Raw genomic sequence first — 72,089 nt, forward strand, 5'->3', positions numbered from 1 at the left:
TGTATCACTTAGATTACAGGGTGCAGCCGTTTTGGCACAATCGGAGCTTTTAGATTTAGAATGAAGCAGAGCTGAGAAAGCTAACCATGCCCACACCACAGCTAACCTCGCCCACATCAGACTCTCCATGTACAAAGTCCATAGACAGTCAGGTGCTTAGTTGCAAGACTAGTCCGGCAAGGTTAATCTCTTAGTGATAAATCCTTCACAGTTAGTAAACAGCACGCACTTTGACAAGTGACACATCCCTGAATTCTGTGTTTCAGCCTTTATCTCCTGCTGTCTTCAGATTACATAGCAAAAACCTGCTGACATATTCCCTTTAAGGGTGTATTTATATTGGTCAATCATTCTGGTAATACTAGGAACACTCATTTTCTGATTATTAGCCTGTCTAAACATACTGTCAATCACCCGACAAATGAACACAATGCTTATTCTGCAATTCTTATTCTGTATAAACAGAAAATGTGCTGCCGAGAACATGATATTGTATGCACACAGATCGTATTCCTGATCATTCTATGCTTATGGAAGTGTTGTTGGCCTGTATAAAAAGGCTATTAAATGAACATCCATTGGCTGACAGTAGCCAGTGTAATGCACCTTAAAGAGTCACATAACTGAGATACAAAATGACAGTTAGTGCTCGTAAAGTTATATGGAGAGAAGAGAGTGGAGGAGGAGCAAGAAGCAAGTTCTTCTGACACGCAGTTATAGTTCTCGATAGAACTTTATGAGCACCAATTGTCATCTCCTATTTCATTAATGGGAAAATCAGTATTCACTGAATTGAGAATTTTGAGAATGAAAGATCAGTCCAGGTGGTGAAAGAAGCAAATTTCTCTGATAAGATATTTTACAAAGTTTCTTCTTTTCATGTGTACTTTCGATTTATGGGGAAAAAATTACTTTTTAGAGAGGACCTGTCGACAGTTTTTGTTCTTCTTTTACTCCCTCTGTTCTGCTGGGTAGTCTGGTATTTGTTTTCTTTAAATCCACCATAAGGTTCAGGAGATATGGGATTTTTTTATTTAGTGCTAAATTTTATGGTCTTTACCAAGGTGTGTGGTTCACAGGATCCTCTGGTGCGTGTCTGTAGGCTGCGGTGCATTATTACTGTCAGGGCTCGGTTTGGGGATTCGATCTGCTGACCTGTTTCTTCGTGGTCGGTTCCTCCGTCTGATGAGCTATTGCCTTTTCTTCCCTATCCAAATGCTGATGGTTCCAATTGTCTTTGTTCCCCCTTCTTGGTTTGCTCCTTTCCAGGTGTTTTTCATTTTCCAGTTTTGGTCTGTCCTTTCACATTCTGGGTTGGGTTTTATATGTTCACCCTTCACTGCACTTCCTTACTGGCTATACTTTGTGGTGGATGTGTGTTCAAGAGTTCCAGCCCTTCAGCTAAGGGGTTTACTTTGCTTGGTAACACCAGTTGAATTCCTGCAGTGAGTCTATTTGTTTTCCTCTTCCTTTCACCTCTTTGGGTTTCTGGGAGGCTGTACTTGTTTCGTTTACTTTTGGCTCTCCTTAGCTTTCCCTCTCTACCCTACATAAACGTGTTTAAATTTTCTCACCTTGGATTTTGTATCTTCCTGCACAATTTCCTCTCCTATTGTTGGCAGTGTGTTGCGGCCTTCCCTCTGGTTCCTCAGGAGGTACAGGAAACCCTTCAATGGCCTTTTAGGAAGCCAGGTCCGAGGTGGTGTTTTTGACTTGTGCGGCAAGGGTCATTTGAGTCTGTTCAGGGACCAGTTGGGTGTGAGTTCGGCATCTCCCTGTAGTAGGTCTTCTCTTTTTCCGTTACCCGTGAGTGAGCGTGTGAACATTCAAAGCAATTACCCTGTGAGCCACACCCCCTTGATAAAAACCATGACAATTAGCATTAAATAAAAAGGGCCTTATCCCTGGAACTGTATGATGGATTTTTAAAATGAAAAAAGCAAAAGCAGAATAGAGTCGCAAGCCATACAGGCGTAGTACACGGCAAGCTCAGGGACGTGGGGTATCATACCACTAAAGGGGGAGATAGTCAGCAAGGGCAGAAAGAGAACGGTAGGCCTACCCACTCACCCTGACCAGCGGAGCTCGCCTGAATGCCCTCAGACACCCAGGTCCATTCCTACCCTGTACTCCTGTTGGGTCTTTGATAAGATCAGTAAAAGACCCTGGACTGCATTATTGGACTCTGTGTGGTTATTGCTGCACCTGCACCATCACCCCCAGCATCCTATCACACTGCCCTGAGGCTACACTCCTCCCGTGGGGAGTTGTACTATTCCCTGCTGCATCCCCAACACCAGCCTCAGCGGTCTGCCTTGCAGCGGCGGTCCTCCCTCACCGCAATCCACGGGTGGCGTAGTCGGACATTACCTAAAAACACATCATAGATTACCACTGGTCTGACCACCCTGAGCCACGGGACTGGGTCGCCACTACTACTCCCAGCATTGCCCTGAAGTCCGGTCTCGAGTGCCCCACGGCCCAGGGGGTGAGTCACATGTCCACCAGCAGGTGGAATTGTTAATTATGATGAGTTTTTGGACTGCAAAGGGCCACTTCTGTCTGTGTCCACCACTGGTATATTCTATTGATAAGTCCTGTTATATCTGGGTCATGAGTTGTTACTTGTCGTCCAGGATTACTTGACTTTTATTAGCAATAGACAGAGATAATGAAAAACAAATGCTCAAATTTTGATACAAAGTACCAGGGGCACATGTACCTCCAGCTAACACCTCTCTCACTGGACAACTCCCCGCTCAAAAAATGAGCAGAATTTACTAGTTCGGCACTAAAGTGAATTTATCTTGGTCAAAATGTCTTTTGGGGTAAAGTGGATTGTGCCATCTTTTTTTCCGTTTATTCTATTCCGAAATGTACGTTATTTCAGCCAAAACACATTAAACGGCAGCCCTGAGCTGTGAGCCGCGTCTTAGCGCCATGTGTAGTCATAACATCAGACATCGTGGGAACATCTCACTACAAAGAATTCATTTCTAGTTACGTTCATGCCAGTGAATATGAAAGACATTCCTGCCACTTAAGTCTCGTCATCCTGACTGGTGCTTTTGTGGAGGACGGCAGAGCTATAGCACAACCAAATCACAACTGTATATAGATAAAGTGACAGCAGTAACAACTGAGGTTTGCAAATGTCACAGTTGCAGAACGGGCTCCATCATCCACTGGCTTCTCAAGCACCCTGAGATATCAGCCCCTTCAAGGTCCTACACACTTATCCCATCATTTGTATTTCAGCCATACCTATCAATGTTTTGAAACACAAACCCCTTTTGGGCAGAGTTTCCATAAAATATAAAAAATTAAGTTTTATTCTCAAATCTTGCAGGATTATATGCTAATAATGGGGGAGATGACCTACCACCTCACATATGGATTGTTGAGGCCATCCGCCAGAAGATCTTTGTATACAAAGAATATGCAAAAGTAAATTAAAATATATAAAAATATCTTGGTATAAAACCAAACACAAATAAAAAAAATATTCAAAGTCCATCCAAATAATCTACAGTGATAAAACTAAACTGGGAAACCAATTCTTAACTCACATTCTGTTTTAGTAAGACTGTGTAATTTATATATTTGCAAAAAAAATTATATTTAAAAAAAGTGTTCATTTTTTGCAGTTAAATCCTAAAATTATATAAAAATCAGCACTGTCACAAAAAAGAACAGTGAAAAAATGCAGTTCATTGATGAGAATAAGACTTCAGTCATGTAGTGTGGTCACCCCTATAAAAAGCTGCTTTAAAAGAACCTGTCACTTACAATAAATACGTCATTTTGCTGCAATTGCTGCTGTTCTCCTGAATTCAGTGCTGTTTTTCTTTTGTTCCTCCGCCTCTCCGTTCCTGAGATGACCCTCTCTTAGCTGAGTATCAGTGTCGTCTTTTTATCCAAGAGGGCATGTCCCTCATAAAGACGAGATGAGTTGAGGGCCACACCCAATTGGCTAAAAAGACAACATTTATATACAGGAAAGAAGAGGTCAAATCTAAGCAACAGAGAGGCGCAGGAACAAAAGAAAAAGTTCGGCAAATTCAGGACAACTCTGGCATTTACACCGGGTAAAAAAAAAATTATATAATTATGGCAAGTGACAGGTCCTCTTTTAGACACTCTTAATAAGGCATATTAGTGGGGGAAACACTACATAAATTGCAAATTTGGGTCTCTTACATAACTCTGGTTGACTTCGGGGAAGAGATCAATGCGCTGCCACCTTTCCATTAAAGCTAATGCAGTTTAATGCAAATGGTGGTCAAGAACCAGTTTTCTTCCCTGATGGTTGAGGATCAAGACCTGCCATTTAAGTTGAGCATATCCCTTGTACACGCCACAATTGCTTCTGATGAGAAAATTGTTTTGCCGAAAATTGGCTTACTAGACTAGGACACAATTTTCTCGTCTTGCTGTGTTATATCCCTTACACTCAGCTCTAAATTAAAAGCAGAAATCTACACGAAATGACAGATTTCACAGGTGGAATGCAGATTTTAAGTGGCATACAATAAACCCACTCATTACATAACAAAGCAGAGTCTTACACTACATATTACCGAGAATATATTTGTCCACAGCTCCCTGTAATCATTCTGCATAAATATGATAATTCAGATACAGTAAATGTCAGCAGATAAGAGAAACTTTTAGATAAGGTAAGCACAGCTTCCTAAGACGCACAATGAAATGAAAAATTGCCTGCAATGTCTCATCGCTTAACATTTCAGAAAAGAAGTATTCAAGCTTGACATTTTCCTCTCCATGACAAGTCCAATTCTATCATTGCATTCAGTGCTCCGCATTGTAAATTGGGCAAAATGATCTACATTTACTGGAAGGATCAATGTCAGTTTGGGTAATTTGAACCCATCGGCATTAATTAGGACCCAACCATGAACTTTACAATAGAATTGACAGAACTCAACAATAAGCGATTTGACCTGGGGGTTGTCTATGTTGAATTGACAGGTCTTCATTAAAAGGAACCCGTCAGGCAAGTCTTGCTGTCCAAACCACAGGCAGCGTGAATCAGAGCCAGATATTGCGTCCAGGTATATTACGACAGCCAGGTATATTGCCAGATGAAATGCTCAGACAGTTCAGAAAATATACATACAGAGAGAACTGTCAATCACCTGCAGTGGTGCTGGGGAAAGCCATCCAGGGGCAGCGACGAACGAGTCTCCTCTCCAGCTATTGTCCTCTGCTGGGAATTTTTCTAGCGCCACTGCAGGTGAATTGGCAGGTCTTTTCCTATGTACACACAAAGGAGAGCTCTGTCAATCATCTGCAGCAGTGCTGAGAAGAGCCGGCCGGGGTACTGTCACATGCAGTGTAGGAAAGACAAAGTGCAACACAAAGGGATGAGAGGAAGGGAGTCCAGACTCTAGGGAAAGGGGTGAGTGGAGACCTCCTAGGCTGATCTGATATCACCCTGTTCTTCCCTACCGTCCCTATATTGGTTGCACACCAATCGCCGAGCAGGAATCTAAAACCCTGTCTCTCCCTAGAGCTAGGGTCTGGGTAGGGAACGGGGGGGGGGTATGAGCACTAGTCAGTACACACTAACACTAAAGACAGGAAGGGGAGACAGCTTAGCTTGATTCAACTTCAGAAAGGTAGCACACACGTCCTGTTAGCACCAGAGAGGAAGTAAGAACTGCACTTGCTCCAAGCCTTCACAAAGGGTCATGTGAATATCACCGGCGCCTCTCTATTGCAAAGTGAAGGTAGTTATACACTCAGGCCAGGGTGTTAATTAGCTAGAGGAAGGTAGCCACTGGTTCTAGAGTGAGACAGATCTAAGAAGCTGTCTGTAATGCCAAACGAAGAGATCTCCTGCAACCAACTGCAGGGCGACTGTCTGTCACATCTGACACACCCGTGACAGGTAGTATAGCTGGAGATGAGACTAGTTTGATTCCGCCCCCTGCCACCTCTTCCCAGCGCCATTGCATGTGAATGTCAGGTCTCTCCCTCACGTGTACATAGAAACAGACCTCTTAATCACCTGCAGTGGTGCTAGAAAAATCCAGCCAGGTACTACAGCTGGAGATAAGACTTGTCCGATTCTGACTCAGCCGGCTCTTCCCAGCGCCATTGCAGATGATTGACTGTTCTCTCCCCAGCACATACAGAGCGTTTCAGAGAATGTTATACCTGGCTGGGATACATTATGCCCAAGGTTTGAGCATTATGAATCACCTGAAGGGTTCCCTTTAATGAAAGAACCTCAATCACCAATGGATCTTTGGATCATTAATTAGCACGGTTACTATGAAGCACTAGGGTCCTGGCTTTTAATCTGACAAGGGCACCATCTGAACATACAGGGGCCAAAGTGCTGGTTTTAGTCTCAGCCTTTTTGCAGATCATGTTCAGGTCATCTCTTTCTAAGAAACAACAACTCAAGCTGATTGTAGTGAAGAAGCCAGGGTTGTGACCTCCTTCACTATTAAGTTTGGTGGGGGGCTCAGCGTTTGGAGTCCCATTGATCATAAGGTGGGATATACCATCATGTTTTGTTATGAGAAACTCTTTTTGATCCTACAAATGCCAGTGTATTTTTAAATATAGCAATGATTTGCTTCAAGGCTTTGCTGCTAAAATGAGAAAGGAGTATGATTTTCTGTCTGGATTAGAATGTTGGCAAATATATGTTACTGTTAAATGGAGTGGTTGTAAAAAGTCAGAAGAGATGGAAACGATCAAAGTCTGGCAGTCAAGTGATAACAAATACAGTATATTATCATGAAAGGAGTTGAAAGGGATGGAGTATCATCACACTGCACTTATTAATATCTAATGGCGGCCATGATAGGTTAGGAATAAATACCTAATTTTACCTGATGCATTCTACTTTGTAGTGCAGCTTCAGCCTCTTTCCCCCACTTCCTGCTTGTGATAGGTCTCTCCATGTCAACTCTTACAAACCTGAAGCACGGGAACAGTGTGAAGCTGCATTTCATTGAAGGAACTGGAGATTGTGCACACAGCGCTCACAGAAAGAAAAGAAGGGTAGTGTGATTTGAGGGAGTTTTATAACTCTGAAGCTATTCATTCTATGGACTCATCTACTTTATATAACTGCTCTCTTAGGCCTCTTTCACATGTCTGTGTTTCTCATACGTGTTCTATCCGTTTTTTTATTTCCACACGTACCGATTATAATCTATGGTGCTATTCGCATTTCCATGTTTTTTCACGGACCATGTGTCTTTGTAAAACTCACAAAGACATATCCGGTTTTCTCCAGTGTCAGAAATGAAAAGTGTCACTACATGGGTCCGTGTGCTGTCAGTATTTCACATTGCAGAGTACAGGAGAAACATTGTTATTTATTTATTTATCCGTGTGTGAAAACACTGATGACACACTGATGGTAAAAATGGAAACACAGACCAAACACTGATGGCACATCTGTGCCAATTCCTCTCCTTTTTGCTTCTTCTTCGGCTGCTAGGCAACTCTGCACCTATGTCGCGGGTGAGGCGTGACAGTGTCAGTACTGTTTTATTCCTGGGACTTTTGATGCCACTTGATCAGGGAGCTATGGGGTTAATAGCTTGGTTTTGATCACTCCTTTCTGAGAGCCCTGACAGGACTGCCTGTTATTTAAATCCCTAGATCTCTGACTTCTACTGCCAGTCAATGAGTCTGCTTACCTGGTTTGTAGCTTTTATGTTGTCTTCATGTTTTCTCCCATTTTCTGACTTCGGCTTGAATTCTGAACTTCTGCTTGTTTTCCGATTTTGTCCCTGACTTGACGCTTTGGCATTGATTCTGCATGGTGACCCTTCTTGCCTCTGGTTCGCTCCTCTGGATGGCAGCTCTTCCATGGAAGCAATCAAGTGGATCTCTTTGTAAGACCAAATCCCTGCACATGGGATTAAAGGGTAAATGTTGGGGTTCCTTTCGATCTGCCAGACGGAGTGGCTTGTAACAAGTTTGTCCGAGGTAGCCTTTTTGAGCCTGTGGCCTCTGATAAACATGACAATACTGACGTTACTGGAACCATTTTTTCTTGGGGCGACATACAGAAGAACAAGGAGGGTAGAGTTGGTTGGGGAGCCGTTTAAGAGCGGTCAGGAAGGATTTGATAGGTGATAGTGTCAACCCATAGTTCACAGTATGTCAGAGACTCACATCCTCTCTACGCAAGTGAGCATCTACTGGTCTGGTCATCAGACCAGGGATTGCAAGACAATTGTCAATTGTACATTTCAAGATGCCAGTAGAGGGATTGGCATAGTATCACAGTTGGAGGCCTAATCAGATGGTCAAATCGTCAAGTGATAGTCTACTGAAATGGGCAAAGCAGAGAGCAGACAAGGAACTGAACTCTCATTTTACATATAATACTATAGCTTTCACACCAACGTTTTGACTGGAGTTTGCATTGGTAAAAGAGTGTTTACTTTTTATAGAATATTATAATTTGTCTTCAAGGTCGATCCAAGTGAAATGAGACCAGATTTACTTAAAGATTGAAAGTCAAAACACTAAAATTAAACAAAAAAAGAGAAAAGTACTGAAAAATGTTTCAACGACTAAAATATTATATATATTTAGAAACAAAATCCGATTATAGTTCCTTTTGATATGTCCTTTAAGGACTAAGACGGTCTATAATTATATTACCCGCTATCTTCTACTCAGCAGTCAGGGTGGAATCGGATGACTTGCAGACTTGCATGGATATAGTTTTTGCTTAGTGTAGACCTTTTGTCCTTGTTCACTATCTCTTAAGTTTTTTCTTGTAAACTTTTCTCATGTTTTATTTACAAGTTTTACCCTATGAACCCCGGAATAAAAGTGAGTTGCATGAGTTCATTAGGCTATACAATGGGAATTTGTAAAGCATCCTGGCTCGCGCTGGATGATAATGTGCTCTAATTACATGCAGCTACTAATGTACAGAAAAAGCTGAGATTGCTGTTAACACAATCAATGCATTAAAGCTACTGAAAATGCTGACACCACATCAAAGAATGACAGCTGAAAACAGGCTGAAACAGCGCACCAGCGACATTAGCGGGGTCACCTTTCCGCGATGTCTCCTGACAACCACAGATTGATTCCGCCACAGTCTTTAGCGTTTCCTTTGTTCTCTCAGTTCAAACACCAAATGCTTAGTGTCTGCCGATATTAGTAGCTGCCGCCATGCTTTGTGGGTATTGACAGTATTAAAGAATTATAAAAATGTTATATAAACATGTTATGGAAAATGAAACCTGATTGAAATGTACAATTTGTGTTTATTTGTGCTTCATACTTTGTTTTTTATTTTATTGGCGCAGCTCCAGTTTGAGCTTGAAGATTTTCAAACTTTTACAATCTAAAATAACACAAAAGAAGAAAAACACACAGAAGCAAAATAAAAGTCAGATCATATTACGCAGTAAAGCCTTTGCACGTGGCGGACTTCTGAGCATGGTGTTTAGAGTCGTTGTGGCATCATAGATTCTTTCCATGTACTGCTGTAAGGCTGTGGACTGTATTACCCTGTTCCTGCCACTGGAGTCACCAATTGGGTTATGTGAATAAGTGTTATGCGTCTTATACATATATTGTGATTTTATATATATATCTATATATATATAATCGTCTTATCCCGTCTGTCTGTCTTTCTGTCTGTCTGTCTGTCTGTCCTGGAAATCCCGCGTCGCTCATTGGTCCGGCAGCGGCCAATCAGTGCCGCGGGATTTCTCAAAAAAGATGGCAGCCGTTAGCGGCTCATCTGCGGGACGGAGATGCAGCCGGGACATGACCGGCGCAAGGCGCTCATCTCCCGGCCGGTAGCAGCAGAAGGACCTCGACCGCCGGAGCCATCTGCGGGACGGAGATGCAGCCGGGACATGACCGGCGCGAGGCGCTCATCTCCCGGCCAGTAGCAGCAGAAGGACCTCGACCGCCGGCGCCATCTGCGGGACGGAGATGCAGCCGGGACATGACCGGCGCAAGGCGCTCATCTCCTGGCCGGTAGCAGCAGAAGGACCTCGACCGCCGGAGCCATCTGCAGGACGGAGATGCAGCCGGGACATGACCGGCGCGAGGCGCTCATCTCCCGGCCAGTAGCATCAGAAGGACCTCGACCGCCGGAGCCATCTGCGGGACGGAGATGCAGTCGGGAGATGACCGGCGCGAGGCGCTCTTCTCCCGGCTTCTCGCAGTGGAAGTAGCCGCACAGGCAGCGGCGCTGACCTCCATGCGGCTAGAGTGTTAAGGGAGGACCGGGGAGCGGCGCTGCGGGTCGGGATACTTCTGCTGCGAGAAGCCGCTCATCTCCCGGCTTCTCGCAGCGGAAGTAGCCGCACAGGCAGCGGCGCTCCCTGGTTCTCACCAATACGGTTCGCTGATTGGTCGCGGTCTCCGGCCGCGACCAATCAGTGATCTTGGCGCAAAAGTTAAACACCGCTGTGCTGATTGGTCGCGGCCATTGCCCGCGACCAATCACCGATTTGGGTGCCACATTTAAATAGCGGTTGCAACCAATCACCGATCTTGGCGCCACATTTAAACACTGCTGTGCTGATTGGTCGCGGACGCTGCCCGCGACCAATCAGCGATCTTGCCGACACATTTAAACACTGCTGTGCTGATTGGTCGCGGACGCCAGCCGCGACCAATCAGCGAGATTGGCGCCAAATTTAAACACCGCTGTGCTGATTGGTCGCGGACGCTCTGATCTCCCGACGGCAAGTGTGAACGGAGGACCGAGGAGCGGTGCCGCCGGTCGGGATGCTTCTGCTGCGAGCAGCCGCTCATCTCCCAGCTGCTCGCAGCGGAAGTACCCGCACAGGCAGCGCCACTCCCCGATCCACACTAATACGACGCTGATTGGTTGCGGCCGTCGGCCTTGACCAATCAGCATTATTGGCGCCAAATTTAAACCCCGCTCTGCTGATTGGTCGCGGTGGCCGGCCAAGACCAATCAGCGATTTTGCCGCCAAATCAAGAGAATGCCAAGAGCGTGCAAAGCAGTCATCAAAGCAAAAGGTGGCTACTTTGAAGAACCTAGAATATAAGACATATTTTTTGTTTCACACTTTTTTGTTAAGTATATAATTCCACATGTGTTAATTCATAGTTTTGTTGCCTTCAGTGTGAATGTACAATTTTCATAGTTAAGAAAATACAGAAAAATCTTTAAATGAGAAGGTGTGTCCAAACTTTTGGTCTGTACTATATATATATATATATATATATATATATATATATATATATATATATATATATATATATATATATATATATATATATATATATATATATATATATATATATATATATATATATATATATATATATATATATATATATACACACACACACACACACACACACACACACACACACACACACACACACACACACACACACACACACACACACACACACACAGTGTGATAGGTATTGATAGTATAATGTCATCCATAGTGTATAGCAGTGTTATAGGTAATTGTATAATGTAGGATGTGATAATGTAAGGTATTATAACGTATAGTGTTGTAATGCATCATAGAGAGAGGTGTTGTAATGTTTGCATAGACTGTAGGTGAAAGGTTACGTCTACCCAGCAACAGACTGCAGGGTCAGAGAGGGTTAATCTTGGGACTAGCCCACTGGGGGAGGGCTCAATGTTAGGGAAAGTGACTTCTTCCTGATAGTTACTTATAGAGTGACAAGTTCAAGTAGCAGTAGGGTGTGTCTGTGAGCTGCGCTGCTGTTTGGGTGAACTACTGCAAAGGAGATAAAGGGACAAGGAAGTAGCGCGACCTGGAACTGACTGAAGAGACAGAGTGGCCTTCCACTTTAAAGAGGTCCTTGAATAGGACAACATGTCACGAGAAACCCTAACTTTGGTGAACGCCGAAGGTAACGGACCTCAAAAGGACTGAGTTCGTGGGAACTAGTTGGTGGTCCCAAGCGGTAGATGCAAGGCATCCATAGTGATAGGACACGGAACCGCTGAGTAGGTAGAGCAACTTTCTGATCAGAAATGCGGCAACAAGCTAGGCTGCAACGAAGTTGGGTGAAACAGTGTGCTTTACCAGCCTGAAGTAGACTACAGTGGAAGGATAGTGTATGTGTGAAGATGCATTGCACTGTGAAAGAAACGTCCATAACACTTTGTACCTTCTGCCCCTTGTACATAACCCTTATCAAGGTCCGTAAAGGCCCCATGTTTGAAAAGAAGTCTCCTTTATTAATCTGTAGAACTTGTGGTCCTGGCCAGCCAATACCATCGGCTACCGGCGGCCTGCACAAGCACAAGCCCCTCACATCATTTACACCAAGCCAAGACCCACAATTTTCTGTAACGTGCCGGGGCGTGATGGAGCAGCAGCTCGGTCATGGCTACCGCTCGTGGCCACATTACATATAGAGCCTCTCACTATAGCACTGATTCATGGATGATATTCTCCCCTATAAGCAATTCCAAGTCAGAGGAAGTCAAGTCACAGTCCAGGAGGTCAATCAGGAACAAGTGGCAAATAGATGGGTTTATTAGGGGAACGGTCCTGAATATACCTTGGACAGAACAAAGAACTTTAATCCAAATGGTGTAAATAATATTCAAAGTTATACAATTACTGGTAAAGGACAAAGAGGATTTAAAAGGATTTTCAGTGTATTAATGCTTTAATTCTATGGGATTGCTGCCGAAAAAATAATAAAATCATCTATACTTGCCTTCCCCTGCTATAGTGCTGGTTCACCTCTGCTACTCCTGGTACTTAAGAGGCTGCAGTCATTACATTATGATTACAAAGTAAGTTGCCCCAGCGAGGTAGTCATGGGCGAGCTGTGACCCCTGCTTGCTCTGGCACCCTACAGACAAGGTGTATCCTCCCTCTGATGTGCTTCAGTGTATGTGGAGCTTCCAATTTACTTCAGACCAGCCGATCACATCTGACTCCAGGCATTTCTCTTCTGGAACCAGGGCTGCAATAAATTCAGAGGACACGAGATTCATAACTAGTGATGAGCGAGCATGCTCGATGCTCACCGAGTATTTCCGGGGTTGCTCGGCAGGTACTCGGGTCCCCTCCCTGCATGTTTGGAGCTCTTAAGAGCGCCAATCAACATGCAGGGATTGTTTGCCATGCACTGTAATGCCGCAGCCATGTTGGTTGTGGCATTACAGTGATTGGCTGGCCGCACAGCGTCATCAGGTCTATATCAGACCTGGTGCCGCTGTGCTCGTCACAGTCACTCTGGAATCAGACAGTGTAGGGAGAGCTGCTGCTGAGCTATGGAGAGATTTGCTTGTTTCTAGTTATTGTAGGTGTACCAAACTATATTAGAGACACGTATCCATCTCAACAAACAGTCCTTCTGAGGACTAATCCAGCTGCAGAGATATCAGTGCTAGACAGGCAGGCAGGGTATATAGCAGACTGCAGTGCACATAGCAAGAGGCTCCATTCCAGTTCTGCCTGCTGCTTTTACAGATATTTGTAGAAATAGCCCCAGGTATCAGGGGCCAGGAATATATATATTTTTTATTTTAATCCTGATTATTTGCTTAAAAAGCAATCCAGAGAACACCGTTTTTCTGTGCCATTTGCTTGTTGGCACTGCAGAATACAGCCAGGTCCTTTCCATATTAGAGCGCTAGAAATCCAGCTATTTAAAACTGGTTTGTCCGTCACACGGATCACATATACCTGCGCTGAAAATACTGCCATTTCTGGCCTCCATTGAAATTTTGTTTGTGTCAGTGAAGCAATTGACACCAGTTTGCTATTAAAAACAGTTACCTACAGGCCAGTGTAAGGTAGCGCTATTGATCATGTTGAGGGGCACTCACTTCACCGGGTCAATTAAAGCACACATGCAACGTTTTCCGGTAATATGAAGTCCAGCAGTTTATTACACATCATAAACTGCTTATTACATAGTCCATCTCAGTGGCTCGCAGGAATGTTACACATGTAATATCCTAGAGCCTTTTGTGACGCTCACAGCCTTCCCTGGGAAGATGGGGTACTCGGAGCCGGGTCAGATGTTGGGGAGGCAGTCGTGGCCTGGACCCGTTCCATGCCCAGGGCCGTCACATTAAAAAGTAATGGGCTTTCAGAGTTGAGTGGTATTTATCGACTACGCCACCCGTGGTGTCTGGTGATGCGCCACCAGCGCTGCTAGCAGTCCTCTGAGGCTGGATGTAGTGGCAGCAGGCCATGTTATAACTCCCCACAGGCGGAGCAGGGCCTCAGGGCAGATGTGACAGGAGGATGGGGAGAGTAGTCCTGGGTCACTCAGGTGCTGTGTTGTGCAGTGCAGAAATGAAGGAACCAGAGGCCATAGGGATAGTCTTCCAGGTCTTTTACTCATAGTTCTTTTAAGCAGCGGCAAGGCTTCTCCCAGCTCCTCACGGATCACTGCGGCCACCAGAGACGAGGGCTCTCCTGTCCGTGTGCGTGCAAAGGCTGGGTCTCCCTCTGGACTATGCACAGATATAGGGTAAGGCGGCAATTCCATTCCACCTGTCACCCAACGGGATCCACTGTAGCCTACCGGGCTTATCTGACAGAGACGTGCAGTGGCAAAGTCAGATGTCGGGGGCCGGTACCCCTCTTGCAGCAGGAGCCCCACTGGCAGGGCCAGAATGGAGAGTACAGGTGGCGTACGCCGCTCCGTCCATGCTCCCTGGGATCCTTTTGCTTGTGGAGCTGTCACTATAGCTCCCGACCTTCTTAAGCAAGGGAACTTGACCGGGATAGAGACACTGTTAACTCATACCCGCTCCTCGTGTCAAGGTCAGAGCACGAGGACCGTGCATCTTCAGCACCCTGCAGGCTCCTACACAAGGCCACTGCCAGCTGTGAAGACCACAATCAAAGAACCTTGTGCTTAAGATGGCTGGCTATTATATATGAAACTATGTGTGCAAACTAAAAGTGTGTTCTACCCTTTGCCCACTACATGATTCCCCTAACTTTTGGTTCCCCTCACTTGTGATCCTGCTGAGGCAGCACTATTGTGCATACTTGCCTCCCATAGGTCAGGAGTGTGTAGTGTTGAATGTAGATTCAGGGTCCTGACCAGTGCACCTTCCTTACCTGGGTGAGGAGACACTACACCTGCTGACAGGCTGCAGTATCCCCCCTTGTGGCGACCAAACCCTCAGGGGCGCCACACTTTCAGTGGCAGCTATGCCCGCTTGACTTCAGATGCAGTCTTCAGCAAGGTACCAACATCAATGTCCATATCAAGAACCGTATTTACCTTTGCTGGGGCTAGCTGCTTCCATCAGCTCTGTTCTGCCAAAGCTGTGGTTTAAGGCTCACCAGGTGTGGCCTCCAGGCCTCGTGCCTTCCAGGGCTATTGGTGTCACAGACACAGGGAACAGGTGTCTTGCCTTGCTCTGTTTCAAAACCACCAGGATATATATATCCTCCGTGCGCACAGGACCTGTGATGTTGTCACAGTCATGTGAACAGTCACCTGAAGGTTGAGGTACGTGGTCAGCCTGAACACACCCCCTCAAACATTTTGGCAATGCAGCAAGCCACTGCATTACACCAGCTATTTAAAACTCTGGTTTGCCCATCACACGGATCACATACAATTGCGCTGAAAATATTGCCATTTCTGGCCTCCATTGAAATTTTGTTTCAGTGTGTCAGTGAAGCTATTGACATGAGTTTGCAGCTAGAGGCCAGGTATTTAAAACTGTGGTTTGTCCGTAGTGAGCGTGGAAGATATTGTCCTCCATTTAAAATGGGCAAGGGACGGGGAACTGGATGCGATGGTGTTGGTGCATGCAGAGGCCGAGGCCGTGGGTAAGCTGCAATTGTGCCACAACAAACACCCACATCTTCTCGCTCGACCTTCGTGTCCCAATTAATAGGGGACCGCAGAACACCACTATTGAACACAGAGCAGTGTGAAAAGGTTATTGGTTGGATAGCAGATAATGCTTCCAGTCACTTAGCCACCATCCTGTCTTCCACACGGTCAAGTCTCAGTAGCCATGAGTCTGGACCACATATTCCTCACCCTGATCCTCCTTCCTCCCACCATGCCGAGTGTCCAGAGACAACTGATCCCACACTTGGACACTCTGAAGAGCTGGTCACTTTTCCATTTATAGATTCGGGCCTCTCGCCTGGTCCACTTGAAGTGGGGCAAGAGGAGATCGCATGTAGCGATGCCCAAATATTTGAGCAACCACGGTCAAACAAAGGCGACGGTGGGAAAGTGTCACAAGAGGTGGACGATGATGAGACACAATTGCCAGAAAATCAGAAGGAGGACCAGGGTGCGGAAGTGGAAGACGAGGTGGTGGATGATATAGTAACTGACCCAACCTGGCAGGAGGTCGTGCAGAACGGGGACAGCAGCACACAGGGGGAAGGAGGCATAGCACCCCAACAGGCAAGAAGAAGCAGTGTGGTGGCCACAGACAGAAGGCGGGCAACCGTTCCCCGTAACACCAACACAACTGAAGTTGCCAGTACAACTGTTAGGTCTTCCCCGAGTCTGCTTGTTTTTTAAATACTCTGCCGATAGCCCCAAAAAGGCCATTTGCACCACCTGCCAGGCCAGCATCAGCAGAGGTAGCAAAACGACCAGCCTGACCACCACCAGCATGATCAGGCGTGCAAGCCAATCCCCTGTCTATAGTGTATGCAAAGATGCCTCCTACTCTGCACCTGTTGTTGCACACTCTCAACTAGCACCATCCATCAGCAAGCACGTCCTTGTCCCAGCGCAGCGTTCAGTTGTCCATACCCCAGTCCTTGGTACGCAAGCGCAAATACGCAGCCAACGCCCCACAGGCCACACTACTAAATTCCCACATTTCTCGACTGCTTGCGCTCGAAATGTTGCCTTTTAGGCTCGTGGAGACGTAAGCTCGGTACTCGGTCCCCGAGCCGCCACTATTTCTCTCGGTGTGCCGTCCCTGCATTACACAAGCACGTGTCCTACAACATTAGCCATGCCCTCAACAATGCAGTTACAGAGAAAGTCCGCCTAACCACGGACACGTGGACAAGTGCTTGTGGGCAGGGACGGTACATCTCGCTGACAGCACACTGGGTTAACATAGTGGAAGCCGGGACCCATTCTTACCTTGGGACAGAATACATCCTCCCGACACCGAGGATTGCAGGCCTTAGGTCAATCAGTGTTGCCCCCACAGTCTACAGCTCCTGCACCTCAGCCTCCTCCTCCTCATCAGCCTCCATCTCCAAAATGACCACATCAGTCACAAGCTGGAGGCACTGCAGCACTGCCTCAGCTAAGCGGCAACAGGCTGTGCTGAAGCTAATATGCTTAGGTGACAAACCGCACAATGCTGAAGAGTTGTGGACAGCTCTGAAAGAGCAGGCAGATCTGTGACTGACACCGCTGAATCTACAGCCAGGCATGGTCGTGTGTGACAATGGCCGGAACCTGGTGGCAGCTCTGAGGCGAGGCGAGCTCACACATGTACCATGCCTGGCCCATGTGCTTAACCTCGTGGTTCAGCGGTTTCTCAAAACCTACCCGGAGCTGCCGGATCTGCTTGTCAAAGTATGCCGCCTGTGTGCCCATTTTAGAGGGTCAGCTACAGCTTCCGCCGCCCTTGCCATGCTTCAGCAGCGTTTGCAGCTTCCGGCTCACCGACTGGTGTGTGATGTCCCCACACGTTGGAACTCTACATTGCAGATGTTGGGAAGGATTTGTGAGCAGAAGAGGGCAGTTGTTGATTACCAGAATCAACAAGGCCGTCGGTAAGACCTCAGGAGTGGACATGGATGTCAGACATCTGTACCATCCTCCAAGATGGTGAGCAGCGATGACGCCATAATTGGCATCACCATCCCGCCGCTTCTCTGTCTTCTGAAACGCTCTCTGCTCACAATCAAAGAGGATGCATTTCAGGCGGAGCATGATGAGATGGAGCAAGGAATCATACAGGGTGATTACACACAGCCCAGCTTCATCTCATCCCAACGTGGATTGGGTGACAATGAGGAAGACGAGAAGGAGGAAGAACTGGAGCTAATTTCATGCGCTATAGACGGTACTACCTGCATAACTGTCATACCGTCTGTTCAGCGTGGATGGCCTGAGGACAGGGAGGAGGAGCAGGGGGAGGAGGAGAGCATGGTCAGTCATCCTCTTGGTGAGCACACGGAAGTCTTGCCTGTTAGCAGTCTGGCACGCATGGCTGAGTTTATGTTATTTTGCCTTTCCCATGACCCTCACGTTCTCCAAATTTTGGGTGACAGTCATTACTGGTTGGTGACACTTCTAGACCCACGCTATAAGGAGAACTTTATATCTCTTATTCCTGAGGCGGATAGGTCTACAAAAATGGGGCAGTACCAGAAGGCCCTTGTTGCGGAACTATTAAAAAAAATTCTCATCTGAACACGCTGGTGGCAGAGGTCACAGTTTGTTGGACAACCAAGGAGATACAACTCCAATCCAGCAGAGGCAGGGGAACACTGTCAAAGTTCTGGGAGAGTTTTCTCAGCCCCTCCCATCGCACATGCCCTGAGGCGTGGGGTACTCTCACAAGGAGTGCAAAGTTTGGAAGGTGGACAGCCCTACCACTCACTGCATATGCAATAACAATATAGGAGACCCACTCTTTAGTAATGGGAACAACAAAGCATAGCCGACTGATGGCTCTCTAAGAATAGTGAGGGCCGACTGCTGGCTCTTTAAGAATAGTGATGAGTCCCTCCTTCATAAATGAAACAGGATGTGTCTGATGATGTGTCACACACCACATGGCCAGATAAGGTTGTAAAATGTTAAAATGACATCTCCCGGTGAATGCATTTGTCACGGTTGAAAGCAATGTCAAAGTGCAAAAACGGATCAAAAATACTACATGTTTACTCCTCCACATGTTGGGCTATGTTTTTTTGGTTTTGGTTATTTATTTTGCCTTCTATACAAGTCATTACCCTGGAAAGGATGTTCCTTAACATATTTCCTAGGAAAATCCATTTTGGTTTCATTTTTGTATATTTTATTGTGAGTCCGTAAAAGTGGCGTAATACCTCTGACAACGTTGTTCACAGCAGTGACCTGGGAGTCAGAAATGCTTCCAGTGGTCTTCCCCATGTTGTTCCCATGGCATATGAGCACTGTTCCCATCAATTTTGGTTATTTTTAGGCCTCTGCAGACCGCCGGGGGGAGCCACCTGAAAAATGCTCGAGTTTCCCATAGACTTACATTGGACTCGTTGCTCCGGTCGAGCACCTGAGCATTCCAATTTGCTCGACCCGAGCATTGAGCACCCGAGCATTTTAGTGCTCGCCTATCACTATTCATAACAATAACTGGGACTTTACTTGGTGAAGAGGAATATGTACAATATTTACAGGCATATATAATGGATAAGGCCCAACGGGTTGTCCTCTTTCCCACAGGTACTTGATACAACTTCAGCTCTGGTTCCCTCTTTAAGTGAAGCATCTCTGAAGCTCTGTTCTCTAGCCCTAGAGAATCTTCCTCACTAATGACAGTATATCCGGATCCTAGTTCTCCCCACGTCCTAGACTTGAGTCCTAGCTTCTTCTGCGGACCGAATGTGCTCCCGGGTCCTAGCTCTCTTGAGTTTCTCCGGCCGGCTAAGGGGACTCTTGTGGAGAGAATCTTTACTCCGGTGATACTACTGTCTGGGGTACAGGGCTCACGTCTGCCCTAGCAGCCACTATACCAGGCTGCCCTTACTGTTTCAAGTACTATCTATCACTGATGTCTCACTTCCTGCTTCTGGAAACGAATCAAAGGTTTCCTAATGTGCCCACCCTCTATGTGCTGTCATCACACACCATTAACCCCCTCACTGTCCTAAATGTCTGCAATACTGCTGGCAGACTTACCCTGTCATCTGCATCCGGGACAGTGGCATCTTGTGGCTGGTTACCAATACTACAGCCCACAAGGAAACAAACTAGAAACTAAACCTTATTCACATTCTATGCTCAACTCTAGAGCTAGCACTGAGTTCCCATTTACTCTGCTGGGCTGGATTATCACAGCTAACCCCTTAACTGGACCTAACTGCAGCCCAGAGTGATCTGTCAGGAACATTCCCCTTTGGCACGAAAAAGATTAAAAAGAGCTAAGTCCTTCCCCACTACTAGAACAGCAAACGTGACCACTGCAGCCTTTCAGAAAAATCTTGGAGCAGTGGCGGAGAGCCGGCCAAGGATCACTAGTTGAGTAGAGCTGATTTTATCATTAGCAAGCTGATAAACTTAAAAACGTTTTATATGGAAGATCACTTTAAATTGGACTCTAGGATGACAAATGAGTCTCCTAATTGATCCGCTGACCAACTTCTTTGATTGGCAAAACAGCCAATTCTCCCTGTTCACTGTCAGTCATGTTGGCTGGATGTCACTTGCTCATAGGGGAGGGAGCACAGTATACGCAATATCAATATCCATCATTGTCTTTCTTGGATGTATTATATTAGAAGTTCCATTACCCCACCTAGTCCACCCATCTTGAGACCCCACCTAGTTCCCCCATCTTGTGACCCCACCTAGTCCTCCCAACTTATGACCCTGCCTAGTCTCCCCACCTAGTCACCCCCAACTAGTTCCGACCTTGTGAACCAACCTAGTCTCCCCACCTTGTGACTCCACTTAGTAATCCCACCTAGTCTTCCTTCCTAGTCATCCTACCTTGTAACCCTACTTAGTCCTTCCACCTTGCGACCAAGCCTAGTCTCCTCACCTAGTCTCTCCACCTAGTTACCCCACCATGTGACCCCAACTAGTCCCAACAACTTGTGACCTCACCTAGTCTCCCCACCTTGTGACTCCACATAGTCCCCTCACCTTGTTATCCCACCTAATCCCCCAACCTAGTCACCCACCTTTTGACCCCCCCCCAGTCTGCCCACCTTGACCCCCAACCTTGTGAGCCTACCCAGTCTCCCCACCTAGTCACCCCACCTCGTGACACAACCTAGTCAGAGATGACATACAGTATGCAGTTTAGTAAAAATACTGGCAAAGCAATTAAAGGCACTAGAGTTCAAGTCCTCTTCCTCACTGAAGAGTCAATTTGCATATTTAATTTCCCAGATGAGCATCGCATGGCCTATAAGTCTCCTCACTCTGACATTCCAGGCCTGCCTTTTCACTCTCCACAAGGAGAAACGTAACCCCTTAGATCCCAGTCTTAAAGGGGACCTGTCACCACAAAAAAATGCTATTAACCTGCAGATATGAGATTAATCTGCAGGTTAATAGCGTTATTAATCTACCCGGCGAGTGAACTTACCCGAACACTGCAGGGAGAAAATTAACTTCCTGGCAGCAGTTTGGTTTGAGTCATGGGGGCGGGGACGGCTCGGGTTGAGTCACCGCTCTGAGTATACAGAGCAGCGGCTGTAATCGCGCCAACGTCCCTGACTGACACTTGCTCTGCATTAAAGCCGGCTGTCAGTCAGTGCCAGGGGCACAATTACAGCCGCTGCCCTGTATACTCAGAGCGGTGACTGAACCCACGCCACCGCCGCCCTTGTGACTGAAACGCTGACAGGGGGAATAAAGTTCACTTTCTCCCCACAGCGCTCGTGTAAGTGTAGGACAGGTTAATAACGCTATTAACTTACAGATTAAGGCCATATCTGCAAATTAATAGCGTTTTTGTGGTGACTGGTTCCCTTTAGGCCTCTCACCTAGCCAAATCAGATATCATACTTTGCACTGATGAGGGACAATACCCTGAAACACCGTGTCTGCAAATTGAGATTCTGGTTTAGATTTTTATCCTAAGTTATATAGCAAGGCTCGTTAAAGGGTTGATATTGACTTCTAGAATTGCTACTTCCAACAGGTGACGCCAGAGTTCAAGTCCTCTTCCTCTCTGAAGAGGCAATTTGCATATTTAATTTCCCAGAAGTCTTGGCTTAATTTGTCACTCTCCACAAGGAGAAACGTTACCCTTAAATCACATGAATACTGTAAAATCTTTTTTTAACAGACGTCATCAGTGAGCACTGGCAGACATGGGTGGGATGCTGAGAAGAGCTGTGCAGAGCAAAGTGTCATCAAAATCTGGGATTCAGGTCCATGTCTACACAACAATATGGTGCCACCCACTAAGATGTATATTTTTGACTATAAACCCAATATTTTGTAGATTGTCTTGATTGAAAAAAAGACTTTATTTTCCTTTTAACAATTTTAAAATGTATCTAAAAATGTAGAATTTGACAAGCGTGTATAATCGGTGAGCATATTTAATTATTTGCATCTTGATCTGATGAAACCAACATTAGGAGCTGTGAAATTGAAAAGACCTAATTAAACAGCTTGTATGATTACCGTAGCCTCCTATTTAAATGTGTCACTTTCTCTTGATGGAAATTCGAAAGGAGAAAAGATTAAAAGTTTCCTGAGAAAAGACAAACAGAGAGAACTTAGAAGCTCTCTCATTAACTCTGCTGAACTCGCAACCACTTAGCTCCGGCACCAACACTTTGACTGATTTATTTGCTCCAACTTTTATCATAAACAAAAGTGCATGAAATAATGAAGCCTTAACCCATGGGTGGTGGAAATATTGTCAGCAATTAGTGGTCATTCTGCAAAATCCACATTCAGATGGAGCTTTTAATGAGCAATGGAAATGTCTGGATCCATTGACATCAATAGAAAATGATTACTTCCTTTATGGAGCTGATTATTTTTTATTTTTCTTACGACAAATGACCCTTGAATTCATCTTCTTAAAGAGCATCTGTCAGCAGGAAATGCTCTTAGGAGTGTGTAGATGTAGATAATGAAAGATATCATAAATATGCATGCACACCCACCTCTCGGTTCATTGTCTAGTGAGCTGCCAGCATTGGTGAGCATTTTATTTGACGATCTCCGTCAGTCCTATAGATGAGCAGCTGCCACTTTATTCTAATAGTGCATTTTAAAGTCTAGTTCTAAGGATCAGTGATGGTCCCACTGGTTGGACTCCAAATGATCAAGTTATCATCTTTCCTGCGAAGCGGTGATGATTTGCCCAATTAGGACTAAGCCTTTAAAAGGGTAGTCTGAAACTAACACTTATTTAATCCTAAATGTCTACCTATTTAATGCAGTAATCAAATTGCTTTTCTAATATACATAATTACATAATTAAAAATATGCTACCATCCCCTCTCTACTTTATCTTCTTTATTTTATTTTTTACCAACTTCCTGTTTCATTTGGGAATCCTCAATGCATTCTGGGATACTCAAATGAGACATTAATGGTGCAACATCTACCCCCTCCCTGAAAAGAACCATCATCAGTGACGTCCATTTCAGGGACTGGGCTAGTCCCTGCTCTCCTGAGCATTGTCGCTTGTCAATTCCACGTATGCGCAGTAGAATCTTGTCACTGTACAATATTCTTTTTAATGCACAGTGATAGTGCTCCCTCGCTGACTCTGATGAGAAGTGACGAGATGGCAAGAGAGCGCACTGTCAGTGCGCATTGTAAGGAGAATACCCGGCGAGCAGTAAGAGCAGAATCATAGAATCATAAAATGATAGAATGTTAGAGTTGGAAAGGACCGCCAGAGTCATCGTGTTCAACCCCCTGCTCAATGCAGGATTCACTAAACCATCTCAGACAGATGTCTGTCCAGCTTCTGTTTGAAGACTTCCATTAAAGGAGAACTCACCAACTCTCTTGGAAGCCTATTACACTCATTGATCACCCTCAGTGTCAATTCTTCTCCCTTTCAGTTTCATTCTATTGCTTCTTGAGTTTCAATGTGCAAATGAGAATAAGGATGATCCCTCTACACTGTGACATCCCTTCAGATATTTGTAGACAGCTATTAAGTCTCCTCTTAGCCTTCTTTTTTGCAAGCTAAACATTCCCAGATCCTTTAACCGTTCCTCCTACAACATAGTTTCCAGTCCGCTCACCATCTTGGTAGCTCTTCTCTGAACCTGCCCCCAAAAGTGACGTTAGTTTTGGAGGCAAGGCTAGTCTCTGCTTTTCCTGATTGCTGGGTAATCTCCGTACAATGTGCATTGACAATGCTCTCTTGCCGGCTCATCCCTTCTCATCAGAGACCCGTTGAGAGAGCGCTCTGTCGATGTGCACATTGCACAGTGATAGGATTTTTTTAGAGCATATGATGGAATTGACAAGTGACGCGTGCTTAGTAGAGCAGGGACTAGCCCAGACCCTGAAAGGGACGTCACTGATGACCCTTCATTTCAGGGAAGGGGCAGTGTTGGTAAAAAAAAAAATATAAAGCAATTAGATTACCTTAAATAGAAAGACATTTATTGTTAGTTTCGGACCGACCTTTTTAAGTCCCCTTGTTTAATTTCATCCTGGTTCTTTATTGAATGTAATGGTTAAGGGGTAAGTTTAACGTCCTCATCCATTTTTAATTAATTCAGGGTATCTAAAATGAAAAGTAATGCAATTTTGCAAAACGCCTTTATTTAAAATCTATAATTTTGTGTCTACAGCTCTAGTACTGATTTATGTGGCTCAACAGTAGCAGACTACAAACAAATCTTGCATAGTATGATTCAGCAAGCATAATCATTTTTAGCTGCACCCCACTCCTTGAAAAAATACATTTAGTACGTTAGAAAGATGTAGAGAACAGATGAAAGGGAGCATGACTTCTTGGTACGACTACACTCAATTTGTTTGTAGTCTGTTACCATGGAGATGCATAGAACTGCAAAAGAGCTGTAGATACAAAGTGGTAGATTCCTAATCGAGCCTATTTAATTTTGGAGCATTAAAAAGTGGAACATAGATTCTGTCATTCACAAGATGGACCCTGTAAGAAGAGAATCTCTGATTCCAATCCGGCCCTGAGCATTACCCACAGTAATTATCTGTATCACTGCTAAGCATTTTGCCCAGCTTATGTTAAGGGGAATCTGCTACTCCTCGGTGACTTGCCAGCACCTGAGCATAAGAAGGATGAAGACATTGCCAATAGAAGGGCGGATAAGGTACCCATAACCGCTTTAGTGCAGGGCGCAAGGCGCAGGATTATGGTGCCGCAGCTGCACGTCACTGGGCACTGTGACATGCAGGGGAGGGGGGTGGTATGGTAATGAAGACAGGAGGCAGAGATTCCCTCTGGGCACTGCACACCCCAGGTAAGATTAGTTTAACCATTCTATTACCTGTATGCCCATAGTAATATCTTAAAAGCATCCCAAGGGGTGACCGATTCCCTTTAATAAAATGTTGAAAAAAGTTAATAAAATAATAAGAAAAGAAATGTAAGTAAAATGTTAGAAAATTATATAAAACATAAGTAAAGAAAGTTACATAAATAATCAGGCATAGCCGTAATATCCTCAGCAATCCTGATGCATAAAAGTGAGCGTGCAGAATCTGCATTGAGCGTCCCAGAGGAGGCATAAGTACAGAGGGGCAGATAAGTGCATAGTTAAACGCAATAACATAGTTTAATGCAAGAGCATAGTTTGGTGTTTTGCTTACTAGCCTTCTATTACTTTTTCTGCTTTACCTGTATTTATCCCCATTTAAGTTGTGCTCAAAAGTTTACATACCTCAGCAGAATTTTTCCTTTTTTCGCCTTGTTTCAGTGAATATGAATGATAACAAAAAACTCCAGGTCCGGGAGCATTTGGGGAGCAGTGACCATAATATGGTAAGTTTCAATGTAATATTCAATAAAACATTTCATAAAGGAAATGCAAAATCCTGGAACTTTAGGAAAGCTGATTTCAGCAAATTAAGGGAAGAACTTAATCATGTAGATTGGGACCATGTCATGGTAACTGGAGATACCGAACATACATGGGGCATGTTTAAGGAAATACTACTAGAATTCTGTAGAAAATGTATACCCTCTGGTAATAAAATGTCCAGGAATAAAAAGAAACCATTATGGATAAATAAGACAGTATAATGTTTAACCCCTTAACAACATTTGACGTACTAATACGCGTCTGTGTCCTGGGACTTAAGAGCCAGACCCGTATTAGTACGTCATGGCGATCGTGCGCATACACAGGCTGTGCGGGCGCGATCGCCGCCGGGTGTCAGCTGATTGTCACAGCTGACACCCGGTACTATGTGCAGGGAGCGGTCCTGCACCGCTCCCAGCACATTAACCCCCGCGATGCTGCGATCGAAGTCGATCGCAGCATTGCGGTGGCAAGGGGAGGTGATCGCAGATACTCACCTCCTCTTCCGGCTTCCAGCGCTGACTGCCGTGGCTTCCAGGATGTTGCCATGACGACCCGATGTTGTCATGACAACATCCGGGTCACCAGACAGCAGGAAGATTTTTTGGACATGTGCAGTGCATCTCCAAACAATCTTCTCCCTGTCCAGCGCTGACAGCCTGCATGACACAGGGATGGTGCTGCATTCCTGTGCCATGCAGGCGATCAGAGAAAAAAAAGTGAAAGTCCCACAGTGGGACAAAGTAATAAAGTATTAAAACTATCAGAAAGTGAAAAAAAAAAAAAAAATTGTAAATATATAAAAAAAAATAAAATAAAAATAATCCACCAAAAATAAAAATATAATGTACCCATCAATAAATATTATTATTAAAAAAAAAACAAAAAAACAATAAAAGTACACATATTTGGTATCGCCACGTCCGGAACAACCTGACCTATAAAACTGTCCCACTAGTTAACCCCTTCAGTGAACACGGTAAAAAAAAAAAAAAAAACGAAGCAAAAAACAATGCTTTATCACCATACCGCCAAACAAAAAATGGAATAACACGCGATCAAAAAGACAAATATAAATAAAAATGGTACCGCTGAAAACGTCATCTCGTCCCGCAAAAAACAAGCCGCCATACTGCTCCATCAGCCGAAAAATAAAAAAGTTATAGCTCTCAGAATAAACCTATGCTAAAAAATAATTTTTTCTATAAAATTGCTTTTATGTAAAAGTGCAAAACATTGAAATACGATATAAATGTGGTACCGCTGTAAACGTAGTGACCCGAAGCATAAAGCTGCCTTATCAATTTTACCACACGCGGAACAGAATAAAAAAAAAAAAAACATTTGGTTTTTGTTTATTCTGCCTCCCAAAAATCGGAATAGAAAGTGATCAAAAAATGTCACGTGCCTGAAAATGGCACCAATAACAACGTCAACTCATCCCGCAAAAAACAAGCCGTCAAATGACTGTCTGCCAAAATCTGGAAAAATTATAGCTCTCAAAATATGGCGATGCAAAAACTAGATTTTACAAAAAATGCATCTTTTAGTGTGTGACAGCTGTCAGTCATAAAAACCCCATATGATTCTGGTATCGCTGTAGTCTCACCGACCCGAAGAATAAGGTCGTCTAATCGCTTATACCGCATGAGGAACAGCGTAAAAAATAAACTCTCAGGTTAGGGTTGTGCTAGGGTTAGGGTTGTGCTACGGTTAGGGTTGTGCTACGGTTAGGGTTGTGTTAGGGTTAGGGCTGGGGTTGGGGTTGTGATGGGGTTGGGATTTTTTTCAAAAGTAAGAAAAAAAGATGACGATATGGCAACTAGTGTTGAGCGCAAGTGCTCGCTACTTGAGTTTGCATCGGGTGTTCTGGTATGCATTGAGTATCGTGGGTATTTGAGTGACATGCTCGACTCTCCGCCCCATATGCTTCACGGCCCAAAAAACTTTGCGGGGATTGCCTGCCATGCACGAGCGATCCCCGCATGTTTTTTTTTGGGTGTCTAATAACCGTGAAACATCCGGGCGGGGACTCGAGCATGTCACTCGAGCACACGCAGTACATGGTGCATACCTGAGTAGCCGATGCAAACTCAAGTAGCGAGCACTTGCGCTCAAGACTAATGACAACTTATTCAATATGATGACCTAATGTTATCAAATTCTGTGTCGTACCTCTGGGTTCAAAATGTTCATTATACACCTTAATAAAATCCTTGAGGGGTGTAGTTTCCAAAATGGGGTCACTTGTGGGGGAGCTCCACTGTTTAGGCACATCAGGGGCTCTCCAAACGCAACATGGTGTCCGCTAACAATTTGAGCTGATTTTCCATTCAATTTGTTAGCGGACACCATGTTGCATTTGGAGAGTCCCTGTGTGCCCAAACATTGGAGCTCCCCCACAAGTGACCCCATTTTGGAAACTAGACCCCCCAAGACACCTATCTAGATGCATAGTGAGCACTTGGAACCCCAAGGTGCTTCACAAATTGATTCGTAAAAATGAAAAAGTGAAAAAAAAAAACCACTTTTTCATTTTTACGAATCAATTTGTGAAGCACCTGGGGATTCCAACTGCTCACTATGCATCTAGATAGGTGCCTTGGGGGGTCTAGTTTCCAAAATGGGGTCACTTGTGGGGGAGCTCCAATGTTTGGGCACACAGGGGCTCTCCAAACGCAACATGGCGTCCGCTAATTATTCAAGCAAATTTTACAATCAAAAAGTCAAATGGCGCTCCTTCACTTCCGAGCCCTGCCGTGCGCCCAAACAGTGTTTTTTCCCCACATATGGGGTATTTGCGTGCCCAGGGGAAATTGCACAACAAATTTTGGGGTCCATATTTTCTTGTTACCCCTGTGAAAATTAAAAAATTGGGCCTAAAGTAACATTTTTGTGAAAAAAGTTAAATGTTCATTTTTTTCTTCCACATTCCAAAAATTCCTGTGAAGCACCTGAAGGGTTAATAAACTTATTGAATGTGGTTTTGAGCACCTTGAGGGGTGCAGTTTTTAGAATGGTGTCATTTGTGGGTAGTTTCTGTCATAAAGACCTCTCAAAGTGACTTCAAATGTGATGTGGTCCCTAAAAAAATGGTTTTGTAAATTTTGTTGGAAAAATGAGAAATCGCTGGTCAACTTTTAACCCTTATAGCTCCCTAACAAAAAAAAATTTTGGTTCCAAAATTGTGCTGATGTAAAGTAGACATGTGGGAAATGTTATTTATTAACTCTTTTGTGTGACATATCTCTCTGATTTAAGGGCATAAAAATTCAAATTTTGAAAATTGCAAAATTTTCTAAATTTTCGCCAAATTTCCGTTTTTTTCACAAATAAACGCAAGTGATATCGAAGAAATTTTACCACAATCATGAAGTACAATATGTCACACAAAAAACAATCTCAGAATCAGGGGGATCCGTTGAAGCGTTCCAGAGTAATTACCTCATAAAGTGACAGTGGTCAGAATTGTAAAAATTGGCCTGGTCATTAACGTGCAAACCACCCTCGGAGGGTTAAGGGGTTAATAAGACAAAAACTAAGGGCATTCAAAATGTTGAAGGCCGAGAATACAGAAATAGCATTGCAGGAGTATAAAGACCTAAATAAGAAATGTAAAAAAGAAATCAATTTGGCAAAGTTATCTACAGAGCAACAAATCGCCAGCGACATTAAAATAAATCCCAAATTTTTTTATAAATACATCAATGCCCCAAAAAAAACCAACAGATTCTATCAGACCCTTAAAAGACGATAATAACAAGATAATTGTAGAGGACAAAGAAAAGGCTGAGATATTAAACATGCACTTTTCATCCATGTTCACCAACAAATCGTCCATTCCAGGCATCTTTCAACAGGGCAAAAAACAAAGTTCACCTCCTAATATAACTAGTTTAACACAAAAAGAAGTAGGCCTGCGTCTGAGCAAATTAAACATTGACAAATCCCCCTGCCTAAATGGTATTCAGTAATTGACAGACCGCTGAATCTCATTTTCTTAGACTCCCTTGTAACAGGGGTAGTGCCACAGGATTGGAGGATAGCCGATGTGGTACCAATATTTAAGAAAGGTAAGAAGGTGGATCCAGGTAACTACTGTCCGGTAAGTCTGACAACAGTAGTGTGCTACGTTTTTGAGGGCATCATAAGAGATGACCTACAGAGTTATATCTCAGAGAATAATATAATAAATGATAATCAGCATGGATTCATGAAAAATAGGTCGTGTCTAACCAATATGTTGGGGTTCAATGAGGACTTAAGTGCAAATCTGGATGTCGGTAGCTATATATACTGTTATGTTGGGCGAACTATATGCAGATGGGTAAGGAATTGGCTAAATGACAGGAATCAAAGAGTCGTCATAAATGGTATGTTCTATAAATGGGACATAGCCTGCAGTGGGTGCCGCAGGGATCTGTGCTAGTACCGATTCTTTTTAACCTCTTTATTAATGACCTTGGGGAGGGGATTGTAAGTAAAGTGTCAGTTTTTGCTGACAACACCAAACTATGTAGGAAATTAAAATCTGTCTTGACATTACGATATTGCAGAATGATCTGGATAAGATGTCTGAATAGCCAAACACTTGGCAGATGAGGTTTAATGTGTAACGGGTCTGGGAGGTGCAACCTCTGAGCTACTATACAAAGGGGCAGTCCTTGTAAGGAAGCAGGTGGCTCCCAGGGAAAGCGGGCAGGCAGTCACGTCAAGTGACAGGGATAGTCTCTGGGTAGAAGGGCAGGAGGTCACGGCGAGTGACGGGGACAGTCTCTTGACAGGCGGGTGGTCACCGCAAGTGACAGCAGGATAAGAGTCTCTAGACAGGCGGGTGGTCACGGCAAGTGACAGCAGGGAAAGAGTCTCTCGACAGGCAGGTGGTCATGGCAAGTGACAGCAGGATAAGAGTCTCTGGACAGGCAGGTGGTCACGGCAAGTGACAGCAGGGTAAGAGTCTCTGGACAGGCAGGTGGTCACAGCAAGTGACTGCTAAGCCTCCAGGTAGGCTAGCAGGCAGGTAGCAGGTGAGCGCTCCCAGGTGAGCGGGTAAGAGTCTCTGGACAGGCTGGCAGGTATCAGGCAGGTATCAGGCAGGTATCAGGCAGGTATCAGGCAGGTATCAGGCAGGTATCAGGCAGGTATCTGGCAGGTATCTGGCAGGTGCTTCCTGGTCCGCGGGCGGACTGATCCGTAGACAGACTGGCAGGTGCTGGTAGGCAGACTGTCGGACCGCAGGATTGCAAGCAGGTAGACAGGTATCAGGCAGGTATCTGGCAGGTGCTTCCTGGTCCGCAGGTGGACTCATCCATAGACAGACTGGCATATGCTGGTAGGCAGACTGTCGGACCGCAGGATTGCAAGCAGGTAGACAGCACTGGAAAACAAGCTGGCAACGGGACCTGAAGGCTGAAGCAGAGTTGAAAGGCTTTGCAACAACCTTGCTCGGGCACCTCCATTTTGGAGGAGGTGCCTTATATATGGTGAGATCCTCCGGCCATTGGCCGGGGACTCCTTAGGACGGCGCGCGCGTCCCCTTTAAGAGAGAGGGAGCGCGCGCGCCCTAAGCACAGTGACCGGGAAGCAGCGCGCGCTGCCAGCAGAGCGGGAGGAGGACGCCGGGCATGGAGCAGAGAGGTGAGGGGAACGGCGTCCCTGCCTAGCAGGAGGCAGGGACGCTGACGCTACATAATGTAAATAAATGTAGAGTAATGCACCTAGGACAGAGTAATCCTATTGCTGCATACACATTAAATGGGGGTATACTCAGGACTACAGAACAGGAGAAGGACTTGGGTATTCTGGTTACAAGTAAGCTGAGCAGCAGTACTCAATGTCAAGCAGCAGCCACAAAAGCAAACAAGATTTTAGGATGTATAAAAAGATAAATAAGATCCCGCGATCCCAGTGTACTGGTGCCTCTTTATAAATCACTGGTGAGGCCACATCCGGAATATGGGATCCAGTTTTGGGCTCCACATTTTAATAGGATATTCAGAAGTTAGAGTCAGTTCAAAGGCGGCAACTACATTATTACAAGGGATGAAGGCCTCTCATATGATGAGAGGTTGAAAAAGTTGGGCTTGTTTAGCTTAGAAAAACGATGCCTCAGAGGGGATCTCATTTACATGTGTAAATATATGTGTGGTCAGTACAAAGGACTGGCACATGACTTATTCCTTCCAAAGACTATAGTAAGCACCAGGGGGCACTCATTACAGGTGGAAGTAATGCGATTCCGGCACTTAAACAGGAAAGGGTTCTTTACAGTCAGAGCAGTGGACTGTGAAATGCCGACCACAAGAGGTAGAAATGGCCGACACTATAACCGCTTTCAAAAAAGGTCTGGATGATTACCTCGATACACATAACATTGTGGCTTACAGTTAATTTAGATAAAATGACACAACTATAGTAGTACATTTAGCAGTAGTAATAGTAATTACATAACTGATCGCCTTTTCTCTGGGTGAAGAAGGAATTTTTCCCGGGACACAAATTGGCTGAATGTGTCCTGGGGTCTTTCTTCTGGATCAACAGATTTAGGCATAAGGATTTTAATAATAATAATAATAATAATAGTAATAATACCATTATTAGAATCACAAGAGTAATACAAAACATAACATTAATTAAAAAAATTTAATTAGAGACGGTACATTTTTAACTGCAATAGTGCAGAAATAATAAAAATGGTAATAATAATAATAATACATTATGAGGCCTAGTCCCAGTTAGTTAGTTAGTTAGTGTAGTGTTAGTGTAGGGAGTACAATTGGAGGAGGAAGGTTGAACTTGATGGACCTAGGTCTTTATTCAACCTATGTTACTATGTAAGTGGAGATAAAAGTTCTTTGTTCTGCCGATCGGTGCAGGTCCCAGTAGTCGGCCCACCATCGATCCTTTGAATAGGTAATGTCAAAGATCGCAGCCAGGGGGGTCATCACTGAACCACCTGCACTATGATCTTTGTGTCGAGCAGCTCTCTGCTACCCCCTATCGTCCGGACAATTACACGATTGGCGGACAATCAACGGAGGAGGCCACAGGCTGTTTGCCCTAACATTCCAGTTATCGGAAAACTAACAGTGAGTGTATGGTATATACAGTACAGACCAAAAGTTTGGACACCCCATTTATAAGGCAGGAAATCCCACTTATTAAACCTGACACGGCACACCTGTGAAGTGAAAACCATTTCCGGTGACTACCTCTTGAAGCTCATCAAGAGAATGCCAAGAGTGTACAAAGCAGTCATCAAAGCAAAAGGTGGCTACTTTGAAGAACCTAGAATATAAGACATATTTTCAGTTGTTTCACACTTTTTTGTTAAGTATATAATTTCACATGTGTTAATTCATAGTTTTGATGCCTTCAGTGTGAATGTACAATTTTCATAGTCCTGAAAATACAGAAAAATCTTTAAATGAGAAGGTGTGTCCAAACTTTTGGTCCGTACTGTACACCTCCAGATTCCAACACATGGAATATGTATATACCTCCATATAGTCATGGCTAGCTCCGCTGTAACCCCAGACTACTTGCTGCCTCCACCAGTCATTTATTCTTATACAAAATACAGGCTGACTGGATGCCTGATAGGTAGCGTATGGCTTTGAGGCGCGATTACAGAACAAAATGAGCAGAACTATTACATTTCGATATTCAATATTTTATTTTGGAGACATCGAGTCTGGGATGGCTATTGTAAATATAACATTTCCTTCGAGGCAGCCCAGGTGTCATTCAGGATGTATTTCCTGGAGACAAAGCCTCTTTCATTTTATTTATGTGTAAACACAGGTACCATTCTGTTGTCCAACTTTCTGAAAAAGACTTCTCCTGCCTCAATTACCTGTCTTTTATATAGCTGTTTGTCTATGCACAATATACATCCTCATGGTCTTTGTCCTAAAAGAGGCTCTTGCATGTTAATTAAGCTGATTCACTATTCGGCCACTTTTAATTTCCTACTTGTATTAGTATATTGTCTAAGTCTAAGAGACTGTCAGTTCTTGTTTCCATACAGGAAATCTGTGTGATAATAAAAAGGGTGGGGGGGGGATAATGTCTCTCTCTGGTTGGGCTGCAGAGCTGCTAATATTTTGTATGACACCTCTTTTCTATGACAGATGATAACTTGTTTTTATCGGAGAAGTCCTTTAAGGTACTCTTAGCTCCTCAGGGATTGTAACACGATTAATATCACTAACCCCTTACCACATATGTAAATTTGTATATTGTAACACATATGAAATGTTATAAAACTATATATAATTTAGGCATAGTGGGAAAGAGAAGATACTGGAATCTGTCGTGGCCACCAATAGACGTGGAAATCCTTCCTAAGCTCCATCCCTGTCAGATGTTATATCTTAACCAAAACCATATCTACGCAAGTGCTCTGGAAATGATTCTCCTGTTGGAGGGATACATTCTTCAAATGTTCTGCTGACTTTGAAATTAATATATGGACATAAAGGAGTTAATACAGAATATCGACTCAAATTGGCGAATCTAGAATATAACTTTTCTCTCTCCCTGGCTGAAATAAAATAATGACCACGTTACCCAGTATTGTACTTCTGTTAGATTTTCATGTCTGTTCGAAATTTCCATCCTCTGTGTCTCCAGAAGGTCATTGAATGATGTGCTGATGTGCTGAAGTATCACCATTGTCAACCTAATGTACCCATATCAGTCCCAAAATGTGAGCTCGAATGTTGTAAAGTGAAGCATTTAGAAACATTACAGTGACAGGTAATTGCACATCTCTTACTATTTAGTAAATGCTGATGTTTCGGGAGTCCTTCACATTATATTATCATAAACAGACCTTAATGGATAATTAGGAACATGATGTGCACTCACATCCAGGGGCATATTGTGGTTGGGAACAAGCATCCACCCCCTCTCTTTAAAAAAAAATCTACCAGAACATAATCTAACAATACTATAGTAAAACATCACTTGTTTTAAATGGAATCTGCCAACAGGTTTTTCCTATGTAATCTGAGAGCATCATAATGTAGAGATTAAGACTCTGATTCCAGCTTATATGACCACATAAGCTTCGTAACAGTAGTGGATCGCTGAGGATGGGTATAACTTTTTGCGAATTTTTTTTATACCATAAACATATACACCCCGATTGCACATTTATGTTTTTTTAAATAACTATCTTTTTTTTGTTTTGTGGTATTCGTTGCCTTTTATGTGCCATATTCTTCAAATTGGTGCATGCGTGTTCATGAATTTGGCACAAAGTCAAAATACCGGCGTTCTCAAAAATGCACCGGGGAGGGAATAGTGTGGAGTTGCACCAAATTTTGAGATTTTTTAAAAAGACGCATAAAAATAATTAGCCAAAAACATCTGGCATCACTAGACTCTGCCCACAAAGAGAAAACCCAAAAAGAAAAACAGGGGAGCACATGTAAAATTTTATGCAAACATAAAAAAACACGCAAAACTAGACAAAAAATAGGTGCAAAGGCAGGGGCGTACAAAGAAATCATGGGGCCCAATAGCAGGAGTTCTAATTGGGCCCGCCCCTCAAAAAAAAAATTAAATAATTGTTGGGATCACAGATGAGCAGATCTCACAACTTTTCAGCCTTTACATAGTAATTTTCCTCCTGCTGAAGTTCTAGATTCCTCTTTCATTGCCCCCATAAAGTATGATGCCAACAAAAGTGCCTTCCAAACACAGTATGATACCCCCATGGTGAATTCCTCCACATGCGCAGTATAATGATCCTACTGTACCCCACTTCAACTCCCAAGGCAAAGTATGGTGACCCCAACACAGTATGATCCCCCAACTGTGACCCCCACACAGCCCTCCAAACAGTATAATGGCCCCCACACAGTATGCTCTTCCAACTGTGAACCCCACACTGCCCTGCATACAGTATAATAGCCCTATACTGTATAATGGCGTACATTAGCCCTCCAAACAGTATAATGGCTCCCACACAGTATGAAGGACCCCACACAAACCTTCACACTGTATAATTGCTTGCATACAGTATAATGGACCCCTACATATTATAATGGCCCCACATAGCCTTCCATATAGTATAATGCGCCCGCCATAATCCTCCAAATAATATAATGCACTCCCCATGGTCCTTTCATACCGTATAATGCTCCCCCCCATGGTCCTCCATACAATATAACGCACTCCCCGTAATCCTCCATATAGTATAATGCATTCCCGATGGTCCTCTATAAAATTTAATGCACTGTGTATATATATATGTGTGTGTTGTGCTCAAAAGTTTACATACCACAGCAGAATTCTTGCTTTCTCGGCCTTGTTTCAGAGAATATGAGTGATAACAAAAAAACTTTTTCTCCCCTCATGGTTATTGGTTGGGTGAAGACATTTATTGTCAAACTACTGTGTTTTCTCTTTTTAAATCTTAATGACAACCAAAAACATCCAAATGACCCTGATCAAAAATTCACATACCACAGTTCTTAATACTGTGTATCGCCCCCTCTAACATCAATGACAGCTTGAAGTCTTTTGTGGTAGTTGTGGATGAGGTTCTTTATTGTCTCAGATGGTAAAGCTGCCCATTCTTCTTGGGCAAAAAGCTTGCAGTTCCTGTAAATTCCTGGGCTGTCTAGCATGAACTGCACGCTTGAGATCTCCCCAGAGTGTCTCAATGATATTGAGGTCAGGAGACTGAGATGGCCACTCAAGAACCTTCACTTTGTTCTGCTGTAGCCAATGACAGGTCGACTTGGCCTTGTGTTTTGGATCGTTGTCATGTTGGAACGTCCAAGTACGTCCCATGTGCAGCTTCCGGGCTGATGAGTGCAAATTTGCCTCCAGTATTTGCTGATAAAGTGCTGCATTCATCTTTCCTTCAACTCTTACCAAGTTTCCTGTGCCTTTGTAGCTCACACATCCCCAAAACACCAGCGATCCACCTCCGTGCTTTACTGTAGGAATGGTGTTCTTTTCATCATAGGCCTTGTTGACCTCTCTCCAAATGTAACGTTTATGGTTGTGGCCAAAAAGTTAAATTTTGGTCTCATCACTCCAAATTACCTTGTTCCAGAAGTTTTGAGGCTTGTCTCTGTGCTGTTTGGCATATTGTAGTGATACTTTGTGGAATTTGCGCAGTAACAGCTTTCTTCTGGCGACTCGACCATGCGCCCATTTTTCTTCAAGTGCCTCCTTCTTGTGCATCTTGAAACAGCCACACCGCAAGTTTTCAGAGAGTCCTGAATTTCAGCTGATGTTATTTGTGGGTTTTTCTTTGCATGCCGAACAATTGCATTTGTGGCCGAAATTTTTGTTGGTCTACCTGACCGTGGTTTTGTTTTTAGAGAGCCCCTGATTTTCCATTTGTTAATCACAGTTTGAACGCTGCTGACTGGCATTATCAATTCCTTGGATATCTTTTTGTTATACAGTTCAACTACCTTTTCCCGTAGATCCATTGACCATTCTTTTGCTTTCCCCATGACTCACAATCCAGAAATGTCATTCAGCTTTTATGCACGCACACTGATTACAAGCAAACAGGTCACAGGTGAGGATGTTACCTTTAGTAGCCATTCAAACCCATTTGTGTCAAATTCTGTGCATGTTATCAGGCCAAAATCACCAGGGTATGTGAACTTTTGATCAGGGTCATTTGGATGTTTTTGGTTGGCATTAAGATTTAAAAAGAGAAAACACAGTAGTTTGACAATAAATAGCTTCACCCAACCAATAACCGTGAGTGGAGAAAAAGTTGTTTTTTTTTATCATTCACATTTTCTGAAACAAGGCCAAGAAAACAAAAATTCTGCCAGGGTATGTAAACTTTTGAGCACAACTGTATATTATATATATATATATATATATATATATATATATATATATATATATATATATATATATATATACAGTACAGACCAAAAGTTTGGACACACCTTCTCATTTAAAGATTTTTCTGTATTTTCATGACTATGAAAATTGTACATTCACACCGAAGGCATCAAAACTATGAATTAACACATGTGGAATTATATACTTAACAAAAAAGTGTGAAACAACTGAAAATATGTCTTATATTCTAGGTTCTTCAAAGTAGCCACCTTTTGCTTTGATGACTGCTTTGCACACTCTTGGCATTCTCTTGATGAGCTTCAAGAGGTAGTCACCGGAAATGGTCTTCACTTCACAGGTGTGCCCTGTCAGGTTTAATAAGTGGGATTTCTTGCCTTATAAATGGGGTTGGGACCATCAGTTGTGTTGTGCAGAAGTTAGGTGGATACACAGCTGATAGTCCTACTGAATAGACTGTTAGAATTTGTATTATGGCAAGAAAAAAAGCAGCTAAGTAAAGAAAAACGAGTGACCATCATTACTTCAAGAAATGAAGGTCAGTCAGTTCGAAAAATTGGGAAAACTTAGAAAGTGTCCCCAAGTGCAGTTGCAAAAGCCATCAAGCGCTACAAAGAAACTGGCTCACATGAGGATCGCCCCAGGAAAGGAAGACCAAGAGTCACCTCTGCTTCTGAGCATAAGTTTCTCCGAGTCACCAGCCTCAGAAATCGCAGGTTAACAGCAGCTCAGATTAGAGACCAGGTCAATGCCACACAGAGTTCTAGAAACAGACACATCTCTACAACAACTGTTAAGAGGAGACTTTGTGCAGCAGGCCTTCATAGTAAAATAGCTGCTGGGAAACCACTGCTAAGGACAGGCAACAAGCAGAAGAGACTTGTTTGGGCTAAAGAACACAAGGAATGGACATTAGACCAGTGGAAATCTTCGCTTTGGTCTGATGAGTCCAAATTTGAGATCTTTGGTTCCAACCACAGTGTCTTTGTGCAACGCAGAAAAGGTGAACGGATGGACTCTACATTCCTGGTTCCCACCGTGAAGCATGGAGGAAGAGGTGTGATGGTGTGGGGGTGCTTTGCTGGTGACACTGTTGGGGATTTATTCAAAATTGAAGGCATACTGAACCAGCATGGCTAAAACAGCATCTAGCAGCGGCATGCTATTTCATCCGGTTTGCGTTTAGTTGGACCATCATTTATTTTTCAACAGGACAATGACCCCAGGGCTATTTGACCAAGAAGGAGAGTGATGGGGTGCTACGCCAGGTGACCTGGCCTCCACAGTCACCAGACCTGAACGCAATCGAGATGGTTTGGGGTGAGCTGGACCACAGAGTGAAGGCAAAAGGGCCAACAAGTGCTAAGCATCTCTGGGAACTTCTTCAAGATTGTTGGAAGACCATTTCCGGTGACTACCCCCTGAAGCTCATCAAGAGAATGCCAAGAGTGTGCAAAGCAGTCATCAAAGCAAAAGGTGGCTACTTTGAAGAACCTAGAATATAAGACATATTTTCAGTTGTTTCACACTTTTTTGTTAAGTATATAATTCCACATGTGTTAATTCATAGTTTTGATGCCTTCGGTGTGAATGTACAATTTTCATAGTCATGAAAATACAGAAAAATCTTTAAATGAGAAGGTGTGTCCAAACTTTTGGTCTGCTCTGTGTGTATGTGTATATATATATTAATATATATATATATATATATATATATATATGTATATATATATATATATATATATATATATATATATATATATATATATATATATATATATATATAACATACAGTGGTGGCCAAAAGTATTGGCACCCCTGCAATTCTGTCAGATAATACTCAGTTTCTTCCTGAAAATGATTGCAATCACAAATTCTTTGGTCTTATTATCTTCATTTAATTTGCTTGCAAGGAAAAAACACAAAAGAGAATGAAGCAAAAATCAAAGCATTGATCATTTCACACAAAACTCCAAAAATGGGCCAGACAAAAGTGCAGCCTAATACTTGGTTGCACAACCTTTAGCCAAAATAACTGCGAACAACCGCTTCCGGTAACCATCAATGAGTTTCTTACAATGCTCTGCTGGAATTGTAGACCATTCTTCTTTGGCAAACTGCTCCAGGTCCCTGATATTTGAAGGGTGCCTTCTCCAAACTGCCATTTTGAGATCTCTCCACAGGTGTTCTATGGGATTCAGGTCTGGACTCATTGCTGGCCACCTTAGAAGTCTCCAGGGCTTTCTCTCAAACCATTTTATAGTGCTTTTGGAAGTGTTTTGGGTCATTGTCCTGCTGGAAGACCCATGAACTCTGAGAGAGACCCAGCTTTCTCACACTGGGCCCTACATTATGCTGCAAAATTTGTTGGTAGTCTTCAGACTTCATAATGCCATGCACACGGTCAAGCAGTCCAGTGCCAGAGGCAGCAAAGCAACCCCAAAACATCAGGGAACCTCCGCCATGTTTGACTGTAGGGACCGTGTTTTTTTCTTTGAATGCCTCTTTTTTTTTCCTGTACACTCGATGTTGATGCTTTTTCCCAAAAAGCTCTACTTTTGTCTTATCTGACCAGAGAACATTGTTCCAAAACGTTTTAGGCTTTCTCAGGTAAGTTTTGGCAAACTCCAGCCTGGCTTTTTTATGTCTCGGGGTAAGAAGTGGGGTCTTTCTGGGTATCCTACCATACAGTCCCTTTTCATTCAGACGCCGACGGATAGTACGGGTTGACACTGTTGTACCCTCGGACTGCAGGGCAGCTTAAACTTGTTTGGATGTTAGTCGAGGTTCTTTATCCACCATCCGCACAATCTTGCGTTGAAATCTCTCGTCAATTTTTCTTTTCCGTCCACATCTAGAGAGGTTAGCCACAGTGCCATGGGCTTTACACGTCTTGATGACACTGTGCACGGAAGACACAGGAACATTTAGGTCTTTGGAGATGGACTTGTAGCCTTGAGATTGCTCATGCTTCCTCACAATTTGGTTTCTCAAGTCCTTAGACAGTTCTTTGGTCTTCTTTCTTTTCTCCATGCTCAATGTGGTACACACAAGGACACAGGACAGAGGTTAAGTCAACTTTAATCCATGTTAACTGGCTGCAAGTGTGATTTAGTTATTGCCAACACCTGTTAGGTGCCACAGGTAAGTTACAGGTGCTGTTAATTACACAAATTAGAGAAGCATCACATGATTTTTCAAACAGTGCCAATACTTTTGTCCACCCCCTTTTTTAGGTTTGGTGTGGAATTATATCCAATTTGGCTTTAGGACAATTATTTTTGTGTTTTTTCATTGAAGACAAATTAAATGAAGATAATAATACCAAAGAATTTGTGATTGCAATAATTTTCAGGAAGAAACTGAGTATTATCTGAGAGAATTGCAGGGGTGCCAATACTTTTGGCCACCACTGTATATATATATGCACACACACATACATATGCATACACATATACACACACATATGCACACACACACACATGGACTTACCCTTTCTGCATATGATTGCGCATGATGCATTTCTCTCTGGTGCAGCCTCCAATCTCCCAGGGCCCAACTGCAGAGCTTTCTTGCTAATTGCTGGGCTGAAGGCAGGAGGAGGAGAGCAGTGCTGTACATTACAGAACAGGGGAGGCAGAGAGAACACGGGCTATGCTGTGATCAGCTGCTCTGCTCTGCTGGAGGCCAGAGCAGTTGGGCGGAGCCTGCTCTCCTGCACTTACAGAGCAGACACTGAGGCATCTTCTGCGTGCTGGACACAGTGCTACCAGAGGCGAAGAAGTGGGTCCTGCTGACTCCAGGCCATCGACAACAAATCGTCTGGGACGTTCTGAACGAGCCTGGTTGTTTTCAACAGTATCTGCATCCAAAGAATGAGGATACTGTTGAAATTGTGATGGGTGATGGACTGGTCCGATGCTGTTTCACATCAGGCCCCCCTGTCTCAAGGGCCCCATAGCAGCTGTGTGGGCTGCCGATATGGACAGTATGAAGGCAATAGCTTCAAGCCTTCACAAGGGAACATGTGAATATCACCGGCACCTCCCAGCAGCAAACTGAAAGTATTTAAACACCCAGGCCAGGGTGTCAATCAGAGCAGGAGGGAGGTAGCCGCTGGGTCCTAAAGTAAGACAGATTTAAGAAGACGTCTGGGGAAAATATATATTCTTGCACCGTGTTAGCCAGTAGATAGAAAAATATTTCGATTTGAGAGTCCTCAGTGGTTGATACCTTTTAATGGCTAACTGAAAAGATGGTAACAAATTGCAAGCTTTCGAGACTACTCAGGTCTCTTCATCAGGCATAGTATACCACAAAATCTGAAGAGTCACATATTTATACACAATAAGACACACAAGAGAAAAAAAAATGCATTAGGTAAGACAGGTGATAAAAAGCAGAGTTATTATGGAAGAGATAAACAGTTCTGGCTATAAATATTTTAGCAGTTAATAGATAAGGAGTGTGAAGGTTTTATTGTCCTTTGACCAGGTCCAGTGTTGTGATAGCCTCACAATTCTGAGGAGCACATTCCTTAGTTGATGTAGAATGACATAAATCCATGCGACACATTCATTCCTGCTCTGAAAGTGTTAAAGGTCATCATCAGTTTATATTCTGAGATTCTTCTTCCTGTTTGAGATTTGAAGTTACCTTTCAATACTACAATATTGGAATTTGAGAGTCATCAGTGGTTGATACCTTTTAATGGCTACCTGAAAAGATGGTAAACATAGCAAGCTTTTGAGACAACTCAGGTCTCTTCTTCAGGCTAATAATGACACCAAATCTGAAAACACATACATATGTACATAGGCAAAATAAAGAGAAAAAAAAAAGGAAAAAAAATCAGTGCTATGTGCTGTCGTAAATACGACAGGTGACGTAAAGCCGAGTCAGGCTAGGGAGGGGGAGAGGAGCTGGGAAAGTTAAAGCAAGATTCTAAGATAGGCGGAACAAATTGTATTATTGGTATATGGTTAGTAACCTGTGGAGATCTGAAAATACTTAATTGAGTTGTGGAAAGCGATAAATCAAAGCAAGAGAGTTCACATACATGTCAAAAGTTCATTGTCCTCAAAATGGAGTCTCTTGGAGATGTGATATCCCCAGTTGTCCTTTAAATTTGTATAACAACACATGAATATATGATATCCCCAAATGCCCATTTATTTTGTATAAAAGCTCATGAATCCATGTGATACATTTAATCCTGTTTTGAATGTGTCAAAGGTTGTTATCAGTTTGTATTCCCAAATTCTTCTCTCTCTCCGAGATTTGAAGTTGCTTTTTAAGATGAGCAGATTCATATCTGTTAAACTGTGGTCAGGGCTGGAAAAGTGCTTTGCTACAGGTAGGTGCATACTCTTTTCTTTTATTGTGTGGCCATGAGAATTCATTCTTGTTCTGAATTTCTGCCCAGTCTCCCCTATGTACATGCCACCTGTTGGACATTTGGTACAAATAATTAAATACACCACATTGCTTGTGATGCAACTGAAGTTACCTGGGATCTTGTAGTCCTGATCTGTCCAAGGAATCTTTATCTTGTCTGTTGTCATTATAGATGGACAGGTTTTGCTCCTGTTCTGGTTGCAGGGAAAGGTTCCTGTAACTGCTGGAGAGGACAGGGCGCTTCTGACAATGATGCTTTTTAGATTCGGAGGTTGTCTAAAACACAAGAGTGGGGGATCCGGAAATATTGATTTTAGTCGGGCATCTTTTTGTAGTAGTGGTTGCAGTTTCCGTGCAGCTCCTCTTAGCACTTCCAGACTAGGGTTGTAGGTGACTACGAGAGGAACCGGGTTGTTGTCTTGTCTAGTTTTGTAAAGTAGGAGATGATTCCTTGATATTCTGGTGGCTCTTGTAATCTGGTTCTCAATTGCTCTTGGATGGTAGCCCTGGTTCAAAAAAGTCTTTCTGAGGTGATTGTCTCTATCTGTAGGGTTGGAACATATCCGATTGTATCTGATAGCCTGGCTATACACAATAGAGACTAGAACTAGAAAACTAGAGAAGACAACAACCGGGTTCCTCTCGTAGTCACCTACAACCCTAGTCTGGAAGTGCTAAGAGGAGCTGCACGGAAACTGCAACCACTCCTACAAAAAGATGCCTGACTAAAATCAATATTTCCGGATCCCCCACTCTTGTGTTTTAGACAACCTCCGAATCTACAAAGCATTATTGTCAGAAGCGCCCTGTCTTCTCCAGCAGTTACAGGAACCTTTCCCTGCAACCAGAACAGGTGCAAAACCTGTCCATCTATAATGACAACGGACAAGATAAAGATTCCTGGGACAGATCAGGACTACAAGATCCCAGGTAACTTCAGTTGCATCACAAGCAATGTGGTGTATTTAATTATATGTACCAAATGTCCAACAGGTGGCATGTACAGTACAGACCAAAAGTTTGGACACACCTTCTCATTTAAAGATTTTTCTGTATTTTCATGACTATGAAAATTGTACACTCACACTGAAGGCATCAAAACTATGAATTAACACATGTGGAATTATATACTTAACAAAAAAGTGTGAAACAACTGAAAATATGTCTTATATTCTAGGTTCTTCAAAGTAGCCACCTTTTGCTTTGATGACTGCTTTGCACACTCTTGGCATTTTCTTGATGAGGTTCATGTGGTAGTCACAGGAAATGGTCTTCCTACAATCTTGAAGGAGTTCCCAGAGATGCTTAGCACTTGTTGGCCCTTTTGCCTTCACTCTGCGGTCCAGCTCACCCCAAACGATCTCGATTGGGTTCAGGTCTGGTGACTGTGGAGGCCAGGTCATCTTGCCATCTCTCCTTCTTGGTCAAATAGCCCTTACACAGCCTGGAGGTGTGTTTGGGGTCATTGTCCTGTTGAAAAATAAAAGATGGTCCAACTAAATGCAAACCGGATGGAATAGCATGCCGCTGCAAGATGCTGTGGTAGCCATGCTGGTTCAGTATGCCTTCAATTTTGAATAAATCCCCAACAGTGTCACCAGCAAAGCACCCCCACACCATCACACCTCCTACTCCATGCTTCACTGTGGGAACCAGGCATGTAGAGTCCATCCGTTCACCTTTTCTGCGTCGCACAAAGACACGGTGGTTGGAACCAAAGATCTCAAATTTAGACTCATCAGACCAAAGCACAGATTTCCACTGGTTTAATGTCCATTCCTTGTGTTCTTTAGCCCAAACAAGTCTCTTCTGCTTGTTGCCTGTCCTTAACAGTGGTTTCCTAGCAGCTATTTTACCATGAAGGCCTGCTGCACAAAGTCTCCTCTTAACAGTTGTTGAAGAGATGTGTCTGCTGCTAGAACTCTGTGTGGCATTGACCTGGTCTCTAATCTGAGCTTCTGTTAACCTGCGATTTCTGAGGCTGGTGACTCGGATAAACTTATCCTCAGAAGCAGAGGTGACTCTTGGTCTTCCTTTCCTGGGGCGGTCCTCATGTGAGCCAGTTCCTTTGTAGCGCTTGATGGTTTTTGCAACTGCACTTGGGGACACTTTCTAAGTTTCCCCAAATTTTCGCACTGACTGACCTTCATTTCTTAAAGTAATGATGGCCACTCGTTTTTCTTTACTTAGCTGCTTTTTTCTTGCCATAATACAAATTCTAACAGTCTATTCAGTAGGACTATCAGCTGTGTATCCACCAGACTTATGCACAACACAACTGATGGTCCCAACCCCATTTATAAGGCAAGAAATCCCACTTATTAAACCTGACAGGGCACACCTGTGAAGTGAAAACCATTTCCGGTGACTACCTCTTGAAGCTCATCAAGAGAATGCCAAGAGTGTGCAAAGCAGTCATCAAAGCAAAAGGTGGCTACTTTGAAGAACCTAGAATATAAGACATATTTTCAGTTGTTTCACACTTTTTTGTTAAGTATATAATTCCACATGTGTTAATTCATAGTTTTGATGCCTTCGGTGTGAATGTACAATTTCATAGTCATGAAAATACAGAAAAATCTTTAAATGAGAAGGTGTGTCCAAACTTTTGGTCTGTACTGTACATAGGGGAGACTGGACAGAAATTCAGAACAAGAATGAATTCTCATCGCCACACAATAAAAGAAAAGCGTATGTAGCAAAGCACTTTTCCAGCCCTGACCACAGTTTAACAGATATGAATCTGCTCATCTTAAAAAGCAACTTCAAATCTCGGAGAGAGAGAAGAATTTGGGAATACAAACTGATAACAACCTTTGACACATTCAAAACAGGATTAAATGTATCACATGGATTCATGAGCTTTTATACAAAATAAATGGGCATTTGGGGATATCATATATTCATGTGTTGTTATACAAATTTAAAGGACAACTGGGGATATCACATCTCCAAGAGACTCCATTTTGAGGACAATGAACTTTTGACATGTATGTGAACTCTCTTGCTTTGATTTATTGCTTTCCACAACTCACATAAGTATTTTCAGATCTCCACAGGTTACTAACCATATACCAATAATACAATTTGTTCCGCCTATCTTAGAATCTTGCTTTAACTTTCCCAGCTCCTCTCCCCCTCCCTAGCCTGACTCTGCTTTATGTCACCTGTCGTATTTCCGACAGCACATAGCACTGATTTTTTTTCCTTTTTTTTTCTTTCTTTTGCCTATGTACATATGTATGTGTTTTCAAATTTGGTGTCATTATTAGCCTGATGAAGAGACCTGAGTAGTCTCGAAAGCTTGCTATGTTTACCATCTTTTCAGTTAGCCATTAAAAGGTATCAACCACTGAGGACTCTCAGATTCTAATATTGTTCTATCTACTGGCTAACACGGTATAAATATTCTTTACCTTTTAATACTAGTAATTTCATATCTTTTATGCTGTGATCAGGGGAACAAAAATGCTTCGCTACAGGTAGATCTATTCTTTTATCTGTTATTGTGTGGCGATGATGATTCATCCTTGTTCTAAGTTTTTGCCCTGTCTCCCCTACATAAAGACCCCCAGCTGGACATTTGGTACATATAATTAAGTACACTACATTAGATGTGATACAGCTGAACGTACCTGGGATCTTATAGTCCTGATGTGAATTGGGGATCTTTATCTTGTCTGTGGTCGTTATACATGGACAGGTTTTACATTTTTTCTGGTTACAAGGAAAGGTACCTGTAGCTGGTGGAGATGACAGGGAGCTTCTGACAATGATGCTTCTTAGATTTGGGGGCTGCCTGAAACACAGAAGTGGGGGGTCTGGAAATATGGATTGTAACGTCTGCAAGAAGACGTCTGCAATGCCAAACAAAGTGATTTTCTGTAGTCAGCTGCAGAGCGACATCTGTTACATCTGACACACCCGTGACACTGATTTGGCTGTATGAGAGGCTTCTGACTGGGGTCTAAGGCTATGTGCCCACGTTGCAGAAATGAAGCAGAAAATTTCTGCTTCATTTCTGCAAGTCCTCTCCCGGAAAAACGCATGCGGAATTCCGCACGCGTTTATCGTGCGTGCATCGCGCGTTTATCGCGCGTTTTCCACATGCGGAATTGCCTTGCGTTTTTTATTGCATTGCCAAAGGCAATTCCGCTTGCGGAAACGCAAAATTAATGGACATGCTGCGGATTTTTCTGCACATCAAAAACGCTGCGGAAAAATCTGCAGCATGGGCATAGAACTTGCGGAATCCCCTTGGGGACCATGGGGGGCGGATTACCTAGCGTTTCACAAGCGTTTACGCTGCGGAAATTCCGCAGCATATACGCTTGAAAAACGCTACGTGGGCACACAGCCTAAGGGGTAAAGTTTGTCCTTGTGGAGAGTGACATGCTTGACATGCTAGTGTAATGAAACTTGTAGGCCATGCAATGCTGCTCTGGGAAATTAAATATGCAAATTGACTCTAAAGAGATGAAGAGGACTCAAATTTTAGTGTCACCTATTGGAAGTAGAATTGAATACTTTTTTTAAACTTCTATTGCCAAAAACATCAAGTTTATGCAAAGACTCAATATATATACCTTGATATCCAGCTGTCAGGGTGAATTTTACAGAAGTCTTGAAAAATAAGGGTATGTGCACACGATGCAGAAATGAAGCAGAAAATTTCTGCATCATTTCTGCATCTCCCTGGCAGAAAAAACGCATGCAGATTGTGCATGCGTTTTTCCTGCAGAATACATGCGGATCCACATGCAGATTCACATGCGTTTCCGCATGCAGATTGACAAGCGCTTTCCAGGCGATGTTAGCATCACCTGGAAAGTGCTTGATAACTAGGTCACACTGTATAAATCCATGCAAACAGCATGGATTTATACAGTGTGAACCGAGAGAATGTATATGTAGCACCCTGAGGATTCGGCTGCTACAGGGGTATTGCACCTCAACCCAGAGGTGTGATATTCCACTCCCGGGTAAGGATGGAGTATGGATCTGAGCTCGGTAGGCTGCATGCACTACACACATCCCATTTCCGAGGAACAGGCCGACGGTACTCCCACTTAGAAATGTGCAGGTACGACCGAGTCTGTTCCTGGCTGGAGTGGGAGGGGGGTGGTACATCCCATGTAGTGTAGGGGCAGATAGGGGGAGCAGCCTGGGTAAAGATAGGAGCTCATTGGGTGCTGGTCACCTGAGCTCACACATAGAGGGTGTATATAAGGTGGGCACCAACTAAGATCAGGGTCAGTTGTAGAGAACAAGTCAGTTGGAGAGGAGCCTGTCTGATGCAGAGAACAAATCAGCAGAGAGAAGGAAACAGCAGCCCTGGAGAGAGAGTGGAGCAGAGAAAGACCCAGAGGGGGAAGACTGAAGGGACCCAAGAACCCAAATTAGAGCACCGGGTGAGGAGTCAGCAAAAGGGTACCGGAACCCAAACTGGTGGGGGCAGAAAGCACACCCCAGCCAGAGACCGGAGACCGTGGGCAGCGTCTGCCACGGTCACCCATCACATCCACCCCGAAGGCACACCACATGAAGGGTCAGGGAACCCAGGGCCAAGGGTGTCCCAACAGAAGGCCCGAGGGAGCTGGACCTAGGTGGATCACTGGTGGGGACGGCTGAAGAAAGGACAGAGGGAGAGCTCAGGGCCACGCTCCGGACTTGTTTGGGGGTTGGCTGGATCCAGGACCTGGTGGACGCAGCACGGCTCGGGTGGTCACTCGCAGCTGGAGTGACCAGTACAACATCTGCAGTAAGTAAACACCCTTAACTGCACTACCCGACTCTGTCTTCATTGCCGTCTGCACTGCACCACCACAACCCCCATCCTCTGCACCTGTCCCCCCTGAGGCTATACCCCTCCCGTTGGGGGTTATCTCATCAAGCTGCGCACCCACCATCAGCCTCAGCGGACCCTGCTGCAGCGGCGGCCACAGTGACCGCATCACAACGGGTGGCGTAGTCGACACAAAAGAACTTTAGTAACATCTGTAGAACTGCCACATCACACTGAGCTTGACGCCCTGGGCACGGGACCGGGTCACAGCCGCTCGGAGACTACAACCCCCCATCTGATCCGGTGCCGGGTATTCCCCTCAAAAAGGAATATGTCCCAGGGGGCGCGTCAACTTTGGCGTAGTCGGCAGGATTACGTGCCCGCAACACCCGGGTACTGCGTGCCTGAAGAAAAGTGCAAGTTTACCTCAGAAAGAAGTCTCCCGCCGGTTCCGGAGGGTCCACGCCATCGGACTCCATCACCAGTCGTTTCCCGCCGATTGTCCGCCATTTCCAACTTGTTCCCGCCATCTGCAGAGTTTCCCGCCACTGGGCGACGCTTCCCGCCAAAACCGCAGATTTCCCGCCTTGGAAGAGCAGCGGACGCCATTATGGGCGTGCCAAAGGAGGGCAAGAGGCCACCTCCCATCGTGGGCCAGGACAGAAAATGGCGCCAAAAGTGGAAACCGCCCCCACCAACAGAGACTGTGATGTTGGAGGTGTCTGTCAGCGTGAAAGAACTACCCCTGGAGCTGACAGTCACCGAGTTGCCCCGGGACCGCCCTCGAAGTGGGAGGAGACGAAAGAGAAGAGAAAAGATGGGTGTCGCTTGGAGCAGTCTGGAGCGAGCGCACCCGGAGGCAAGAGGTCTAACAAGGAGTAGCGGAGGAGCTTACCCGGAGATGGAGGGAAAGCAGAACAGCACCGGCCCGCTGGCCAGGAGTCTGCTAGAGACCGAGGAAGGAGGGCAGAGCAGCACCGGCCCGCTGGCCAGGAGCCTGCCGGAAGAAGAGCAGAGCAGCACCGACCCGATGGTCAGGAGCCTGCTAGAGTCCACAACCCCGCTAGGTCTAGCGGAGATCTTAGCGCAGCTCCCCCGAGACCGGGAGTGTGCACAAACTGCCCTGGAGGGCCTCGCACGGAGGATGGCCCGGGTACAGCGCGAGATACTGGCGGAGTGGAGCCGGGAGATGACCCAGCAAGCTGAGACCAGTCAACGGAGCACGCTACCCTGGAAGAGGAAGCAGACCGCCTCTGAGGATGGCGCGGGAGGACCCAAGGCCGGAGACGGCGCCGAGAAGGGAGCCGAACGCATGGAGGCAGGTAAAGGGGACGCCTATACCCCAAGCCGTGACACCGCTTACCTGCCCCAGCTCCCCGTCGCAGAGCCCGAAAGTCCCCCTGCTGTGCCCGTAGCCGCCATGTCACCGCTATGGACTAGGCCCCGACCGGAAGCCGCCGCAGCGACCCCTGTGACGTCACGCGCCTCGACCCGGAGCGTGACAAAGCAGGAAATACCACCAGCCTGGTCGCAAGGCCTAGTACCCCCGGGCGCCGCATCACCAACAGCGCCCCCTACCTCCGCGGAGCCTCCGGCCTGGCCGCAAGGCCAGGTAGCCCAGGGTGCCGCCGTCCTAACGGTGCCCTTCACCTTCCAGGTGCCCCAGGCCTGGCCGCAAGGCCTGGGCAACCCGGGCGCCACCACCACCGCGCCCGCGCCCGTAAAACCAAGGGTGCCACACCTGGGGGAGGACTTGTTCAGCCAGCTCACATGGCCGGACGGGCGGCCCTTCATCTGGCCCGAAGGATACCATGAGCTGGAACGGCAGCAGAAACTAAGACCCCTGGATGAACCCCTGATTCCGGCTCCAAAGCCCGTGGCACGGATCTCGCCCCCGCTAGCGGAAGCACAGTTTGAGTGGGACCCCACGGGAGAAGATTTGATGGGGTTCACCGGAGAAACTCGGGCAGTCGCCGCTGAGCGTACTGAGTGTTGTCGTCAGCAGCTAGCAGAGTTTGCGAGAGAACGGGAGGAGAGGCGGGTCAGAGAACAACAGGCCCAAATCCGGAGCGCGGAGCAGAAGAGCCGGACTAGGAGGAACCCCCGTGCAGCGCACTGTCCCCGCACCATCGGGACGGTGATAAAGTTCAACCCGCAGCATGGGTGGGGCTTTATTCGGGACCGTAACAACCGCGGTGACGTTTTTGTGACCCGCAGAGACGTCGAGTCCCACCTGCCGGAAGGTCACAAAGGCCGTGACCTCTACGTAGGAGACGAGGTCACCTTCACCCGGCACAAGTGTGCCAAAGGACCTTATGCCCTCCACGTGCACCGCCTGACGGAGGAGGAGTTGCAGTGCGGGGAGGAGGAGCAAGAGGACCCGGACGGGTCTGAAACTAGAGCCAAAGGTAACAATAAAGAAAAAGCAGGAGGGAGCCGTCGTTAAGGACGGGGGTAGAGACTGTATATAGTTGCCCGTCGGGGCACAGTGAATTGAAACTGAAACCGTAAAATTGAAACCGTTGCTGCTAAAATAGTCCCCGTTGGGACCAGTGAACTGTTTACCCGTTAACCCCTTCATCCTACAGGCTGAGGACTGTGAGCAGCCATTCCCTTCCCTCTACCTGGCCGAGGACTGAGAGCGGCCAACTTTCCCTGTAAATAGTTGCGCGTCCTAAAGCGCCCCCTACCGGTTTTATAGAAAACCAGTTTTTCTAAGAGACTGTCGTACTTTTCCCGGACACACGTTGCACAGTGTCCGGAGGAGGAACCTGAAACCAGAGACGACGAGAATGTTTATATGAAAAGTTTTATATATATAATGTTTTATATGCTTTATATGTTTATATGAAAAATTTTGTATGTTTTGGTGTTTATGTCTTACAGCCCGAGGACGTGCTGTGATTTACCAGGGGGGAATGTAGCACCCTGAGGATTCGGCTGGTACAGGGGTATTGCACCTCAACCCAGAGGTGTGATATTCCACTCCCGGGTAAGGATGGAGTGTGGATCTGAGCTCGGTAGGCTGCATGCACTACACACATCCCATTTCCGAGGAACAGGCCGACGGTACTCCCACTTAGAAATGTGCAGGTACGACCGAGTCTGTTCCTGGCTGGAGTGGGAGGGGGGTGGTACATCCCATGTAGTGTAGGGGCAGATAGGGGGAGCAGCCTGGGTAAAGATAGGAGCTCATTGGGTGCTGGTCACCTGAGCTCACACATAGAGGGTGTATATAAGGTGGGCACCAACTAAGATCAGGGTCAGTTGTAGAGAACAAGTCAGTTGGAGAGGAGCCTGTCTGATGCAGAGAACAAATCAGCAGAGAGAAGGAAACAGCAGCCCTGGAGAGAGAGTGGAGCAGAGAAAGACCCAGAGGGGGAAGACTGAAGGGACCCAAGAACCCAAATTAGAGCACCGGGTGAGGAGTCAGCAAAAGGGTACCGGAACCCAAACTGGTGGGGGCAGAAAGCACACCCCAGCCAGAGACCGGAGACCGTGGGCAGCGTCTGCCACGGTCACCCATCACATCCACCCCGAAGGCACACCACATGAAGGGTCAGGGAACCCAGGGCCAAGGGTGTCCCAACAGAAGGCCCGAGGGAGCTGGACCTAGGTGGATCACTGGTGGGGACGGCTGAAGAAAGGACAGAGGGAGAGCTCAGGGCCACGCTCCGGACTTGTTTGGGGGTTGGCTGGATCCAGGACCTGGTGGACGCAGCACGGCTCGGGTGGTCACTCGCAGCTGGAGTGACCAGTACAACATCTGCAGTAAGTAAACACCCTTAACTGCACTACCCGACTCTGTCTTCATTGCCGTCTGCACTGCACCACCACAACCCCCATCCTCTGCACCTGTCCCCCCTGAGGCTATACCCCTCCCGTTGGGGGTTATCTCATCAAGCTGCGCACCCACCATCAGCCTCAGCGGACCCTGCTGCAGCGGCGGCCACAGTGACCGCATCACAACGGGTGGCGTAGTCGACACAAAAGAACTTTAGTAACATCTGTAGAACTGCCACATCACACTGAGCTTGACGCCCTCGGCACGGGACCGGGTCACAGCCGCTCGGAGACTACAACCCCCCATCTGATCCGGTGCCGGGTATTCCCCTCAAAAAGGAATATGTCCCAGGGGGCGCGTCATATATACTTACCTCCGATGGCCCGCGCTGTCCTGCTCAATCTGTTCTCCCTCGCCGGCAACTTTGAATTGAAAGACCTGCCGACGTCAGCGTCACGTGACCCGTCACATGACTCTGACGTCACCGCAGGTCCTACAACTCACTGCAAGTGCCGGGAACCAAGCGGGAGCGCTGTGCGGGCCGACAGATGGTAAGAATACATTTATTTTTTATTTTATTCTTCTTTACAGCTTTTTTAATGGTACCTGGGTGTGGATGAGACTCTCCTCTCCTCCACACCCGGGTACCATCCGCACATTAGAACGCACCAATTACGCAAGTACAAATGCTGTCTTGCGGAATTGGCGCGTTCTAATGCAAGTCAATGGCGGCGAAATCGCCACGTTTCCGCAAAATTAATTGACATGCTGCGGATTTTTGACCGCAGCGTTAACGCTGCGGAAAAATCCGCATCATAGGCACAGCACATGCGGATTTCCATTGGGGAACATTGCTTCCCTTCTACCATGCGTTTTTCATGCGTTTCCGCGGCGTTTACGCAACTGCAAAAACGCCGCGGAAACGCATGAAATACGCATCGTGTGAACACAGCCTAAGGGTCAATGCTGTAAATATTGAGTCTTCTTTACATGATCTTGATGTATTTGTAAATAAAAGCTCAAAAACTTAAAAACTACTGATAATTGTATTTCAGTAACCACAGAAACATCCATCTGAAAGGTCTAAGAGCACTGAAGCAGCAAACTGTGAAAACTAAACTTTGTGTCAGTCTCAAAACTTTTGGCCACGACTGGCTCATTGAAAAAAAAAAAAAAAGTTTTCAATCTGTATGATGGCTTTTTTAATCCGCTTGCATTTGTTTCCATTTTTACCATCTGCGAGTCATACATTTTTCTCATATGCAAAATGAAAAAAGACGAAGGCTTCTCAGACGTCTTCTAGTGGACTGATTCACATGAATGGACAAGATCTGTCCTTGATACGCTCCGTTACTTTTATGCGGTGCTTAAACTCTCATGCAAATAGCCCCATAAACTATAATATGTCCGTGAGCTTTGCATGGAAATAAAACAAATAATACACGGATGACAAATACTGACGTCTTGTACAAATATACCCGATTACATTTCTGAATGTCGGAGCAGCCTCCGAGATGTACAAGGTGCCTTTAGATTGCTATGCGACCATATTGTACCTCCATAAAAAAGAAAAATTGTGCCATGTTCCATTGGGGACCCTGTCACGGAGCTGACCCCACTAGTAGCCACATACTGTATGTGACCATCTTTAACAATTAATGACAAATCTGTATTGCTTTGTACTGACACAGTCTGAAAAATGAAGAATTTACCACTTTTATTCTGCCCTCTAAAATTAATTAAGGTGCATTAATCCACCGGTCATATCTAATTACAGAAAAAGTACAATTTGCTGAAAGTCTGATGACATTGGGTCACATTTTCTCAAAATTCTTCTGACCTCCGTCTACAATAATTATATTCATCTTCATGACTGAGCTGTAACGCGGCAGCTGTAATTATGTGGTGAAGTAGGGATAATAAAACAATTGTCCTAGAAATTATATTAATCATTTTGTTGTTATGCTGGCAACTTTATGGGGTTAATAGTATCCCGTTCAGGTCAGGTTTGACTGAAATTTTCATTGATTTGGTCCAATAGTCTCTGAAATGGATGAACTTGTGTATCGAGTCCCATGCAAATTAGAATCTCTCTAGCGCCACCTCTTGGAAGTATATAGTGATATTGTTTTTTTACTTCTGTGAGAGAGATATTTAGTTTTGGTTTTTTTTTAACCCATGAAGCACTGCTAACAAGACTTCATATACAACTAGTTTCTTAAATGAATGAGTACACCCCTAAAGTTTTAATAGGGTCACAAATGATTTAACAATTACTTTTCAACTTTTTCTTTGTGCACTGGAGACAATGTTAGTGGTCGGTTTTATTATCATCAGTTGTTGAATTGCAATAAAAAGCAACACTGTAATTATAAAGTTGTGGGCAGATAATTCAAGATCAGACTAATTGGCATCATTTTGCACTGCCTACCTGCCCTACCTGCTCGTTTGCCAGTATCCAAGGGCCCTTAGCCAGGGATTTATTTTACATTGCATAATGGTATTATTTAGCCCATGCATGGATATAATATTTATTATTATTATTGTTATTATTATTTATTATTATAGCGCCATTCATTCCATGGCGCTTTACATGTGAAAGGGATATACATAGCACAAACAATTACAATAAATTTTGAACAATACAAGTCGTCGACTCCTACAGGAGGAGTGAGGACCCTGCCCGAGAGGGCTCACAATCTACAGGGTATATGTATGCTACTTGGACTTAGCATTGAATGGCCTATAAGTCTCCTTACACCAGCATGTCAGACATATCACTCTCCACAAGGAGAGACATTACCCCTTACAGTCACAGGCCTCTCATACAGCCAAATCAGACCTCTTGCTTCGCATTGATGCACAGTTTTTCTTTTTTAATAAATTTGCAAAAATTTCTACATTTCTGTTTTTTTTCCAGTCAAGATGGGGTGCAGAGTGTACTTTAATGAGAAAAAGAAATGAACTTTTCTAAAATTTACCAAATGGCTGCAATGAAACAAAGAGTGAAAAATTTAAAGGGGTCTGAATACTTTCCGAACCCACTGTATAAGCCTCCATTACAATGGCATGCCAGGCCTGTTGCACTCCGCAAGGAGAAACGTTAGCCCTTATTTGCCATAGATATGTATTTTTTTTACCTGGTGTAAATGCCGCTGTTCTCCTGAATCCGGCATTTTTGTTTTGTTCCTTCTCCTCTCCAATCCTGAGATGACCAACTCCTCCTTATTTATAAATCTAGTCTCTTTAGTCAAGTGGGTGTGGTCATCAACTCTTCTTTATGGGTTCCTTCATGAGCTCAGTTGACTAAAAAGACCATGTTTATGTGCAAAGAAAAGGGGGGCATATCTCAGGAACAGAGAGGCACAGAAACAACAACAAAAAAAACACCTCCAGATTCGGGAGAACAGTGGAATTTACACCAGGTAAAAATAAATTAAATGGCAAGAGACAGGTCCTCTTTGAACAGAGTACTGTCCTGTGGCTTGTCCAGTATGCTCCCTGCACAATCCTATGCCCAGTTTATTTTAACCCTTCTAGCGTCCTCTGTTCTGTCCAGTATACTCCCGGCAAAGTCCTATGCCCATGTAATTCACCCTTTTCTGTTGTTTTTTGTCCAGTGTACTTCCTGCATAGTCTGGAACTTCATATAATATAACTTCTGCCGCATATCCCCTGACTCTGACCTGCGCCCCATGTTGGTTAAGCCTTACACTTGTCTTTGCCCTCTGCACAACACCCCTGATGCTTTCCTCAGTTCCCTGGTGTTAATGGCAATGCACTATCCTCTCTATACCTACTATTCTGACTGTACAGCACCCACCACCCCTTTCATTCAGCATTATATCATCTTTATTTTATTCACCACATGAAACATTTTTTCTCTCAACTGAATCACAGTAAAATCTAATGACCCTTGAAACATGTCAGCGAGTGTGAATTATTTGGAGACACGGTGTCTTTTATACGGTTAAATTTAAGTATTCAGGTTTCTGTTAGAATTGCAGGTCAGGTCATACTCACAAAACCATTAAATATTAAGAAGGGAAATTGCATTGGAACACTGCCCAGATTTGAGAACTTAGAGAGTACTTACTGGGGTTACTTACAAAGTCTTTATCTGGCCGTTGATAGAGGACTGAATAAGTGGCGCAATTCTCTGTATCTCAAAAATGTAGACCGCACAAAATTATAGGAATACTGTACATCATGACTAATTGTGACTGCCTCTGAAATGAAGGGGGCTTCGTGGCAATGCTGAATTATATAATTATAGTCCCTTTCCTTATGAAAACACTTTGGTTTGTGACTATTCTAAGGGTACAAAGCTGAAAATGGTCTACAACCTCTCTGTCATAAGTATGTCAGATCATACATCAACAACAATGGGGCACATGCAAGAACAGTGTATCGGACCCTATTTTCCAGGACGTCCCTCCTGACAGCACACCAGGAGGTAGTCCTTCATGTCCGACTAGGGGCAGGAACACACGAGAGGTTAAAAGACCCCTCCCCACCCTCCATCGCCAGTGTTTTTCCTGTCCCTAGTCGGACAGGCACATGAGAGCAGCAGCGCGGAAACTATAGGAGCAGCCCAGGGGACGGAGGGGTTCTCATACCTGTCTCCTCCCGCTGTCAAGACAGGCTGCCGGCTGAAACCCGTCCCGGTCCCTCAGCCAGCCCAGTGGAGCAGAGCTCCTGGAAGGTGCCGCTTCCCTCCTCGGAGGGCTCTGGGCACACTGCCTTTGCCGGCCGGCGCACTTCCGGTGACGCGGCCGCGGCGTGTGTTCCACCCTGGAACGCACTTCCGGTTCGGAGGTCAGCAGGAAGAAGAGGCCTGGAGAAGATGGCGATGACGGCAGACAGGTAAAAACTGTCCATGTGTGTTTGTCGTGTAGGCATTACACATAGAGTAAGCTATGGAGGTTAGCCCCGCACATCACACGGATTCCACGGCCATCTCCCTGGGTCACGTAAGTGAGGCAGCTATAAGGCCCCCTTTTGTCACTGACCTCTTGTAAGTTACCCTGACAGTCTGCCTGTGTCTAATATTGTCCATAGGATAAAGGGACCTCAAAGGGATCAGGTTCTAAGAAGAGGGCTAAGTGCCCAACCTGTAATACCAGGCTGCCGGACACATATAATAAACAGCTGTGCAAGGACTGTATAGCGAAAGTTATGGCAGAGGAGCAGGCCGCATTTAGAGCCGAAGTAAAGGCTATGATTAAAGAGGAGGTGCAGTCTTCAGTGTCCACCCTGTTTAGCAGCACAGACCTCTACAAGCGAACCTCCCTGCAAAAAACCCAGGCAGGATTTCATAGTCTCTTCGGAAGAGGAAGAAGGAGCCTATGGCCAGTCCAGGGAGCTGGATTTTGATTTACCTTGTGGTCAGCGGGAAGAAAATAATAGATACCTCTTCTCAGCTGACACAGAGGAGCTATTACAGGCGGTACTCAATACTATGAACATTGAACAGCCGCAGGTAGCTCAGTCCATCCAGGATCAGATGTTTAGTGGGCTACAGGCAAGGAAAAGTAGATGTTTTCCGGTGAATTAGCACATCAGATCCATGATTCTGGAGGACTGGATGGAGTCAATAAGATCGGTGATACCTCTGATACCCAAAGACACGGTGATGTGTACCTTGGATTTGAAGCAGGCATATTATCATATTCTCATACACCCTTCAAGACAGAGATACCTCAGGTTTGCAACAAGAGGGAAAGGTGGCATAAATCACTATCAGTTCCAATGTCTTCCGTTCGGCCTGTCATCGGCACCCAGTATCTTCACCAAGATAATGTCGGAAGTAGTCTCCCATCTAAGGAGAGAGGGCATAGTCATAATTCCCTACCTAGACGACTTCCTTCTAGTAGCAGATTCAGACGCGCAATTAATTCTTCATCAGCTTCGGGTAAAGCGACTATTGTCAGACTTGGGGTGGGTTCTAAATTTAGATAAATCAGACCTAACTCCAAGCAACCAGAAGATATTCTTGGGAGTGCTATCAGATTCGCACCAGGGCTTGTCCAGTCTCCCTCCAAAGAAAGCTCGGGACATAGTAAAAAAGTTTGGTTCCTTTCGCAGAAAGAGGGAAGTAACGGTCAGGGAAGCTAGGAGTATTCTGGGGACCATGACATCGTGCATTCCCTGTGTAAGGTGGTGTCAGGCACATTCCAGAGTTCTTCAGAAGGAAATCAGCTCCGCTTGGGACAAACGTCAGTCAGGCCTGGACAAAAAGATGCCCTTAGCTCCAGTCTTAAAAAGCTCCCTAGCCTGGTGGGTTTCCCCTTTAAATCTGGGACGAGGAGTCCAGTGGATAGAATCCCCTTATATTACCCTTACCACGGACGCAAGCCAGTGGGGTTGGGGGGCCCATGTAGAGGGCAGATACATACAAGGGGCTTGGTCTCAGGAAATCAGACACCGGTCCTCAAATTACAGAGAGCTAAGAGCAGTTTGGGAGTCCCTACAGAGGTGTCAGTCACTACTAGCAGGCAAACACGTAAGGGTTCTCTCGGACAATTCCACCACGGTAGCCTTCCTTCAACATCAGGGAGGACCGAAACATACATGGCTCCAGGCGATAGCAGAGGAAATTTTCGCTTGGGCAGAAAAGACTGTTTCCTCCATCTCGGCTCTTCATCTCAGGGGCTCCCAAAATCAGGTGGCAGACTTCCTGAGCAGGGAAAGGATAGACCCATCAGAGTGGGAACTTCACCAAGAAGTTTTTCTGCAATTAATAAAAAGATGGGGGACCCCTTCAATAGACCTTTTTGCCTCAAGGAAAAATGCGAAAACCCAAAAATTCTTTTCCAGGTACCCAGAGGACAATCCAGCGGGGGTCGACGCGTTGTCCCAGACCTGGGATATGCCACTAGCTTACGCATTCCCTCCCATACCCTTAATACCCAGGATGCTACGGAAGATTCGGGAGGACGGGGCCACAGTGATCGTAGTGGTTCCCTTCTGGCCAAAGAGAAGCTGGTTCCCCCTCTTGATGCGGATGACAGCAGAAGATCACTTCTCTCTCCCACTGCGACACGACCTTCTGTCTCAGGGACCTCTGAAGCATCCTGCGGTGGAGTGGCTTCAGCTGTCGGCCTGGATCCTGAAAGGTTGATCTTAAGGTCCAGGGGCCTCTCTGACAGGGTCATCACAACCCTTCAGGTAAGTAGGAAACCAGTGACAACGGCCATTTATTCAAAAGTATGGAAGAAGCTCTGTTCGATATACGGGAACACATTAATAGAGGCTCAGGCCCCACCAGTTCCAGAAGTCTTAGAATTTCTCCAGGCAGGGTATGACAAGGGACTAAGCCCCAGCACGCTTAGAGTCCAGATTTCGGCCTTAAGTTCATACCTAGACTATCCGTTGGCTAAACATCCGTGGGTGTCCAGATTCTCGAAAGCAGTGGGTAGATTGTGGCCCTTTATAAGGGAAAGGGTGGCTCCGTGGGACTTAAATTTAGTGCTAAATGCCCTATGTAAAAGCCCCTTTGAACCCCTGAAGGATATTAGTATCAAGTCACTGTCAATTAAAACCGTGTTCTTGGTGGCCATAACTTCGGCTAGGCGACTGGGGGAAATTCAGGCCCTCTCTGTAGTATTCCTTTATATGCAGATTTTGAACGACCTCCTAATCCTTAGACTAGATCCTTCTTTTTTACCCAAGGTGGTGTCGGACTCCAACCAGAATAGGGAGGTCATTTTGCCCGCCTTCTGCGATCAGCCAGGAAACCCAGGAGAACAGAACTTCCACTCGGTGGATGTCAGGCGATCGGTTCACCACTATCTAGACGCCACAAAAGAATGGAGGAAAGACTAGTTTGTTTGTCCAGTTCTGGGGGAAGAACAAAGGAAAGACTGCGTCAAAATTGACTTTGGCCAGATGGATCAAAGCGGCCATTTCCCATGCTTATGTTTCTAGGGGGATGTTAGTGCCAGAAGGCATAAGGGCCCACTCCACTAGATCCATTTCCACCTCATGGGCAGAGAGAGCAGGAGCTTCCTCAGAGCAGGAGCTTCCTCAGAGCAGATATGTAATGCAGCAACCTGGTCAGGGTTGAATACATTTTGTAAGCATTATAGACTAAATTTGTTGTCCAATCAGCAGACAGCCTTTGGGAGGAAAGTACTCCAGGCTGTAGTCCCTTCCTAGGACCATTTAGTTGGTATTTCTCCTGGTGTACTGTCAGGAGGGACGTCCTGGAAAAAGGGAATTAGTCCTACCGGTAATTAGGTTTCCAGGAGTCCAGCCTGACAGCACCCTTATATTCCCTTCCCCTTTTTGAATAGCCAGAGCATGTGAGCATTCAACATGTATCGGTAGTTTCAATAAAATTGTGTTGCATCCATCCTGGTGTGGTACTTGGGAAAAACACTGGCGATGGAGGGTGGGAAGGGGTCTTTTAACCTCTCGTGTGTTCTTGCCCCTATTCGGACATGAAGGACTACCTCCTGGTGTGCTGTCAGGCTGGACTCCTAGAAACCCAATTACCGGTAGGACTAATTCCCTTTTTTTCTGATGTCACAGCTGCTTACCCAACAGAAGAAGAGATGTGATGTCATAGATGCTTACCCGACAAAAGAAGAGATGTGATGTCACAGCTGCTTACTTGACAGAAGAAGAGATGTGGTGTCACAGCTGCTTACCCGACAGAAGAAGAGATGTGATGTCACAGATGCTTACCAGACAGAAGAAGAAATGTGATGTCACAGATGCTTACCCGACGGAACAAGAGATGTGATGTCACAGATGCTTACCTGACAGAAGAGATATGATGTTACAGCTGCTTACCTGACAGAAGAGATGTGATGTCACAGCTGCTTACTCGACAGAAGAAGAGATGTGATATTGTAGCGCCCCAAGGGTTCGGTTGCTACAGGGGTATTGCACCTCAACCAGAGGTGTGATATTCCACTCCCAGGTAAGGATGGAGTGTGGACCAGGGCTCAGTTAGCTGCATACACACACTCACCCCATTTCCGGGGGACAGCTCGACGGTGCTCCCATTTATGCAGGCACAACTGACCATGTCCCTGGCTGGAGTGGGGCGGGGGGAGAGAACCCAGTGATGTAGGAGCAGAAGGGGACGGTTTCTGGAGCACAGGAAGGATCTCATTGGGTGCAGGTCACCTGAGCTCAGGCACAGAGAAGCAGATAAAAGGTGGGGGCCATCTGAGAAGTGAAGTTCAGTTCAGAGTTCAGTACAGTCAGAGCTGACAGGGAGCCGAGGCTCAGCCTGAGCTCAGCTCCACGAGGCAGGCCTAGAAAGAAGGCCGGGGCCAGAGAGGAGAAGAGGAGAAGGAAGGAAGGAGAAGAGACAGAGGAGTAGAAAGGCTCCAGAAACAAGAAGGCAGAAGGGACCCTAAGAGAGCAGAACGGACAGCAACCGTTGCAAACCCGCGTTATATCGGGTGAAGGGTCAGGCTGTCGAAGGGTACCGGATTCCCAAGTTGGTGGAGGTAAATTATCCCTCAGCCAAGAACCGGAGGTCGTGATCATTTATTGGTGCGACCCCCCGCCAAACCTGCTAGGAAGGCGCCTTATAGGATAGCGGGAAGCGGAGGCCAACGCTTACCCGACACGGTCCGCGGTAGCTGGACAGAAGTTTGGTCACTGGTGGGGCACGAGAGGCCAGAGAAAGGACAGAAGGGGGTCCTGTGCCATACTCCTGAATTGCCTAGGGGTTGACCGAGCCCCTCACCTGGTGGACGCAGCACAGCTTGGGCAGTCATTGCTGACAGAAGTGACTTGGATAACAACTGTGAGTAAAAACCCTGGACTGCACCATTGGACTCTGTGTGATTTCTGCTGCGCCTGCACCATCACCCCCAGCATCCACTTGCACTGCCTTGAGGCTACACTCTTCCCGTGGGGAGTTATCCTACCCCTGTGCTGCACACCAACACCAGCCTCAGCGGTCTGCCTTGCAGCGGCGGTTATCCCAGACCACAATCCACAGGTGGCGTAGTTGGACATTCAAAACACTGATAAATAGACTGCCACAATTTGGTCTGACCACCCTGAGCCACGGGATCGGGTTGCCACTACTACCCCCATCAGCACCGTACACCAGAAGGCCTGGTTCCAGGTACCCCATGGCCCAGGGGGCGAGTCAGCTTTTGGCGTAGTCGGCAGGATTGTGACCAACCCGCCACAAACGGGTATTGCGTGCCTGAAAAGAGACTGTTTCACTGTATTGAAAATGGCGCCCGCCCCGGCAGAACGGACGCCAAAATGTGCGTGCCAAAAGATAACAGGAAGCCACCTCCCATCGTGGGCCAGGTCCCAGAATGGCGCCAAAGAAGGAGCCCACCCCCAACAGCCATGAGTGCGGCTGTGGAGATGTCCATCAACATGGGGGGGCTGCCCCTGAGAGTGATTGTCAGCAGATTTCCCCGGGACGACCCCCAACAGGGGCGGAAAGAGAAGAAAACCGAGGGGCAGGGTGTGGTTTGGATCAGTCTCACCAGACCACACCCAGAGATAGAGAGCAGCACCAGCTCCAGCACCCTGGCAAGCGGCCTGCTGCAGGCCGAGACGTCCCCGTACAGCCTCAGGAGCTGATGGCTCAGCTCCCCGCATAAGACCCTGAATTCCTGAGGACAGCACTGGAGGAGTTGGACCGGAGGATGGTCCGGGCGCAGAGGGAAGTCCTCGCCGGATGGAGGGAGGAGATGGCCCGGCGGGTCGCGACCCGGCAGCAAGAGACGCTGCCAGCACCTGGCAGTGCGCCTGCCCCCGAGGACAGAGAGAGAAGTCCGGAGGCTGAGAACAGCGTTGCCGTGGAGGCAGGTAAGGCAGACACCCCTGCCCCGGGTCCTGACGCCGTAGGCTTACCCCTGGATCCCGCCGCGGAGCCAGAAGTCCCGGGAGCCGCTACAGCTTCCACACTCCCGCCGCATACACATGGGCCTCAAGCCGCGAACACCGCCGCTGAACCACGCCCCCCGTCGTGCCCCCTGACCCCGGGTGCAGTAGGAAGCGGCCCACTCCAGGCCCGGTCGCAAGGCCTGACCTTCCCAGGCGCCTCCCAGCCGTGTGCGCCCCCGGTCCCGAAGCCACCACCCCTTGGAACTGACCTGTACAGCCAGCTCGCCGGACCCGATGGAGAGCCGGTCCCTGTACCAGAGGGGTGGGTCCACCCTTGTCTCCGAGTGGACCTGTCCGCAGAGGATGGAGCCTTGCCTCGTCCGCTCCTGCCTTCTCCACAGCCCGACGATGTCCCCCAGCTCCCGATTGAAGAGGTCCAGTACGAGTGAGACCAGGCCGGGGAGGACCTCATGGGGTTCTCGCAGGAGACGCGGGCGGCCGCAGCACGCAGGCGGGAGATCTGTCACCGACAGGTGGCGCAGTTGGAGAAGGAGAGGCGGGTGCGGCGCCAGAGGCATGAGCAGCTGCAGACCCGGAGCGCGGAACAGAAAATGCGCGCTCGGCGAGACCCCCAAACCGCACGCAGTCCCAGAATCATAGGGACCGTGGTGAAATTCCAACAAGAGGAGGGGTGGGGTTTCATCAGAGACCTGACGACGGACACGGATGTGTTTGTTACCCGGAGGGAGGTAGAGAGCCACCTGCCAGAAGGTCACCAGGGAGATCGGGTGTCCTACACCAGACACAGAGGTCTGCGGGGGTGGTATGCCCTCAATGTCCAGAGGGTGGAGGAGGAACAGTACCAGGAGCATTGCTACCCAGATGACCCGGACGGGTCTGAAGAATATTATGAGGAGGAAGGTGCGCAAGGAGGACACCGCTACTGAGGAGTGGCAGCGTACAAATGTATATAGTTACCCGTCAGGGTTAAGAGACTGTTACATAGAGTTACCCGGTATCGGGTCAGTTAAAGCCGGCTGAGGACTGGGAGCAGCCAACTTAGTGAACTATCCGGCCGAGGACTGGGGGCGGTCAACTTTGTATATATTTGCACTTCTTAAAGTGCCCCCTACTGGTTTTATAAGAAACTACAACAACTGACCTCAGAACAAAAACCCGTTAGAGGTGGCCGAAGATGAGGTCCAGCAGCTGGATCAGCTATACCCTGCAGCCACCCCAGGGCCTACGTTGAGGGTTTATAAATGGGTCCCTCCTGTTAAAAGTGTTGCCAAGTTTGCATTTTAGGGAAAAATGGACACCTGGTCGCAAGTTGCACAGTGGCCAGTGAAGAAGAAAATTTACTTAAAAAAATGTTTTATCTGAAAAAGTTTTATATATAGAATTTTTATATATGCTGCTAGGAGAGTTACATGATATTGAAAATGTTTTGCATGATGGCTGATAAAAGAGTTCCGGTGATATTAAAAATGTAGTATAATGTTTAGTAAAGAAGAATGGCTAACCGGGTTGAGAAAGAGAAATTGTTTCCCATAAAGGGAATTGAATAATGTTGGCCATTTTCTAACGTAAAAAAAAAAAAAAAACTTTAATCCTGCATGTCTTGTAAATCAAATGTTTTTGCTCTGTTCCAGCCCAAGGACGTGCTGTGGTTTACCAGGGGGGAATGTAGCGCCCCGAGGGTTCGGTTGCTACAGGGGTATTGCACCTCAACCAGAGGTGTGATATTCCACTCCCAGGTAAGGATGGAGTGTGGACCAGGGCTCAGTTAGCTGCATACACACACTCACCCCATTTCCGGGGGACAGCTCGACGGTGCTCCCATTTATGCAGGCACAACTGACCATGTTCCTGGCTGGAGGGGGGAGGGGGGAGAGAACCCAGTGATGTAGGAGCAGAAGGGGATGGTTTCTGGAGCACAGGAAGGAGCTCATTGGGTGCAGGTCACCTGAGCTCAGACTCAGAGAAGCAGATAAAAGGTGGGAGCCATCTGAGAAGTGAAGTTCAGTTCAGAGTTCAGTTCAGTCAGAGCTGACAGGGAGCCGAGGCTCAGCCTGAGCTCAGCTCCACTAGGCAGGCCTAGAGAGAAGGCCAGGGCCAGAGAGGAGAAGAGGAGAAGGAGAAGGAAGGAAGGAGAAGAGACAGAGGAGTAGAAAGGCTCCAGAAACAAGAAGGCAGAAGGGACCCTAAGAGAGCAGAACGGACAGCAACCGTTGCAAACCCGCGTTATATCGGGTGAAGGGTCAGGCTGTGGAAGGGTACCGGATTCCCAAGTTGGTGGAGGTAAATTTTCCCTCAGCCAAGAACCGGAGGTCATGATCATTTATTGGTGCGACCCCCCCCCCCAAACCTGCTAGGAAGGCGCCATATAGGATAGCGGGAAGCGGAGGCCAACGCTTACCCGACACGGTCCGCAGTAGCTGGACAGAAGTTTGGTCACTGGTGGGGCACGAGAGGCCAGAGAAAGGACAGAAGGGGGTCCTATGCCAAACTCCTGAATTGCCTGGGGGTTGACCGAGCCCCTCACCTGGTGGACGCAGCACGGCTTGGGCAGTCATTGCTGACAGAAGTGACTTGGATAACAACTGTGAGTAAAATCCCTGGACTGCACCATTGGACTCTGTGTGATTTCTGCTGCGCCTGCACCATCACCCCCAGCATCCACTTACACTGCCCTGAGGCTACACTCTTCCCATGGGGAGTTAGCCTACCCCTGTGCTGCACACCAACACCAGCCTCAGCGGTCTGCCTTGCAGCGGCGGTTATCCCTGACCGCAATCCACGGGTGGCGTAGTCGGACATTCAAAACTGATAAATAGACTGCCACAATTTGGTCTGACCACCCTGAGCGACGGGATCGGGTTGCCACTACTACCCCCATCAGCACCGTACACCAAAAGGCCCGGTTCCAGGTACCCCACGGCCCAGGGGGCGAGTCAATATCACTGATGCTTACCTGACAGAAGCGATGTGATGTTACAGCTGCTCATCTGATAGAAAAAATGGGAATTCACAGATGATTACTTGAAAGAAGAGATATGATGTCACTGCTGATTTCCCAATAGAAAAGATATTGTAGCGCCGGCGTCCCTGCCCTCTGCTAGGCAGGGACGCTGTTCCCCTCACCTCTCTGCTCCGTGCCCGGCGTCCTCCTCCCGCTCTGCTGGCAGCGCGCGCTCCTTCCCGGCCATTGTGCTTAGGGCGCGCGCGCTCTCCCTCCCTCTTAAAGGGGCCGCGCGCACCATCCTAAGGAGTCCCCGGCCAATGGCCGGAGGACTTCACCATATATAAGGCACCTCCTCCAAAATGGAGGTGCCCGAGCAATGTTGTTGCACTGTTCACTACTCTGCTTCAGCCCTCAGGTCCCGTTGCCAGTTAACTGCCAGATACCTGCCAGATTCCTGTCAGCTTGCTGTCTTATTCCTGCCTGATATTCTGCTACCTGCCTGCTAGCCTGAGGTCCGACGGTCTGCCTTACAACTCCTGTCAGTCTGTCTAAGGACCAGCTTGCCCGCTCACCTGGGAGCGCACATCAGCTACCTGCCTGCTTGCCTGAGGTCCAACGGTCTGCCTTCCAACTCCTGTCAGTCTGTCTATGGACCAGCTTGCCCGCTCACCTGGGAGCGCACATCTGCTACCTGCCTGCTAGCCTACCTGGAGGCTCCGCCGTCACGTGCTGTGACCACCTGCCTGTCCAGTGACTCCTGCCCGCTCACCTGGGAGCGCTCATCTGCTGCCTGTCTCCTAGCCTACCTGGAGGCTCTGCCGTCATGTGTTGTGACCACCCGCCTGTCCAGAGACTTCTGCCCGCTCACCTGGGAGCGCTCATCTGCCGCCTGTCTGTTGGTCTTCCTGGAGGCTCCGCCGTCACATGCCGTGACCACCCGTTTATCCAGAGACTCTCGCCTGCTCACCTGGGAGCTCACGTCTACCATCAGCCGCCACAGGTCGTACCAACCCTTTACCCAGAGACTGCCCCGGTCACTTGCCGTGACCATCTGCCCGTTCATCCAGAGACTGCCCCGGTCACGTGCCGTGACCATCTGCCCGTTCATCCAGAGACTGCCCCGGTCACTTGCCGAGACCATCTGCCCGTTCATCCAGAGACTGCCCCGGTCACTTGCCGTGACCTCCTGCCCGTTCTTCCAGAGACTGTCCCGGTCATCTGCTGTGACTGCCTGCCTGGTCGCCACCCGCTCCCTTACAAGGACCGCCCCCTTGTATAGTAGCTCAGAGGTTCCGCCTCCCAGACCCGTTACAGTTTGCTCGGGCCATGGAACCCGGTGGCACCCAAGCTCCCTCGCTCTCGGACCTGTGTCATGAACTGTCCCGTCAGAGGTCCCAACAGGAGTCCATCCTGGGTCACCTGCGGAATGTCAATTCTCGCCTGGACACTCTGACTGCTCCGCCAGCAACCTCCGCCAGTGCCATGACTCGCAATCCGGCAGCTCCGCTGCCCACTAATACCATGGTATCCTACCCCGGACCCCGGCTTTCTGCACCTCCTCGCTTCGGAGGCGACTCCGCCCAGGCTCGGGGCTTCATAAATCAGTGCACCCTGCACTTTGAACTATTGTCCCACCAGTTTAACTCCGACCGGGCCAAAATTGCCTTCATCATGTCCCATCTCACCGGGGAGGCCCTGGCCTGGCTAAATCCTCTATGGGAGAGAGGAGACCCCCTGGTGTCCGACTTGCCTGCCTTTCTCACGGCTTTCCGGAAAGTCTTCGACGAACCCGGACGGAAGACCTCATCCGCATCATCACTGCTACGCCTCCGTCAGGGAGGTCTCACCGTGGGCCAATATGCCATACGGTTCCGTACCCTTGCCTCGGAGCTGGCCTGGGATAACGACGCTCTGGTATCCGTCTTCTGGGAGGGTCTGTCAGGCCGTATTAAAGATGAACTTGCCGGTCGGGACATTCCTACCACTCTCGATGACCTAATAACTCTTGCCACCCGGATTGACCTACGGTTCCAGGAGCGTGCCAAAGAGGTCACCCGTGAGAGGAGGTTTCCACGTCTAGCTCCTACTTTTCAGAAACCCGTCACTCCCTCTGTCTCTCCCCAGGTACACTCTCCTGAGCCTATGCAGGTCGACCAGACCAAGATGGTCAAAACCCGTCAGGACTTACGCCGTGCCGAGGGGAGCTGCTTCTACTGTGGCAGTAAGGAGCACCGGATCCGTGCCTGCCCGGAGAGGTCGGGAAATGCCTGTGTCTAGGTTCGCTCAGAGAGGTCGACCTAGACAAGAATAAATCCTCTCCATCTCTGCTGCTGTCAGTCTCAATCGTCTGCGGGGAGAACCGTTATTTCGAACTAGCCCAACTTGACTCTGGAGCAGCCGGGAATCTTATTTCACAGTCCCTGGTAGAGAAATACCGCATCCCCACCAAACCTCTGGCTGTACCCTTGTTTGTTGCTGCCGTGGATGGGGGTCTCTTACCACGCCCCATCCAACTCATCACCGAATCCATTACTCTGCAGGTGGGAATGCTGCATTCTGAGAGTATCTCCTTTCATGTTCTGCCTGGACTCTCTCACGCCCTCTTGCTAGGTCTACCTTGGCTCCAGAGACATGCACCCGTGCTTGACTGGCAGACCGGAGAGGTCCTTCGCTGGGGACAGGACTGCCATAAGACCTGTCTGGTTCCCGTCCATCCCGTCCGTCCTTCTCCTACCCCAGCTAATCTACCTGGACTTCCGATTCCTTATTGGTCTTATGCTGATGTCTTTAATAAAAAGGAGGCAGAGACACTACCCCCTCATAGACCATACGACTGCCCTATCGACCTGTTACCCGGTACTACTCCTCCCCGTGGGCGTATTTATCCATTATCCGCTGCTGAGACCCGGTCGATGTCCGAATATATTGAGGAGAATCTGGCCAGGGGATTCATCCGGAAATCTACCTCCCCGGCGGGAGCAGGCTTCTTTTTCGTCAAAAAGAAGGACGGTTCTCTCCGTCCCTGTATAGACTATAGAGGCCTTAACCAGATCACGGTGAAGAATAAGTACCCCCTTCCGCTCATTCCGGAGTTATTTGATCGTCTGAGGGGGGCTAGAATCTTCACCAAACTGGACCTCCGTGGGGCGTACAACCTGGTTCGTATCCGTCAGGGGGATGAATGGAAGACGGCATTCAACACCCGGGACGGCCACTATGAATATCTGGTAATGCCCTTTGGTCTCTGTAATGCTCCTGCCGTCTTTCAAGAGTTGGTCAATGACATCTTCCGGGACCTTCTCTACTCCTGCGTAGTGGTGTACCTGGACGACATCTTGGTCTTCTCTCCGGATCTCCAGACTCACCGGAGGGACGTTCGTCAGGTCCTGCTCAGGCTCAGGCAGAATCACCTCTTCGCTAAATACGAGAAGTGCCTCTTTGAGCAGACCTCGCTTCCGTTTTTGGGCTACATTATTTCTCAGACCGGCCTACGAATGGATCCAGAGAAACTGTCTGCCATCGAGAAATGGCCTCGACCGGAGGGGTTGAAGGCCATTCAGCGGTTCCTGGGCTTCGCCAACTACTACCGCCTCTTCATACCACACTTCTCTTCCCGGACTGCCCCAATTTCCGCGCTCACCCGTAAGGGTACTAATCCCAAAGAGTGGCCGCCCGAAGCAGAGGAGGCCTTTCTTTCCTTAAAACAGGCCTTCTCTTCCGCCCCGGTGCTGCATCGCCCGGACGGCAACAAGCAGTTCTTCCTGGAAGTTGACGCCTCCTCCTCTGGAGCCGGAGCGGTACTTACTCAAAAATCATCTTCCGGGAGGATGGTAACTTGCGGCTTCTTCTTTAAACTCTTCTCCTCCTCAGAGCGCAATTATTCCATAGGAGACCGAGAGTTATTGGCCATCAAACTGGCATTGGAGGAGTGGCGTTACCTGCTCGAGGGGGCTCTTCACCCGGTAATAATTTACACTGACCACATGAACTTGGCTTACCTCCAGCATGCCCAGAGACTTAACCCGCGCCAAGCCCGGTGGTCCTTGTTTTTTGCTCGCTTTGATTTTGTTCTTCATTTTCACCCGGCTGACAAAAACGTCAAGGCGGACGCCTTGTCTCGATCCTTTCTGGTATCTGATCTCGAGGAAGATCCGAAACACATCATCGATCCCGCCAGAGTAATGCAGGTGGCTCCCGTGAGTCTAAATCGTCTCCCTCCCAGAAAGACGTTCGTATCAGTACCTGATCGGGAGAAGATCCTTCACTGGGGTCACTCGTCTAAACTGGCTGGCCATGCCAGTCAGAAAAAGACCCTCCAGCTTATTACCCGGCACTACTGGTGGCCTACCCTGCACAAGGACGTAATAGACTTTGTTTCTGCCTGTGTGTCCTGCGCCCGCAACAAGGTTCCGAGACATCTGCCAGCCGGTCGCCTCCTTCCGCTTTCTGTACCTGCTGCCCCCTGGCAGCATATAGCAATGGACTTTATAACTGACCTCCCAGTCTCTGCCGGTTGTACGGTCATTTGGGTGGTCGCTGACCGCTTCTCCAAGATGGCTCATTTCGTTCCCCTGCCAGGCCTCCCGTCTGCACCCGAGCTAGCTAAAGACTTTATTCGTCACATCTTTCGTCTTCATGGCCTGCCCCTCCACATCGTGTCGGATCGTGGGGTACAGTTCACCTCACGCTTCTGGAGAGCCACTTGTAAACTGCTAGACGTCACCCTGGACTTCTCTTCCGCTTACCACCCACAGTCCAATGGTCAAGTGGAGCGGATCAATCAGAACCTGACCAGTTACCTCCGGCACTTCGTTAATGCCCATCATTCAGACTGGGTGGATCTCCTACCATGGGCCGAGTTCTCTTATAACAATCACGAGAGCGAATCCTCCTCCAAATCCCCGTTTTTTGTAGTCTTCGGTCAGCATCCTCGGATTCCTTTTCCTGTCTCCACCCCTGTGGACAACCCGGCTGTGGAATCTCTCGTTAGCAAATTTTCCTCCATTTGGGAGAGTACCCGATCCGCACTCCTTCAGTCGTCCGAACGGATGAAAAGACACGCTGACAAAAAACGCCTGGATCCTCCACAATTTCGTCCTGGAGATAAAGTCTGGCTCTCATCTAAATATGTCCGACTCAAGATACCTTCTTACAAGTTAGGGCCTCGGTTCATCGGTCCTCTGGAGGTCATCAGTCAGATCAACCCGGTGGCCTATAAATTGAAACTCCCGGCCAACTTACGGATCCCTAACTCCTTTCGTGTATCTCTCCTCAAACCTGTGGTACTTAACTCTTTTTCCAAGTCTACAGGTACGCCTCCTGCTCCGGTTTCTGCTGAGGACGAGTTTGAGGTAGAGAACATTCTTGCCACCAAAAGGGTAAGAGGAAAGACCTTTTTTCTAGTAGATTGGAAGGGGTTTGGTCCTGAGGAGAGAACGTGGGAGCCCCGGGAGAACATCCATGCCCCTCTTATCCTTGCTAAATTTCTGTCTGGCCTAAAAAAGGGGGGGCCTAAAGGGGGGGGTACTGTAGCGCCGGCGTCCCTGCCCTCTGCTAGGCAGGGACGCTGTTCCCCTCACCTCTCTGCTCCGTGCCCGGCGTCCTCCTCCCGCTCTGCTGGCAGCGCGCGCTCCTTCCCGGCCACTGTGCTTAGGGCGCGCGCGCGCGCTCTCCCTCCCTCTTAAAGGGGCCGTGCGCGCCGTCCTAAGGAGTCCCCGGCCAATGGCCGGAGGACTTCACCATATATAAGGCACTTCCTCCAAAATGGAGGTGCCCGAGCAATGTTGTTGCACTGTTCACTAC

Source organism: Phyllobates terribilis, unplaced genomic scaffold, assembly GCF_046119375.1.
Source record: "Phyllobates terribilis strain yellow unplaced genomic scaffold, ASM4611937v1 Scaffold_4__5_contigs__length_816908805, whole genome shotgun sequence".
In the NCBI taxonomy this organism is placed as follows: Eukaryota; Metazoa; Chordata; class Amphibia; order Anura; family Dendrobatidae; genus Phyllobates; species Phyllobates terribilis.